This window comes from Pezoporus occidentalis, unplaced genomic scaffold, assembly GCF_034315485.1.
Source record: "Pezoporus occidentalis ecotype Australia unplaced genomic scaffold, CSIRO_AGI_Poc_V1 ctg281, whole genome shotgun sequence".
Taxonomy (NCBI): domain Eukaryota; kingdom Metazoa; phylum Chordata; class Aves; order Psittaciformes; family Psittacidae; genus Pezoporus; species Pezoporus occidentalis.
Window position 1 is genome coordinate 351,101 of NW_026914730.1, and position 72,089 is coordinate 423,189.

The window sequence follows — 72,089 nt, forward strand, 5'->3', positions numbered from 1 at the left end:
CCTCAGTACTTAGAACAGAAGAGGAAACGTGTAGCAGCTAGTGTCAGTTTGGGGAAATACAGTTATCGTGAGTTTGCAGATAAGAGCAGAAGCTGGGCAAAATGATTTCCTGGCATCAGGTTTGTTAGAAGCAAGCAGTAGCATCCAGTTATTCCTAAACTCCCAACAGATGTTGTCTGACAGCACGTATTTGCATGTTCCTGATTCACAGAAAAACTTCACTTGTGATCACCTCACTTTGACAATGAAGCCCATGAAGTGTGAGATGTGTCTTCTCAGCGATAATGTCAAGGCTAAATTCAATCTTTCTACACTGATAGCAAATGTCTGGCATGCCATGAGGAGGAATGTTGCCAGGGGACAAACCAACACTCACCTTGATCTGCATCTGGGAAATTGTATTTAAGACACTAGTGTGGGAAGATCACCCCTCTGTATCAGGGACATTTCACTAGGTGAAGCAGGTGGGCTTCAGCTTCTTGGGAGAGTGGCTTTGCTTTTGTTTTAGCCAGCATTTCAGTTGAACTTCCGAAAAATGCTTTTGTCTTTGCCATTTAGTTTGTTTCAGACCCACTTTCTTGTCAGATGAAATGAGAGTGGAGCCTTTCCTTATCACTGCTCCTACACTTTTCACTGAATACCTTGTAACAATGTACTTGCTATTTGTAGCTCTCTCACTAAATTGTGGGATGTGTTGTGAAACCAATGATTCTGTTTTATTGCTTAGGTTTAGGTAGTCCTGCAAGGAGCAGGGAGTCAGACTTGGTGATCCTCATCAGTCTCTTCCAATCCTAGATATTCCATGATTCTATGATTTTGTTTTCTTGTTGGGGTCACTCTATGTCGCAGACCAGTGAGAAACACTCAGTCCCAGATTCTCCACTGTAGATGTTCAAAATGAGAGCACTCCAGATTGAATCCATTTCCAGATTCAATTCTGGGGAAAAAAAAACAAACAAACAAAAAAAAAACCCAAAAAACCCAAAAAACCTCATTTTCAATCTTGTCTGTTTCATTTAGCAAGAGAAGAAAAATCTGTCTAAAGTAGTCAGTTCATTTAAACTACTTTGAAACAAAACTGAGCTTCAGAGTCTAAACTCTGAGGCTTCTGCCTCAGTTATGGCTGCTTGAAACTTAAAGGTCCCATCTCCCTGTTTTCTGTCAGCTAGATGGACAGAGGAATCTGGAAATTTGGAATGAGGGCTTGGGCAGGATTCTCAGGGTTTGGCAGTCTGGGCTCCTGTGCTTCTGGCTTTTTCTGGGTGAAAGTCTGACTGTCCTGAGAGTCCCATTAGAAGTGAAGCTGAGAGTTTTTTCTGGCTCTCTGCTGCATCACTGGGGCTAGGGTTCCTGTGGCTTCAAGGCAGAGAACTGGAATATCAGGAAACCCTGACTCTGGGACAGTCTTTATGGCAGGAGTTCCCCACAGCTGGGAACTGCACGTCCATTCGCTGTGGCAACTCCTCTGGTAATGAGGAAGGAAAACTGCTGGACTGGCTTCATTAAAGCATCTTGTGGTTAGTCAGAAGTTTGTAAAACCATTATATTTTTTGCTTATATTTCTGTTTGTGATGTAACAGATTTTTTTCAGTTTTGTCAGGACATTTCAAGTTGGTTCTATCTGCCATATACTATAGCCCACATCACTTCATGGGGTTGAGAATAACATGTTGCTTGTCTTTGCATACCACAAATACGAGGTGTGAAAGCTGGTATAACATGAATGAACAGGACTTGTTAGGATATTTTTTATGGGAAAATAGGTGCCCAGACAGTCACAGACAGGTTTTTAGGGTATGTCTCTACCACAGAGTTCCCCATGGCTCTTAGAAATCCTCTAAACCAGCTGAAGCCACCTGGACCATTTGGGACTGTAAACTAATACGTCTGCTCTCTAAACATGACTTCAAAAAAACCTGAGTCCCACCTGGGTACAAAAGCAGTATTAACTCCACTTGATTGGCCCATTGGAGAATATGAACTACAGATTATTTTAGCACATCAAGTCAGCTACTAACACAAACCTTCAATTACGTGTGTTCAGTTTTGCAACATAGGCTAGGCTAAGAAGGCAGCTAAAGCAAGCCATTTTGTGAGGGAATGAAGACTCAAGAGGCCCTCTTGCCTATAGTCTGCATACTTTCACTACCTGCTGTAATTCACCTCATCAGTGGGTCTCTATGTGTGTTACAAAGAGACAAAGGAAACTGCTGTGGGAAAATCTTTCTTTTCTACCAGGCACTGTAGTAATCCACTCCCTACTGCAGTTTACCAGCCACGTGTATGCTATCCCTTGCTCCAGTGTTTGAAGTATCCTTAGCTTGCTATAGGAACAATTTGTATAGGATATCATCAAGGGAACTCTGAAATGCTTATAATAGTTCCCAAAGGAAAAAAGGTCTTTTTGAATAAGATATTGTTCATGCCAGAACTGAATAATGGACCTAAATATTTGTGCCTGGTATTCTTTGTTGCCTGCTAAGTGTGGGGATGGAAACTGTAGCCTGACAGTGTTAAAACTAAATGGTCATGAAGCTCTGCTTTGAGCTGCTGGATGAGGGGATGTCCAGTAGAATTCCACAGGTTTTCTCTGTGTTGATGCACTGCATGTGCGTTTTACTTTGTTACATAAATCAGTGTAAGTTATTTCATATTTGATATGGAAGCTTTGGTAAATTCTTTGTGGTAGCTTTCATATAATACATGTTAAGGTGCCATGTATAGCACAACTGCAACTATAGCATATGTACTATATGAACTGGGCTATTTGAGGCTACTTTCCAAAGGGTAAATAAACATTTTTAGGTGGAAAATAGAGACAGCAACCATTGTCATGTATTGTCCTAGAATAGCATGTGTCTAATTCATATGTGTAATGTAGCTTTCAGAAATATATATTTAATTCAGTAGCATAATTTATCTTTCAGAAACTGGGGAGTTAATCTCAAATATATACGTTCCTCGAAAAATTGTTTGCAGAACTATTGAGTGCTCTGGCATATGGAGGAAAGTACCAGTATACCTAACAGTCATTCCCAGATGCATGCTAACAGTGTGCTAAAAATCAGTCATTTTGGCCTTTTAAGTGACTTCATAATGGTGCTGAAAGCTGCCCCACATTTCTGGCATCACACATGCTTCTGCAGGCTTAATTGCACTTCTGTGGTGTCTTTTTTGTGCCAGTGCAATGTGTACGTAATACCATCTCTTTGAAGTGTCTGTTTAGCCTCCACTAGGCTGAGTTACAAAGTTTACCCTTAGTAACTTTTTCTATCTTGCGTCCCCAAACGGGCATTGGAAGCATTGGGTTGGCGGCCTAAATTCTGACCGAATGAAATAAGTCTGGAGTGAATTAAAGCTATAGTCTGAGTCCCAGTCATGCACAGAAAAAGTTGGAAGAAGCAGGTGATTTTGTAAACAGTTAATTCTTACAGAGGCTGTTCTTTGGGAACCCCTCATTGAAGTGATTGCGTTTGGCCTGCTTCTCTTCCCTCACACCCCCGTGATGCACAACAAATCTCAACCATGTGGATCTTAGTTTATTTACAATAGTCAACCTTTAACTAAAAATTGGTGCTCAACATCACTGTAATTAAAATGGAACATAGAACCCAGCTTGGCTAGGAGTTTACGATGTGGCCATGAAAATACTTTATCCACATGGAGCACTGTCAAACGATCAGGTTTTGGGTCTCCCTGGTTCTGCAGGCTGACAGCTATTTTGGCAGCAGTGTCGTCAAAAACAGATTGGACCATGTACGTTCTTCTAAACCTAGAGCTGAAGAGTCCATTTAGTGAGAAATAAATCTAAGTAGGTGGTAGGTTCACACACAGGTGGCAATGTGTGAATAATTTATTTCGTTTGACTGAAGATGCATGAACAAAGAAGATCCTTGGATAAAGATGTAAACTGATGTGGATGCCAGATGAACTTTGACTGAACTTAAGGCCGAACCATATTTAAAAAAAAAAAATAAATAACCCAGGATAAGGAGACACAATAGCAGATGCTGGAACCATCTGTTCTGGGACAGCTTTAATCAAAAACTTCTTTTGGTCTATTGTATGTTTCCCCATTAGGTAGTGGTATTCTCTGTATGAATGTGGTCTGCCTGAGGTGAGATATGAACAATAATGGCCCTGACCTCCAGGTGAGTTGTCCTCAATCCCAGAATTTTAATATACAGCCTGGCTTCTACAGAAGTTGAAATTCTGTGTGTAATCAAGTGATTGAGTTAAGCGCTGCATCCTAACCTTAAGGCATGTATTACAATCACTATCAAATGAACTTTAAGGATGAGCTGTACTGCTCCACGTAATTTGTTACAGATGTGAGGGAATCCCTAATTTCCCAAGGAATGGTCACTGCAGACTAGATGTTGTTTGAATGAGGTAAACAGACTGCACTTAACCCTTACTGCAGAGGTTTGGTTCTGAATCTGGCAAAACCATGATTTAAAGTGGTCATGATTCCAGCATTTTGACTTTCCTACTCCCCATATATTTTTTTAGAGTAGGACCTAAATTATTATTTTAAATAGGAATCACAGTGTTCCAGGGATGGTACAAAGTCACAGATTAGTTTCTATGTCTGGGACAAGATCAGTAGGTATAGGTCACCACTCAGGTATGATAGAGTGTTGACTTCCATAAAAGACAGTAGTCAGGAACAATTTTTCATACCCATCCACTGGGATAATGATATTTAGTTATTTTTAATGTGGAAACACATTGTTTGGAGGACAATGTGTATATTATGGACTAGCTGTTGAATTTTGCTAGCAAATCATCAAGTACGGTGGGAGTCAAGTGAGTTTCTACTGCCATTCAACATTTTTTGGAAACTCAAGGGTCAGTTGGTTGTTCAGGAGGAATACTTTTTTCCAGCAGTCATTTTTTGCTAATACAAAGTCTGGGATGCTAGCACTGTACTGTCAGTGGAACTGTTTATGATAAACTTCTCTGAATATATGTAATGGAGAAAGGCCCTGAGGACATTCAAATCTTATTCCTCTGTCAGCTTGAAGAAGCAGAGGGACTATGCCTGCTGTTCTCTCTGGGCCTGTGTTTTTTTATGTGACCTCACACCAAACGTTCAGTTCTTCTGGGAGGCTTGTGTGTCGCTCCACCAAGCATGGCTTTCAAAAGGGTTTGAACTTTTAACATGAAGAGCACTTGTGTGTCTCAGGAGAAGGTAATCTGTACAAACAAAACTTTGGGAAACACTTCTAAATGACAGCTGTATGTTCCCTGAGAGTGCTGTTGTACCAAGAAGTCAGTGAACTAGTCTGGAAGTTTGTGGAATTAAGTTGTTTTGACAGAGCTGAGTGGACAGGTAATAATCCTAAAGTTTCCTGTATTTTGGGGTAGGAGACAGAACTTTTAAAGTTTTAATAATAATTTTTAACCTGCTGTTAAAAATGTAATTTCAAACAGATAACATAGTAATTGTGAGTTATTTATATTTCTGGTTTCCTACAGGAAGGGAGTCAAGTAGAACACTTCCAAAAAAAAAGAACTTCATGGGGAAGCAGTCTGTGCATCTCTTCTTTCTTACTGATCCTTAATTTAGAGATTTCTCACAGGATTCCACACTGTGTCTTGAGATCCACTTTCTTACAGCCATGAGGATGAGATTGAATTCTGAAAAGATGTAACATTTAAAGGGGTTAATTATTTTTATATCTTTTCTCAAAGTTGGCAGCAATTCACCCATTGATGGATAGATCTAAGTAAAGATCCTTTTAGTTGCAGAAAATAAAAAATTATTAATAAAAGGAAAATGAGGCTATCACTAAAACATAGGGAAAAAAAAATCATAGAATCACAGAATGGTTTAGGTTGGAAGAGACCTTAAAGATCATCTAGTTCCATCCCCAGGGACACCTTCCACTAGACTAGGTTACTCAAAGCCCTGTCCAGCCTGACCTTGAGCGCTGTTAGGGATGGGCAGCTACAGCTTCTCTGGGAAACTTGTGCTAGTTAGTGATAAAATAGAGAAGGAAAAGTGAACAATGAAATCAAAATTCTTTCAGATATGCTTTATCCTCTCAACTGGGGCTTGATCTAGAGCCCACTGAACAGGTTCCCCTAGATTTATGAGTTCTCTCTTGATTGTCCCCTTATGATACACATTCTTCTAGCCTGGGCCTGAACTTCAGCTTTACACCGCCTTGATACATTATTTCTTATGAGTTCAAAGCTAGCTATGTATACAATGTCTGTTTAGGTACATGCTGCTGTTTGTTTTTATACTTACGTTATTAATATTACATTAAAGAGGTCCATTTCAGTGGCCTTACTTGGACAGTGTGCACAATACTTCCATACTTGTTTGAGGCATATTATGAAGATACAGAGCACTTCATAAGTTCTAAGTACTGTTTATAATAGGATTTTTTTCTTGCATTCCCAAAGTACCTAAGATCTTCTCAATAAATTATTTAACCTGGAGCTTTCTGTGGTGTTTAAATGAGAACAGTGTTTCATTGTGTCATCTGGCATGTAAGGCAGAGTCATGGTGTATGGCGATCTACAAACTAGAAAAGAACTGTAGTACTGCAGTTTAGATTATTGAACTGTTACTTGTGATCAAAATGAATTTTTCATTGGTATCAAATGATCTGAATAACTCTTTTAACATAAATCAATAAAAAAGGAGAGATTTTGTGCTTTTACATATAGGTTTAATGTTTTATGATCTGCATGTACATAAACATTGTGGAATATTTATTATTGACCTAATGGAAAAAAAACTGATGTTTTGTTGGATCAGTATATGTCACAAGTGTGGGAATACTCAAATAGTCTTGTTCAAGTGAATGATAAAAATGCCTTCTTTTTCACAGGTATAGCTTTGCATTTTCAAAATGTGAAATATTCTGGAGTTGCTATTTCTTGAATTTGCTTTGCTTGTGGAATTACAGCTTTGCAAAGAGCTGTATTGGTTGATGCTATGATTTTGTTTACATGTCTTTAGAAAGGAGACAATTGGAAATGATGATATCACTGTTTTACAGGTAGCCAGCACCCTTGGCTGTGTGAATTTTGGCTGAGAGGGCAAGGAGTGCTGCAACCCAAGTATGATTCTACCGCCAACTCCATCGATGTTTCATACTGAGAATGAGTAATTAGTTTTCACTAAAAAACTTTAGTAGACCCTAAAAATTATGAGCATTGCTACAGAACTCTATTTGTGGGACCTGTATTGAGTTTCTGATAAAATGTGTATCAAAATTAATTTTATTTTCAAATGGTGGCAAGCATAAAGCAGTGTCTGAATCACTGAGCTTTTGGAAATTTACTGATTACACTGATAATACTCTAATGAGATACATAATAAAACAGAAAGTTGATTACAATTATTTTAAGAACCTTCATTATTTAAAAAAATTTAATATATCTCTACTCTTTTAAGAGCCTTGGAAGTTAATTTTCCATGTGTATTTTATGTGTATTTATATGTTGCCCTGCACAGTGGTAACCTACATTTGATTTTGTTATCTAATTCCTATTACAATAATCTGTGGAGTAATATTAGAGTGAATTTTAAAGAAACTATGGAAGTATAGATATTGTAGAAGGAACATTTATTACAGTAGTGTTGTATATGGAGAAAATGTATGCTTGTTTCTTTTATTAAATGAAATATCTGTAGGTAGTAATCAAGACTTGTTGAACTCTGGTGTGAACTCTGAGCTATAGATCATATTAAGAATGGTGACATCCTGGTCTTGTCCTGTCTATAATTCTTAGTAAATGAGTAAAGACTGTGTGTTACTAAAAAAAAAACCAAACCCAGAAATGTTAAATTAATAGGTTGATTCATTTACTTATTGATTGTATTAATGTAGGTTTTAAATTTGGGAAAAGGAAAACACAGCTCATTACTTCTCTAAGAGATCAAAAATTTCTAAGTTTCAGAAAAACTGAAAAATTCTAAGCTTTTGAAGAGTCCATGCTCTAACAATTAAGTAAGAAATAGCTGAGCTTCATTAAAACCAGTAGCACATTTGCCAGAACCTGTAGTGGAGGCATATTTTTGTCCTTGATGTCTGAGGCATGGAAATTCTGTGATGGCCTTTAATGGCCACATTCAAGACTTGCTCATAAAACAGAAGAGGAGGCTCGAAAGCTGTTTGAAACCATCATGTCTCTGTTGATTTTAGTAATGATAATTTCTACCGACTAAGAATCTGCCCCAAGGTCTTTCAGTAAAGACCCTTCTGTGTTGCTTAATTTGAAAGGCAGAAAAACATGCCCAGGAAATAAAACCAGAGCACTTTGTGCTCTATCTTGTGCATTATAGTTTTAGAATATTAAAGTGTAGTGGCACTTCTGTAGCAAAAGAAAGGAAGGTGGCCTGCTAACTAAAGCAGGATGCAATTTCTACCCTCCATCTTTTATGGTCTTATGATGTCCTCTTTGCTAACCAGCCTCTCTTGTATTGAATTACTGTTTTCTCCTCAGTATTTTAAATTCTAAATATGGAAATATTGTCAGTACTTGTAAGGCAGAGTGAACCAGAAAAATATAGTATCATTTTCAGATTATACTTGTAGCACTGGGACTTAAAATAAAAACCCAAAAAAAACCCCACCCCCCCAACAAACAAAAGAACTCCCCAAAAAACACCTAGTGCTCTTTCACCTGCAAATTTATGAGCTTTGGTACACATGCACAACACTGAGAGGTCATTTCTATGGTGCCACTTCAGAGAGAGCCACCTAAAAAAGTGCTGATTTGGAGATGCTGTGGAAATACCAAAGATTCTGACTGTTCTTGGACTTAACTGTAGGGGGAGTTCACCAAATCCAAAGAACTCTGAAGCGGTACTTCTCCCGTTTGCTGCCCTGGATGCTTTGCATGTGTCCTGCAGAAAAGGAATATCTCCTTATTGTTGATGTTTCCCTGCCACCCCTCCCCAGAACCAAGTGTTACTCAGTGGAATTCACCTTGCAGAGCAGGAAGACTTTTTAAGGCTCCCAGTCTGCTGCATGAACATGTGCTGCATATGTTGTTTTGGTTAGCAGTTCAAGTATCCTAGCAAGTCCTACTTAATAATCTATCTGATAAGGCTTGATTGTGCTTCACTGTGTTTAAATTTTTTGGGGAACTGTTTAGATAATGAAAGTGCTTCAGGGCCCGCATTTGTGTAAAACTTCAAAATTAGAAAACACAGCTTTTAGTGTCTCAAGGTTTCAAGATGAGTGAAATACTGAAAGTATTGTAGTGTTTAACTCAATATCCTAACATTAGCATACATGATGCATGTGTAAATAATGTCTGTTTGTACGTTCTGTATTATGTTTTGCTGGTGTGAGTGTTACCCGAAATGGGCAGAAAGCAGTTTCGTATCTCTGTGCAGCAGCAGAACCTGCAGAAGGAAAAGGTCATGTGTAGACCACCTAGGTTTCGTCATGGCAATAGAGAATTGTACCCTGGATTTTTTTGAAGATTCTTCTTACTTTTTCAGTGTTAAACAGTACTATCAAATTGTAGGTGGTGCTATTTCTCTTTGGCATTATGTTTCCATTAAATAATGCTTATTGAAAATAACGTCTTCCCAGACCAACAGTCTTACATCCATCTGGAAACAAAAATATGCATTAGATCCTAAGAACTGATCCTGGATAACTAGTAAAGTTTTCTTGTTGTTTTTATTATTCAGTAACATTGCAGAATTCTCCTATTTAATTGCTCATGCTTATGCAGTACAAATGATAGAATGCAAACTTCCACGATGTTCTCAGCCTTATTCTTAATATCTCAAAGCTGTTACTTAAAGGAAAAAAATAAAATATTCAAGCTACAGACCATAGCAACAAGAAAGGAATTCCAAAGGAGGTTACAGGAACCTTGTTAAAGTTAACATGTTTCAGACCTTCAAAATCCCATACTTCGGGCACATTCTTTTGCCTCACATCAGAGATATGCATGTGTGGTTGCAGTGATAGCATTGTTGTAGCTGTGGTTGTTTAGGATTTTTTGTTTAAACATAGTTCCTTTCCCTTCTGCCCTGGCATTATTTTCACTGTTCACAGTGTTTTTACTTAAATTCTCATGTAGAGAATTTTGATAATTTTTAACTGAACAATTCTATTTCTTGTACTTATGGCACTTCATGTGAAACAGTTCTGCCTTCATTTCCTGTTTATTTTTAGTTGCTAATTTTCAGACTTTTTCCATCCCCTTGGGTTTTTTTAAAATCCTGTTTGGTACAAACCAGGGTGGTCCAACTGGCAGCCCAAGGAACAGTTCCATCTGGCCTGCTGCATTTGCCAAGGAGGAGCTAGGAAATGCCTGTAAGGGCATGCACTGCATTCACAAGCAAATGTTACCTATTGCTCAAATACATAACTATGCTTAAAGCCCCACTGTTGTGCCATGTCCACCCAGAAAAAGAGATTGGCAATAGACATCCCTTTTCCCAAGAACAGCCAGGTGTCTGGAGGGGCTAGCTGTCCTTTCAAAACAGTCTTTAAAGAGGATGCTACAAGTGGAAGCTAGCACCTGTCCCTAAAAAAGCTAGACCACTGTTTTTCCTGGTTAGATTAGTAAACTAGTAGACATGAGTGACAGAAAATCCATGTGTAAGCCCCAGAAGTTTTGGAGCTATTTAGACTTTTAATAGAGTTTTAAAGAAAGCCAATGTTATTAATTCATGGTATAATTTCTGGCTTTGCATCTGACTTCCGTAAGTACCTTCTGTCAAGTCACTGTATCTTTTTCCCTTACACAAGATACCCATGATGATAATAACCAAGCACCAAGCATTGAAAGCACCATAAGAACCAAGTATATGTTGTCAAATTGACAACATTTTGAAGGATTTTGTTTGGCTACTTTACACATTTCTTTTTGTTGGGGAATATTCTACATTCAGATGCACATGGGTGCCTCACTTGAGATCAAGGCACCTGCCAACATGCAATTCCTCCTAAGAAATTATCTCAAAAGCTGAATTTATCCCACGTACTCCATTATGTTGTACAATAATATCCTTTATGTAATAAAATGAACCCAACTAAGCATGAGGTGTAAGCAGTGCCTCATAAAACAATAATATCAGATCTTTTGTTATGTATTCCATTTCCATTAAAAATATTTATAATGACTAGCAAGAATGGGGCACACCACAGCTTGGCAAAAGGCTGAAAGAAGCAGTCAGTAGCAGTATACCCAAATGTGCATTTATTTTACGTTTCGTGGTGACAGCAGAGCTCTGCTAGTTTTAGTATTGTTATTCAATATACTGTAACACATAGACTTATCAAAGAGCATATACTAGAAAAAAACCACCATAATGCAGCTCTTAGTTTTATGATAATGCCTTTCAGTGTCCTGCTTACCTTTTAAGTCATAGAGAAACACCTGATTAGTGGTGTTTCATATAACATATAACCCCTTTCTTGTTTAGAGTATACAGCAGCACAACTGCTCTATTCACTCTGTGCTCATTTATTTAAAAAATATTTTTTCTGTTTATTGTCACACACCCTCTGCTCTGGTCTGTAGTGTTCCCCATTATGTGGTGTATCTCCAATTTTGGTTAAAAACACCCCTTGTATCTGATAGAGATCATCTCCCCAGGGGTTTGGTTTTTTTTGGACTTGATTAATCTCCTTTGTTTTCTGCCTCGTCTTTGTCTGTTTTTTCTTATTGTCTGCTCTTTATGCTGTCTATAGCTATGGTGTTTTCCCCAAGTCTTTCTTTCTTTTTCCTTCTTTCCCCCTTTCATGCTCAGCTCTGCATTTCACACTGATTTACCCCGTCTTCCTGTTTTTTTTCCCCACTCTCCAATTTTCTGTCCATATCCTTCAGTCCATCTTTTCCCTTTTCCTTCTGCTCTGTTAATTTTACTACACTATCCTACATCCCTCTTTGTTTTCCTTTCTCTTCCCTAATGGTGTCTTACATCTGGGAGATGACTGATGATGACAGAAAGAGGAAAGGAAGACAACTGCTGAAGGAATTAAGGCACAGGGTAACTTTCAGAGAAGACTTTTGATCAGGATTTAATTGAATGGAAGCATCAAACAGGAACAGCAGCAGAAAAGCCTGGTTATTTATGGTTAATTATTCACTGGTGAAACGGAATTTTACTCAAATAACAGTCAGCAATGTTATAAAAGGACTATGTGACAGCATACTTAAAATAGATGAAGCTCAAAGAGAGGCTAGATATAGTAGATATAGTTATTAAATATACTGATTAAACATCTGTAGAGTGCATGCCACTGGAAATGTTAATGGAGAAAGAAATGGCACAGGAGGGTAAGGAGAGCCTATGGAAGGAAATAAATACAGAAATAAGATGAGGAAACTATGCAGTCATACATGAAGTATGAAAAGATCGTGAATCAGAGGCAATAAAGACCAGCACCATGTATTTGGAGCAGGTTGAAAAACAGAAAAAGTAGCATGGAACTGAGAACTGAGAACAAGCAGTGATTATTCTGTTACACAAGATGGAAAAAACAGGATCAATGGAGATGGTAGCAGAACCAGCTTACTGAGGGTACCTGATACACACTATTCATTAGAGTAATTTCAAGCAGGATGCAAAACTTTCTGGATAAGACAATGAAGTGCTAGGAAGCCAATGGGTGTGAAAATGGGTAAGGTTCACCCTGGTGAAATTCTTCCTTGTTTCTATAGCAGAAAGTGCTCAACTAGAGGAATTTAGGGCATAGCTACCCACTGGACAGTGGTTTTTCAAAGTTTTTACATTTTATTGGTGAGAATATCAAAGTTTTTGCCTAGATTTTGGTACTTGTATTCATGTTTTCTAACATACATTTATTCTTAAAGTTGTTACCCTGATTTAGTGAAATCACAGCCACAGGTAGAACCTAGTCAGTCACTGACATAAGTGGAGTAACGGTCCTATAAAAATGTCACAAGCTTTTCAACCGCAATGTACAAAACGAAGGATTATTTTAGTAGCTTTGTCAGAGTTTCTAAAATGTTAGTCATCCCTCGTTGGCTGTCAAGGATTATTATTAGGTGCTGTGTATTGTAACAGTATATTGCTTGCTGAAAACCTGATAGTAACAATGAATCCTCAGTAGTTTCTTAGCACAGTGAATCACTGGTGTCATGGATATCATAACGTTTGTGGGCAGAACATTCTTCTGCTTGAAAGTCACATTTCCCGGAAGTATTATGCTAAGAAATGGTATCAGAAACCTGACAGCCATGAATTTTTTAAACTAGGGTGAAGGAAGAATATCCTTAACATCTTACAGAAATTAAATTGGAGATGGCCAGCATGGCTTCACCAAGGGCTGATCTTCACAAGGGCAAGTTGTGCATGAATGATCTTGTGGCCTTCAATGGTGGAGTAACTGAATCAGTGTACAAAGGAAGAGTTATCAGTATCATCTATCTGGACTTTTGTAAGGCCTTTGATATGGTGTGTCTCCCCCCCAGCATTCTTGCCTCTAAATTGGAGAGGTATGGATTTGGTGGATAGACTGTTAGATGGATAAGGACTTGGCTGGCTGCATCCAGAGAGTTACATGCAGTGGCTCAATGTCTAAATGGAAACCAGCAACTCCAGTGTCATGAGACCCCACCTGGAGTACTGCATCTAGTTCTGGGATCCTCAGTACAAGAAGGATATCTACCTGTTAGAGTGAGTCCAAAGGAGGGCTGAAAAAATTATCGAAGGTCTAGAACATCTCTGCCATGAAGAAAGGCTGAGCTTGCACAAGAGAAGGCTCCAGGGAGACCTTATTGCAACCTTTGAATACGTTAAGGGGGCTTACAAGAAAGAAAGAGACATTTTACCAGGGCCTGTAATGAAGGACAAGGGGGATGGTTTTAAACTGAAAGAAGGGATATTTAGATTGGACATAAGAAAGAAATTATTTACCATGAGGGTAGTGAGACACTGCAACAGGTTGCTCAGGGAAGTCGTAGCTGCCCTATCCCTGGAAGTGTTCAAGGCCAGGTTGGATGGGGCTTTAAGCACTGAATCTCCACTCTTGGCAGTTGCAGTAGGTGTAAATTGTCTCAGTAACTGATTGAACCATGCATGTCCCTTATTACTATAATGTATATACCTAAACGATTTTAATGAAAAGTTAATCTCTTCAAGTCAATAGCCACTTGGCAAAACAAAAATCCATTCCTTAGCTTCCAGGCCATAAAGTGACTGGGGCAAGTAGGACAGAGAGTGGTTACAACAGCCTGTGGATTTCCATACTATTCTATCCCCTTCCTTGATACGCATTTACTGTTCTTTCTGGGTATATAGGGAGTGAAAATTACTCCAGCATAGTGTTATAATCTTTTTTATGCATATAAATGAAGACAGAGAAAATGAGCAAAATGTAGGCTCATCCTTTGATTTTTTATTTTTTAATATCTATTCTATCACATAGTCATAGTTGTAGGGAAGAAGTGAAGGGGATTCTGACCCCCAAGTGAAGCAGATGTTTTACTGAGCCAAGTCTGAGATTTTATTCTTTGTAAGGAAGCAGAGGGAATGCCTATTTATGGTATTTTGCAGCTCCACTGAAGAAATATTCTCTTCAGATGCTGATGAGTGGCTCCATATATACAACGTTTGTGGTCCCTCAGCTGAGCCAAGAGCGATGTAAGCAACTTTCACACAGACTGGACCTTAAGGATCTGATCCTCAGACATGAAGACAGTGCTTCATAAGTTTAATATTCTGTGAATTCAGGACTCTGCAATAAGCAGAATTTACTCCTGACCAAGTAACTTGGGTTACTAAATCTGTTCTTGATTGTGCTTTTCAAGTGTAACTCCTGTGAGGAAATGACATGTTATTGCACTTCTCCAATATTCTTTGAACACTGTAATCCATACTGTATCTCCAAAGTTATTCAAGGCATAAGTAAAACATGTTGCAGTTTAATGTTCTGGTGCAACAGATTATATTGAAAGGCAAAGAGTTAAGGGTTCATCTGCTTCCCAACTAAATGTTCAGAAAAAGGGGACACTATTTTCTGGCTACTTTTGTATTGACATAGGAGCTGGGGATGTTTTAGACCTCTTTGTGTTCCTGTAGCTCTACATCCTAGTTCCTAGCATGCACCTGTTATTTGTAGGATTATGAATACATTCTGGACAATAAGTTGATTTTAATTAAATCAGGAATCTTTTATCTTCATAGCCCTACTGAACAGTAGTTTTTTTTTGTCCCAGAGGGAGCAGTATCTGTCATTCAGAGCAAGCTTGTCTATCCGTATATGGTACTGTGTTGCTCTAGTTAAATATACCTCAGTTGAGCTGACAACATAGCATAGCTTCATGATTGCATAATCAATGTTTTCCCCTTTTGTTTTGTTTGTGACCTCCAGCCAAACCCTGCTTTGAGTAACTGATTTCCATGTGTTTTTTTCTGTGCAATTATTGCTATATTAAATGAGTTCCCTGCGAGCAAGGAATAATTTATTTTGTGAAATGAGCTGCTTTTTATGCACCCACAGAAATATCTGTGTACTTGAAACACTGTGAGAGCAAATCCTGTTTTCTCGAAAATACCTAATCCTCAGAATGTAGGAGACTTTAGGCCTGATTGCTCATATAGTTTGGAGCTGCTTATAGAGCTTCAAGTGTGAAAAATGGAGCTCTTCTTGATTTCAGATGCAGTTGTAAGAATTCGGGTCTTCTGGCAGACTTCAGAGGCAGAACATAGTTCCAATAAAACAGCCTTCCTTTGCATTAGTGAGACCTCACTTTCTCTTCCCTTACCTTTCTCTTGATGCAGTCCCTCAAAGGCTATAGTGCTGATCCTTCCATCTGGGTCTCCTCTTATTCAGCTCAACATAGACTTTTAAATTCACATTCAGAAGAGAAGACCAACCTTTCAATTTTCTTGGTCTTTCTAGGGTACTATGCCTTCTGGAGCAAATGAGGCAGAAGTCTAATGTCAACATCCTTATTCAAAGCTTAAGCCTTAATCATTCCCCAAACACTGTACTTCCTGACTGTTGAATGAAGTAGGGATTCAGGACAGAATATATTCATGTAAAAAAAAAAAAAGAGAAATAGAATTATTATGCATGCAGGAAGCGGTTAAGGATTGCACAGGTGAGCATAATCCTGATATGCTCTAAAGTTTGAATAAGACTTGGCAGCATATATTGGATTTTATCCAGATTTTACTGTACTATCCTACAAGGTAGGATACAGTAAAAAAATAAGACCTTTCTGAAAAACAGATTTATTATTAGGTGGAGCTACACAGACTGCTATATTGATATTAAATAGAGATTTCACAGACACTTGCATGTTTCCAAATGAGGTATTTGACAACAGCCATAAACTGTCATTTCTTTTGTGGGTTGGCCACAGCATGGAGAAGATGCATGCGGTTTAGCAGTGACTTTCCCAATGGTATACTTAAAGAAGAGGAATCTTAAAAATTGAGAACTGTATGTCCTATTCCAGGCTCTTGTGGGAAGTAGTTGTACTTAGTAGCACTAAATTGTAATTAGTAGCTCTAATTAAATTTTTGTACATTTTCCCCACTAGTTTTTCCCCTTCTGCTCTTACCCATTAGTATATCTAACACAGCCAGCAATGTTTTCTGGTGGTCCTTTTTCTCCTGTCATGTCTTCCCATCCACTTTTCACTCACTTTTAGGAGCAGTGTCTTCCAGTCTTAAGTAATTCTTTCTCTGAGCTGTGTGCACAACAAGAACACTGAGAACACAGGAAGACTGTTTGCCTCTTTTCTGTTCCAGTGCCCAGTGCCATAATTGCTTCCGGCAGCCACAAGGAACTATTGCAAGGAAAAGCTCTGTTCAGTTCTGGAAGACGAAATGTGAGAACAGACTGTAAAGAAAGTTGCGTGATACCCTCTAAAAAGCTTTCATCAAGCACGTGCAAACTCTTCCTTTTTTGTCGGAAGTTTATAGCTTGTCCAAACAGGGTAAGATTGCATAATGACAGTTGAAAGCATCCTACCAAATTGTAAGTCCTTTCTTCAAAGAAGGAATGTTGAAGACCCTCTCAGTAAAACAGCTTTAAGAATTTTTTAACACAAGCAGAAGTGTATAATTAAGCTTCTTTATGGGTTCTTTTGCAGAAATGAAGTTACATCTATAAATCATACAATCATAGAATGGTTTGGATTGGAAGGGACCTGAAACATCATCTAGTTCCAACTCCCTGCCATGGGCAGGGACACCTTCCACTAGATGAGGTTGCTCCAAGCCCCATCCACCCTGGCCTTAAACACTGCCAGGGATGGGGCAGCCACAGCTCCTCTGGGCACTGTCTCACCACCCTCATAGTGAAGAATTTTTTCCTGATATCTAATCTAAATCTACCCTATTTCATTTTAAAGTCGTTATCCCTTGTCCTGTCATTACATGCCCTTGTAAAAAGTTCCTCTTCCAAATTTTTTGTTGGCCTCCCTTAGGCACTGGAAGCTGCTCTAAGGTCTCCCTGAAGCCTTATCTTCTCCAGGCTGAACAAGCAGAGCTCTCTCAGCCTGTCTTTATAGGAGAGGTGCTCCAGCTCTCTGACCATCTTTGTGGCACTCCTGTGACTTTCTCAAGCAGGTCCACATCCCTCTTGAGTTGAGGACACCAGAACTGTATGAGCTACTCCATGTGGGGTCTCACAAGAGTGGAGTATAGGGGCAGGATCACCTCCAACCTGCTGGTCATGCTCCTTTTGATGCAGCCCAGGTTATGGTTGGCTTTCTGGGCTGCAAGCACATACTGCTGGGTCATGTTGAGCTTCTCATCAACCAACACCCCCAAGTTCTTCTCCTAAGGCTCTCAATCCACTCTTTGCCCAGCCTGTATTTATGCTTGGGATTGCCCCGACCCAGGTGCAGGACCTTGCACTTGTCCTTGTTGAACTTCATGAGGTTGGCATTGGCCCACCTCTCAAGCCTGTCAGCATCCCTCTGGATGGCATCCCTTCCCTCCAGCATTTTGACTGCTCCACACAGTTTATGTCATCAGCAAACTTGCTGAGGGTGCACTCAATCCCACTGTCCATGTCACCAACAAAGATTATCTAATCAAAGTGTGTAATCACATGCAGGTTTAGAAGGCTCCTAGGGACAGCACTTTTTTGCCTGACATTACAGAAAGTTCCAGATCCATCCATTAAACAGGAATTTCTAGGAAAAGAAACCCCAGACAAGCAAAAACAAAAACCCCAAAGCTTTTCTGAGGAAAATAAAAATCACTGAAAGTTTTTAACACGTATATCTGATTCTACATGATACAAGGGTTGTCAGGCCAGCTCTCCATCTTGTGTAAAAGTAGCATAGTTCTGCTAAATACCAGCTGACACTGGGTTTCATTTCAAGAAAGAAATTGAAAAGGAATGATTTACCCTGCTCTTCAATAAATGCAACTGTAAATTAGTTCTTGTATAACAATGGGACCTTGGCGATTCATAGTATGGTCAGCTTCAGTATCTGCAAAGAATGTATTAGATCTTGAGTATAAAGCCCTTCTTTCCCCAGGAGAGCCATGTAGCACTTAAATGGTTTGTTAATTGCTTCCATGGTTGGCAGCTGTTCTGAAAGCTATCTATGATAGCTAGGTTTATTGAGGAGTGGTACCAAAAAATTTCAAAGAGAACAGAAAAGCAAGGACAAATTAATGGTCTAACATCTGCTGGCCATTCTGAAACCAAACTGTCATTCAAGAAGAGACAACAAACAGGAGCCCTGCCTACCTCATCTTCTATTTCTATTTCTTCTGGGAACAGTACAGCATTACAGTAGCCCTAAAATGTATGAAGGGTGGGAAATGAAGATTACTGAACTCTTTGCCACAGTATGACCCTGGTTTTTCTTCACACCCCTGTAAATTGCATCCAAATGTTTATTATTACCTCCTTTTGCTTGGAACTCTTTCCTTTTCCCTATAGTGTTGTATTATTTGCTCTTTGGATTCCAGGTTCAGTCAGCTCAGTGTGCAATGGTTCAGGAAGTCATGTGAAAGCTATGTGCTCATTACTACCATGTAAATTAGCTCACAGTTCACTCTCCAGATAATATGGATAACCAGGTTCCTCCCTCTCTCAGGTGCTAATAGAAAGGTATCATTTAGATTGGCTGTCATTAATAAGAGTATTTATTCTTTGTTTGATTTTGAGATCTTTTTAGCGAATTAAACACTCTTGATTTGAAGAGAAATTTTAACTGGATGGAACTGAAGCCAGATTCTGATGACTACCAGCAGCAGCAATCTGTGAATTACTGACGTATACATTTAATATCTCCCTTTGGAGTAGGAAAGTTCTTCAAATGTTGAAACTGGCTTAAATAATTTAAATTCATATGAGTGGTGAAAATCCTTTGGCTAATAATGTTAGCCTGATTTCTTCACTCCCTATTTAATCTAGAATATTTGGAATAGTTGTTAATAGTATGTTGATTTATTTGAATCTCTTATTCAACAGTGTGGTTTGCATCCTTATACTCAGACCTTAGAACTCATTAGATTAATATTCTCAAATTGCTTAAAATAAGCATGTTTTTATCAAGCAAATGATTATGTTTCTTGACATACTCATTTTGCTTGGTGCAGTAAGAGCAAGCAAAATGCCTGGTTATTTTCCCCTTCATTTCTATGAAAGCTGTAGGGAGTGATAAGTGATTGTTTTTGGGGAGGGGCTGGAAATGAAATTCATGAACACTTTTACTAGGAATGAAGAGGAAAGAAAAAAATCAATGAAAAATATGAAAAATGGAGGGGCACCATGACTGGTTTGCAGAAGGATAAGTTTCAAATCTGTGCTCTGACTTTAAAATAAAGGCACTGACAGCAATGCCTTTTGGCTGTTCTGGATTCTCTCTTCCTTGTTTTTATGTGGAAAAACTTTGAAACTTCCAGGATTAATTCAAATGTGGGGAAGAAATATTTTTGAGGCTTTAGAGTTTCACAGGAAAGGAACTATTTACCACCCAGTTACAATGTCAAGAAATAGCATGAAGCAAACAAATTGTCAGCAGCAATCATTCTAAGTAATTTCTTGTCCAGGTTTAAAATTCTGAGTTCTTACCCACAAAATACTCAGGTTATTAATAGAAGGCTTCTTCTGATTGCTTTACAGAAATTGACCCTCATGATAATGAGTCTTTAGGAATACGAAACGGATTTTAACATGAAAACTGTTACATAGTAGAGGCAGTATAGTAAGCTTTCAACTTTTTTTACCTTAGACTCGTCTATTTTCTTTCTCTGTAATTTGAAGACCTAATATTTCTATACCTCAATATACATTGAATATTGCTGTCTACCTCCTTGCAGAGAGCAATAAGCAGCACTGTATCTCACAGCCATTTGATTCTGACAATTTACCTTCATTTCAAGTTCTGCAACAGCTTCTTTGAGGACTTCACTTCAACCTCTGCACTAGCCATAGCAACCCTAACCCTCCTTCCTTAGGCAAAGAGAGATCAGGTCTTTCTGTTCTGTGTTATGGTCAAGGCACATAGCTGCAAGTTTGCTTGACTGTAAATATTGACTTTAAATATTGTAAGGAGGACTTCTACAGAAGTCTTCTTCACCTGCTGTTTTCTTATGCAGACAAACCCAACTTTTCCTTTCTTTACAAAGCAGTTGTTCAGCTTTCTTATGAACACAATCATGTTTAATATTTAGCCTCATAGAATAATATGAATTATACTGTTAAAGGGATACTACAAAATCAAAGACATGGCCTTGTATTTTTCTATTCAAAGGAAGACATGTGAGAAGCCTCCCCCAGTTTGCAGGATGATACCCCAGTAATACACTGGTATTAGGTACAGTAGGGGAAAAATGTGTTTATAGTGTGTTTATAAACCTTAATTGTATATGTAATCCAGATATCAGGATTGCATACTGGATATTTCCAAGGGGCAAAGGAATCCACTTTCCAAGTGTATAGGAGCAGCAACATGGCAAATGCTGCCTAATCAAGAAGTCTTGTTAAATTCAAGCAGGGCCAGAGATGTGTAAATGTAACCTGCATGTTCAGTACAATGTAGTGGTACTAAAATACCTGTATAAATAAGAAAGTTTAACCACTGGAAGAAATCTTGCTGGGGAAACATGGAAGTTTTCCAGAGAAAATAACCTATTATGTTCCTTCATGCCCGTACAGCACTATGGCTTCTTGTAGCTGGCTTAAAGTGAGCTGAGACAACTCTGCACTACAGTCTTTTGCACAGACTTTTCTGTGATGTAAATTAGCGGTGGCATACCAGTCTTAAATGTTCCTTTATTGATGTGTAAAAAATAATGCATTAGCAGATGACTTCCAGAAAAGGTACAGTAAATAAGTGCTTCTAAAACAGAGCATAGTTAATTGCATATTTTGATCAGCAGTTGAGAACACTGTAAAAAACAGAGTTAATTAAATGCAGAAATTGTTAGATGAAACAATTCTCATGAGTCCCTCAAAAGGCATAGCTATCAGAAAGCTTCTCACTTGCAAGATTCTATACCTTTTCAGTAATCAGAGAGGCAAAATCAAATTCAACTGCTGGGAAGGATGGCTTTTGACATTCAAAAGTTCTGAAGCTCCTGCCTTGTAAATCAGTATTTTCTGTTTATTTTGTGTTGCTAAAAATATTGTACATTAGGGTCACTCGTCAGTAACTTCTTTTGAGAACGATTTTTCATGTCTTATAATGTAGCACATGATTTATGTCATAGTCTTTAGTTAGCTGCTTAAGTCTGCTTAGTTCCAGAATGGCTTTTAATAAATATGACAGAGACTCTCACCTTCTGACAGGCAGCATGTGTCATTGAAATAAAGATAGTCGTGCAATAGCTTTAAAAGAAGAGTGCCACAGCTGAACAAGCAGCTTTTATGTTCTGTTTTTTTTTGTTGGACCCCCTCCAGGGGTAAGGGGCAAGTTTAGTTTATTGCCTTAGTTTAGCTTTTGGTTTAGTGCTAAACTGAAATATTCTGGCAGCAGACTTCAATAGGATCTTAGTAGGATAATCTTCCAGAAAGCACAATAGAACAAATGTAATCAAACATGGTCATACACAAGCTGTAGTCGATATAAATTGCTTTGTACACTGTCTTTGTTATAATGTCTGGATATGCAGGTACATTTACATACAGGACTGCATGTATAAAACCTGATGTATGTGTGCAGGTATTTATCTGTATGAAAAGAAAGCAGTAATTTACTGTCAGATTAATATGTATCAGAAATAACTTCATTGAAATCAAAGTGGTTTTGCAGTGTAAAACAGTGTGAGAAGAAAAACAAACCTCTGTATATCAAGGGCATAGATCAAATTCAATTTTATTGTAAAATAAATCACATACAAATGCAGGTACGTATATAACACAACCTGTATTAAAAGAACACTGTTGGTGTTGTCAAGTTAGCAATCAAATAAGAGGACTTAATATATTTGCATGACCTGTGCAGCTTGATTTGAGCTTTAATATATACACCATGTTTAATTACATGACCTCACACATTTTGTTGGACAGTGCTCAGAGCACACACGTACTAAGGCCTGGCTTCTGCTGTTGTAGGCAAGCTGATAGTATTGTTGAAGTATTACTGAAGCTGCTCAGTTTAGCATATGACAAAGTCAAGTTCTCAGTTGTGTTCTTCTTTAGTTATAATATCCTTGAACAGAACTCTTGCTTTGTACATGTAAGTTCACGTACTGTTTTAAACTGGATTGGAGCTAGGTGCAGTCACTGGAACAGATCAGGGAATCTGTTTTGCATGTGTTATGTGTTACCCCCATTGAAACATAGAGGATGAGTCGCTTTTGTGGAATGTGGAGGGGAAATAGGCAAACATATATGGATAAAAGGAATGAACTGGGACAAGATCAAGAGGGGGTTGGACAGTGGAGGTAAGAGCTGTGAGAATAGACAGGGAGAAGAAAGGAGAAAAAGCCTGGGAGGTTTTGATGGAGTAAACTTGGTCCCTCATATGTTTACATTTAATTATGAGATTACACTATTTTTCCATAAAATTCCTACCTCACGCAGGGTGCACTTAATGAGCAGCTATTAAATATATTGCCTTGCCCTTATCATGCATGGCCCCAAGCCCTACTTATTGCAGACATTTCAAATTCTTGTCCAAAGACAGGATTATTCACTTTTTCAGAGATTTTTGTAAGGCATCTGTCACTCTTAACATTCTAAGCAGGGTTGCATCAGCAACACTAATCCCAGTATTTACTAAATTTTCAGTGCTTAAAGGTGTAGTCTTAATATTTTGGGTTTGTTTGTGTAATTATACATATGCAGTAATATATATGTGATATACTGTGAGCAAACAGGTGTTACTGAAGGGCATAAAACAGCCTAAAATTTTATAAGGGCACAAACTTATGTGAGGGCCTGAAGAACTCTAGAATGACTGGCAATAAAAGAAAGCAAAGATACTCCTTACTATTTTTAACCATTGTGTTACATCATGTAATTCTGCAGTAGGTTAGTCATCACATCAAAAGGTTGATGAAAATAATAGTGAAAAGGACTTGGCAGACTTTGAACATCTATGAGGTAATTCAGTAAGAGTGACAAACGACTTCTGGCATTATAAGGTGAAATGGAAAAACTGCAGCCAGAATACCTGACTCTTTTCTGATTCGTTTTTTTGTTTGTTTGGGTTTTTTGTTTGTTTTTGTTTTGTTTTTTTTCTTTTTTTCTTTGCCTGGGTTTGTTTTGGGCTTTTTTTCTTGTTTTAGTTCCTGATCACAATATGCTAATATCAGTCCAAGTTGTTTGGATCTGTACAGGAATTTGGTAGTGAAGAAGGATGTCAGTTACAGTAAAGTAAGTTTTGTGATTGGAAGTATTTTAGATAGTGTAGTCTAGAGGGTCCATGGGAGGAATAAACGAGGCAAAATTCTGGCTGGAATAGCTAGGAATGTGATATTTGAGAGAAGGAAGCTTGTGATTTCTTAATCGCATCAGTATATTGGGACAAACTTCTCTCTAGTAGAATGTAATATCTGACAAAAGACTTCAGTGTTCTTTGAGAAAACTCACTTTAAATTTTCAGCAGAGCTCCGCAATAATATTTTGCAGTGCTGACTTAAAATTACTGACTGGCTAAGACTGATGGTCCAGAGCTGAGCTGAAGGGTCATAACCAACAGCCAGTAGTGAATCCTAGGAAATGCTTTATGTCCAGCATCGTATAGTTAAAATGAAAGGGATAAAAAAAAGAGATTATGAGTCTATTTTTTTTCTTTTAGAAGCAAAATAGTTTCAACAGATATGAATAGTACATTTCTAGAAAATTGCTACCATATGTCCTAATCAATTCCATTACTTGATATGTCTTTCTTGTTTCACATATGTAACATCCATTTATGTCTACCTGTTAGGATCTTCAATGGGGCTAGAATTTATAGAAATAAATAAAGGAAAACATATGAATAGTGTAGTGAGGAAGTAGATAAAACTTCTTCATGAATATATGAGTAATTACTGGATTGATCAAAGCAATATGTATCCAGTTGTTTGTTTTTTTTAAGATACAGCTGGTATGTGTATAGTAACTAACAATTATTTTTAAAGGAATGGACTTGTCCAGAGACAAGGCTAAATCTTATTTAACATTGCGATGAAAGGGTAATTCTGGCATTTTTGTTAGTTGCATATTATATAAGAAGATATAAATGTTCGTGTTTGCAGAAAATATAGCTGAGGAACAAAAAGTTATCTAAAAGCTCCTTTTTTTCAATGAGATCCTAAAGTAAAGATTAGTATAGAATAGTATGCATTTTAATAAACAAGGCATATAGTGCTTCATAAAGTCATACGTTAGTATCTAGTTTGTACGATTTGCCCTGACCCTTTAACAAGTATTTAATCAACTATGTAGTATTCAAAGTGCTCTTTTGCTGGGATCAGTGTGTGCTCCCATGTTATTTATTCTCCCCTTTATTGAAGAAGATGGTGATCAGTATGTTCAGTTAAGTTACTTGTGATTTTAAGGCTGCAGTTTCACAATTGGTGTAAACCAGTTTAAGTCTATTCTGCTACTGTCCCACCACTTTTCTGCTCCAGGCAATGGGTTTTAATGCCTTTCTTCTGCTGGCACCAACATTCATGCAGCTGTGTAATTGGCTGAATCAGAGAGCTGATCTGCCTGAAAACTAATTAATTAATTTTGGTAGTTCTCAGCTGAATGGAGTCAATCCATCTGATCCCAGCAATCCAGTGCTGGCACAAAGGAGAGGACAAGGGCTTTAGGAAATAGGGAGAACTTTCTCTTTTGGTGGCAACATGGACGTGGATTGTGAAATAACTAGTTGTGAAACTATGCCTGAATTGTGATGAACAGCACACTCTAGAGAGGATGGAGAAATAAAAAATGAACTAACAAGTTGTAAATGAGTACTGCATAATCAGTGGAAGTGCTTGTAGGAAACAGAAAATTCATTTTTGAATCATGTATCATAGGGTGAAGAGGGAATAGTTCTTCTCTGTGGGCCTAATCCAGTTCTCTTGAGAGTCCACAGAAAAATTATCATGTTTTCCGGTGTAAGATGGGTCAATTCTGGTTTGATGCTAGCATGATTCAAATTGAATGGCTAAAAGTAAAATTGTAATGAGAATTTTGCCAAGGAAAAAAATCGTCACAGAATTTTCATAAACCAGTGAAATAATCTTGAATATAGTTGTTTGAAACTGAAGCTATTAACATTTCATAAATATGGGTATAATATGGTTTGCTGTTTGAGAAAATATTTTTAAAGTTTATTTTATTTGGCTACTAGTGGTCAGAATACAGTATTACTACTGTGTCCTGGTCAGTGCATGCTGTAGTTCTCGTAAATTCCACTTTCTGATGCAACTGCTTAATTTTGCTTTTCACTGATACTGAAGTTTAAAATTAGTTCCTTGGTCGTTAAGTGGAAGTACTTGCTGAGATGAATGCTGTATGGATGTTATCACAAACAGTTAATTTTCATATTGGATGTACCTCCATGGATGTAGGGAGATGATTGTAGTATTTCTTTATCCCAGGAAACTGCAGCTTGCTTCTAAGCACCAAATTTGCAGAAACCTTAGAGAGTGCAGTAAAAAGACTAGGCTATGAAATGTTTTAAAAGACACAATTCTATATTTTCATTACAGCTGGGCGAGTGATTTATTTTCCTTGCGAGGATTTTTGAAATTTCTCATTTAGCTAGTTAGGTGAAGGTCAGTAGCTATGTTTTGTTGTCAAAGTCATCTGCCTTCTTTTCTCCTCTTTTCCTTAACCCCACCTCCCAAAGATTCACTACTCATCTAAGTCAGATAGCCATCCAGAACTAGGTTTATAAAGTTCTCTGGCCTTCTAAGTTTGCTTTTCTCACATTCATGTGATTCTTTCCTGCCAGCTTAGCCTTCTGTCCTCCACCCATCCCTGTTTTGATTCTTTTCCCTCATGCCGCGTGCCTAAATATTGCCCAACCCTTGTGGAAAGTCCTAAATTCTTGTCAAGACAGGGTCATGACTAGCCCACCCAGGAAGATCAGAATCAAGGCTCCCAAACTGGGAACAAGGCTTGCCCACCAGTATAAAAGCCATTATTCCCTCATGCTCATCCAGGCCTTTGGGTTAGCACAGTTTCAGCAGAGGCACAGAAGGTATGTGTTAGGAGAGATGGCATAGACTGGGAAATAGCAACAGATTTATCACGGACATGAGGGGGATGATGCAAGGAAAAAGTGGGGTGGTAAGACTGACTATGAGACTGGATACAGGAGCAACTAAACTGACATTAGAGGTATAAGGAGGGAGGGTCAGAGGGTGAATGGTGTAGGGGAAAGCCTACTTGGTAAGTTATCCAGTATGTTTTCTCTTAGTTATGTCTGGGCATTTGGAGGAGCCAAGGAAACAAGTTTGGCAGAGGACCTGCAGGCCACCTACTCCAGCTTTCTCAGCCCCGTGGGGGAGGCTTGAATTGAAAAGAATTGCTGAGCAGACTGAGGCTATGCAGTACTTAGTTGTGGAACAGGCCCACCCTGTTCTGTGGTGCCTTTGGCCACCTCCATCCAAGTCTTTGATGAATATTGCCCTTGGTCCACTGGTTTCTTTAACTTCACAGCCTATCAGTCCATTGACCAATCCATGGTCTATAGGATACTCAGAGAATTTAAAAAGCTAGTATATAATAAGAGGAAAAAATCAAGTTCTTTGAGGATTTAGAAAGCTGAAACTGAATTTTCAGGAAAGGCAGCATTTTGAGGATAATATGGACACGTAGCAAGACCTGAATAAATACTAGCAAACTCCATTAATCGCAGCTGTGCCTTCATCAGATGTTAGTGGACACATGGTATGAATATAATTACCATCTCTGATGCCAACCTGTATTTTACATACCTGTGTCAAGTTTCTGGGGTCTGTGTGCAATCTGTTTCTAGCCCATCCTTGAGATATGCTTGAGCCAAGGACAGTTCTCTACTAGCTGACATCTTTATTAGTGCTTTCCAAGCAACAGACGTTTCCAACTTTTCTGCTCCACTCTGCATAGTGGTATCATTTCTTAGGCACATTTTGCTAGCTAGCTTTTGTGGCTTACCCTGAACATAGTATCTTATCCTGATCATATTACTTATCCTGAACATATCCACCAGAACTGTCCTTCGCAGTAAGGTGCTAAACACCCACTTTTCTGGAAATGAATGGGAGGAGGCAATAGTCATGCTGGGGAAGCTGTCCTTACTTCAGCTTACAGCATGTGTCTACCTACACCCATGCTGTTTTGCAGATATTTCTGTTGTGACCTGAGAGAGAAGGCTTATAAAACATGGGAAAACCTCAGATCCATAACCTCAATCTTTTTCATGTGCAGTTTTCAATTATGTGGTATGAAAAGTCACATTTCTGAAGTCTAGCCATCACAGTAGGCTTTACACAGCATTGCAAATTTCAAAGGCAGTCTTCCAGTCAGGCTATGCTATTTACTCCTTTGTAGTGTACTATGTCCTATGGCACCTCGCCAAGTAGGATAAGTTCCTGTAACACTTTTTCAAGTCCTTGACCTTTCTGATGATTGCCATACAGTGTGTAATTAACTGGACCAGCTGGCCCTAAATATTTGTCTTTCCTACATGGTTTTCATGTAGGAAAGTAGTAAAGTAATCAGGAAAGTGTCTTATTTGTCTATGAAGTGATTAACCTCAGTTTGCTGTCGTTGATGGACAGACTCTGGGATGGACCTTCATTTTGGTCATCTTATTAATGGTGTTTGTGGAGGTTGTTCTTAGGACTTTGTGGATTAGGAATTTACTTCAAAAAATCTCTTACAAGAATGGCTCCATATACACCAGAGATTTGGTTGTTTCCTCTCAGGACTCATTGCCTAATCCCCCAGTTCATATGGAGTTGCTATGGGCAGTGAACAGCATAAGCCAGAGCAAGACAAGGATGTATGTAACAGCTGTGCATTGTATAAGTGTAAAGAAGGGCTAGGGAGAAGAAAGAGTGTCCATGTCTCTGCTCAGAAGTAGTGGTGGGCTATGACTCTGAGTTGACTAGTGGAGTAGCCTTGGAATCAGACTCTGGTAGTGATTCATCTTGGAAGTGGAAGAGTGGGAAATAAACTGTGGGTGAAGAAAACAGGGCAGTTAAGAAACAGCCTACCATCTTAACTCAGAAGGCTGTCTAAGTGCATAAATCAGTATTCTGTTCAAATCATTGATCCAAATCATCTTGAATCCTTCAGTCCTAACTGTACAATTAGAATGCAGGATAGTTTTCAGACTCTTCACTAGGGACTGTAGTGATAGCACAAGGGGTAACAGGTTCAAACTTAAACAGGGGAAGTTCAGGTTAGACATAAGGAAGAAGTTCTTTACTGTGAGGGTAGTGAGGCACTGGAATGGGTTGCCCAAGGAAGCTGTGAATGCTCCATCCCTGGTGGTGTTCAAGGCCAGGTTGGATGGAGTTTTGGTTGACATGGTTTAGTGTGAGGTGTCCCTGCCCGTGGCAGCTGGTTTGGAACTAGATGATCTCAAGGTTCTTTCCAACCCTAACTATTCTATGATTCTATTTAATCACTTTGTTATAGTATTTTTGTTACAGTGACCTGAGATGCAGGAGAGCCCATTGAGAGAGGTATATAGAGTTGCGCTTGCCTGCTTTCCTTAACACCCAGATCATCAGGAGAGAATCCTAACGTAGCTGCATTCAAAAGTATCATGCAAAGGAAAGATCTTATAACGTGGGCACTTACTTAGAGAAAATGTTTTGTAGCACTTTCAACAAAATGAGCTATAAAACATAGAAGTTAATCATAACACACATGGTCATAATGGTGAGCAGAATCTTAAGAATGAACAGAAAGTTAATGTGACAGTGATAGAACAGAATGCGTGAAAAGTAAAAATATCAAGAAGAAAATAAAATGCTTCCTAGGACCCTATAGAATAAATTTCCATAGGAATTAGGAGAAATGCTGTTGCTTCAAGCTACTTATGGCAGAGTGTAAGTGAAAAGGAGAGAGAAAACAATTCTCAATGGACGAGGGCTAGATGAGGTGACCTTGTAACTCTGCCAACCATTAATATCCAGCTCATCCCTGTTAAATTTTGAACAGAAACACTTGAAGAGTAAAAGCAAATGTGCTTGACCAATGTTTCTGGCACACTCAATGAAAGTACCAAAAGAATGTTGTTCTCCTTTGTTGGAGTTATCTGTAGTATATTTTGGGGTTTTATTATATTTGTAGTAAAACTGAACATCCCATATTGTTTATTTGGAACTAGGATGTGAAACATATTTTTAGCCATGTTTTAGGATGATACTTCTCACAGACTAGAAAAATCAATGTAGAGGGCTATTGTTCAGAATTAGTTTCAAGACATGAATGTAATGTCTTCCATTCTTTGCCATGGGCCTGGAGCTTCTCTGTTTATGTCATAGGACACACTGATACTAGTTTAATTGTTATCTGGAAAACTAATTCTTGTTTCTTCTGACTGAATTTGAATTGATGGAAATTACTGCTTGTAATGTCTTGTTATTACTGATTTCTGGTGTAGATCATGAGATGACATTTCTCCAGGAGCTTGATGTATAGTCATGTCGAACAGTAAGAAATATTTCTCTAGCGTGACTAGGAGTTTGATTATTTTGAGTAAGACACTTGCTAAAGCAATAACATTACAGTATCCAGAAGTTTTTAATCTTTTACTCTAAATCTTTATATTATGATTTTTAATTAATTTGGAGTAACAGAAAATGGCTTACACTTTCTGTTTCTTTCATTTCACTAAGAATGCTATTTTAACATGAACTTTAAAATTTTTAATCCTTGCCTCCAGAAAAAGTATTGTATGATACGCCAAATTATTTAAGATAGGTGTCAATTTTCAATTGACAAAAATTAAGATAAATATTTATTTGGTTGTATTGTAAACAAATGGGTGTATTTCTGTACAAACTGTGGCAGGACATAAACTGGTAATACCATGTCTTTCAAATCAGTAAATGCTGCAATTCTGTTTCAGTCCTGTCCCTGAAAACTTACCATTATTTTCTAGAACATTGGCATTTAAACGAAAGGAACGTGATTTCTTTGAAATGCAGCATGTACTTTTGTGGCTAGCAAGTTGGAAGTAAAATCAGTTGTTTATGTGAATGATGACATTCAGCAGTGTAATCATCTGTAATCATATGGTTTTAGTCTTTAGTCCAAATATGAGCATTTATACCCAGGTGAATCTAGTATGCAACATGGTGCTAACTTCAACAAATTTAATCTTAAAGCATTAAGAAAAAAAAAAGATAAGAAAAATTTTGATCAGCTTAACTTGGATCATGTTTGTCAAGCCTCCTACTAAAGCCAATCCAATTGTTCAAAGAAAGCAGAATATTAAAGCTATAGAATTAATCATGGAATCATAGAATGTTTAGAGTTGGAAGGAGCCTTAAAGATCATCTAGTTCCAAACCCCTCACTGCAGGCTGGGACACCTTCTACTAGACCAGTTGCACAAAGCAACTTCAGCTTCTAGGGACGGGACAGCAACAGCTTTGAGCAACCTGCTCCCGTGTCTCACCACCCTCACAGTAAATGTCCTTACATCCAACATAAATCTCCCGTCTTTCATTTAAAGCCATTCCCCCTTGTTCTGTCACTACCTGTCCTTGTAAAAAGTCTCTCTCCAGATTTCTTGTTGGCCCCTTTAGGTACTGGAAGCTGCTCTAAGATGTCCCCAGAGCCTTCTCTTCTCCAGGCTGAACAAGTCCAGCTCTGTCAGCCTGTCTTCACAAGAGAGGTGCTCCAGCCCTCTGATCATCTTTGTGGCTCTTCTGTGGACTTGCTGAAGCAGGTCTACACCCCTCTTGTGTTGGGAGCCCTAGAAATGGACACAGTACTCCAAGTGGGTCTGCTTGATCACAAAGACTGAAGGGATGCCATCACAGGAACATAAATAGTCATTTATGTTCTGTGACCTACATGGGAATCACTGTTACTTCTGAAAGTCACCTCTAGGTGTGTATAGATGTAGTTATGTAGGAGACTGAAATTGCTTTCCCCCTTCCCCAGAGTGTACAGTAATTGTGCCAGTAAGCATAGCATTAAGCTATGAATCAATAGAGTCACCACTGCCAAAAAGCAAATAGATTTTATGTCCAAAATAAGTAAGTACATACACAATATATGCCTGTGTATTTCTTCAAACATACTTCTGCAGCTCTGCTGAGTATTTCCTATGATCTGCTAAAGCCATGACCCAGCTATATATGGCCATAGGAATAGCTCTTTGTGTAAATTTTAATTTTGGATGCTATTGTATTAGCCTCTTTGTATCTGATTGCATTTTAGAGCTGTCTGTGAGGGAGCTAGGAATAGTTTTCTGAAAGTGATGAACATCTTTAACTCACATTAGAAAAGCTGGCCCAGAAGAATGTACAGCCTCTGAGCTCAAATAGAAGTGTACATGCAACTTCAGGCATTCAAATAAAATATATATACAGACCAACCAAAGTAGATAAAGGGTAGACTTCAGCAACACATGCTATATATATGAAAAAATGGAATAAATACAGTGATGGGTTAGTGTTTTTCATTTTGCAGAAGAAGTGCCTTGACTATTTCCTAAAGAAGAACAAATCTAAATATTAAGAGGGATTTCCTGAACCAAATGGTTGCAGGTGACAAGTGAGACTCATTTGCTGATTTAATGGCTGAGATCATTAAATACATTTACTTGTAAAAAGAGGAATTAGTATGTCTCAACTATTACCAATACACTTGCAATGCAGTTGTGAACGGAGGGGCCAATCACCGGTAATTTTGGTTGTATTGGTGTTTTCCAGTGAGAGGAAAACATTCAACAAACTTGTAACTATTGTACTAGAAGGCAGTTGGGAGGGTAACTTTTGATACCTATCTTGGACAAATAGAAAGTAGTGTAAGATGTTTAGAAACATCACAACCCTTGTGAAACCCACCACATGTGCTCAAACACATTTTCATTAAATGTAAAGTTGCATTTTAAGATAAGCTGAAGAAATCTTGTGATTTTCATTTGCAATTAAACACTAAACGGTATTTCCTGTATTCTGATGTCTTAAATTTTCTAGTTTGATTCCTTATGATTGTTCTTTTCCTGTAGATACTTGACTGAAAAAAGTTTTGATGCTTTATTCTTATTGTATTTACATTAATGGTTTTAATGTTTTGTAACATTCTCTAATAGCTTATTTTTTTTTTTTAAAGTCATATTAGAAGTATGTTAGTCACTTAGAAGAAGTATCACTGAAAGAACTTATGATAGAAATAAAATTAAAAGATATGTCAGCTGTACTATTTTAAAGCCACGTTCAAATATTTTTTATAGGCTGTTGAAAATACAGTACTAAAATACATAAACAATTAATAAAATGTGGAACATACCATGAACGCACATCAGTGAAACTCTGGAAGATGTTAGAATGAATTATTTTTGTGCAGTTTGGTGTGGCTTTTGCTTTGGAAATCAACCATCAATTTTCTAGTTTTGACTGAAATAAGGACCACCCTGAAGCCAAGCTTAATTGAAATAACTCTCTTAGGATGCTCTATTTATCACTTTGTTATAAATTTGGCAGCTAAAAAGACATAGCAAAATATGCAAATTAGAGATTAATTAACTTTTACATTAAAACAAACACTTAAGTTTTGGGTATTGAATTCATCAATGACAACTGATTCTTTGGGGAGACAGAAAATCGCTTAAATAACTTAAAAATAGTTGTGAAAACTTGTCTGTCTTAACCAGGATACGTGGTACTAGGAAATGCTGGGCTTTACCTCACCAAATTTTAGTAATTTGCTCATAATGAAACACTTCTGGAGAGACATAAATATAATTAGAAACCTAAATCCAGTAATATTTACCAACATGCAAAACTCTTTTCATCTGTTTCCTTGTGTTGATAAAAGAGGTGCTCTATGAACAGAGTATCTTGTAGGAAACCTCTATGAATAATTGTCCAGTAAAAAAAAATACTAATGACCTCAGTGTGTTTAGTATCTGCTATTAAGAAGAGTTTTGAAATGCTGAGCTGATCGCTGTCAGACAATCTTTAGATCAGCAACTGATACGGAGTGTGATGTTAATCTCTGTTGGAATGCCTTTATAATGAATAATTGGAGTTTGGAACTGAAGGATAATGTTATTAAAAGTATGATATCACTCTGACTAAATATCAAGACCATGGTAATGCATTCCAACTTCTGTATCAGTTTATCTAATGGATGACCATGGTAGAAAAAGGGTTCTTGCTGTTGCTGATACACACTTGATAGAAGCAAGTTGTGAAAGCATTGAGTGTTAGTAGGAAAGTATTTTTAAGAATGAAACTCCACATTTTGTTTCCTTGTGTCAGCAGAATTTGGCATATCTGCATACATTTTACTGATCATACATTCATTTTGTGTTTGGCTTTTGTCATGCATTTTGACGAGCGAGTTGAGAGTCTGTGGGTGAGAATTAAGGGGCAGGCTGGCAGAGGGGGATACTGTTGTAGGTGTCTGTTACAGACCACCAGATCAGGGTGAGGAAGTTGACGAGGCCTTCTACAGGCAGCTGAGAGCGGCCTCACAGTCACAGGCCGTGGTCGTCATGGGGGATTTTAACTTCCCTGATGTTTGCTGGAAGGACCACTCGGCAACCCAGCCACAGTCCAGGAGGTTCCTCCAGTGTACGGATGATAACTTCCTCCTGCAAATGGTGGATGAGCCGACCAGGAGAGGAGCGCTGCTGGATCTCATCCTCACTAACAAGGAGGGTCTGGTCGAAGCAGTAAGGGTTGAGGGCTGCCTTGGTTGCAGCGACCACGAGATGGTGGAATTCAGGATCTTGTGTGGTAGGACTAGTAGAATGCCAAGTAGAATTGCAACCCTGAACTTTAGCAGGGCAAACTTTGGCCTTTTCAAGCAATTGCTAGGGGAAATCCCATGGGCAAGGCTGCTTGAAGGTAAAGGGACCCAAGATAGTTGGTTGGCATTCAAGGACTGCTTTTTCCGAGCTCAAGATCACAGTATCACAGTATCACAGTATGCTGGAGATTGGAAGGGACCTCAAAAGATCATCTAGTCCAATCCCCCTGCCAGAGCAGGAACACCTAGATAACGTTACACAGGAATGTGTCCAGGCGGGCTTTGAATGTCTCCAGGGAAGGAGACTCCACAACCTCCCTGGGCAGCCTGTTCCAGTGTTCCGTCACCCTCACTGAGAAGAAGTTCCTTCTCAAGTTTAAGTGGAACCTCTTGTGTTCCAGTTTGCACCCATTACCCCTTGTCCTATCATTGTTTGCCACTGAGTAGAGCCTGGCTCCATCCTCGTGACACTCCCCCTTTATATATTTATAGACACTTATAAGGTCACCCCTCAGTCTCCTCTTCTCTAAACTATAGAGACCCAGCTCCCTCAGTCTTTCCTCATAAGGGAGATGCTCCACTCCCTTAATCATCTTAGTTGCCCTGCGCTGCACTCTCTCCAGCAGCTCCCTGTCCTTCTTGAACTGAGGGGCCCAGAACTGGACACAATATTCCAGATGGGGTCTCACCAGGGCAGAGTAGAGGGGAAGGAGGACCTCTCTCGACCTACTAACCACCGCCCTTCTAATACATCCCAGGATGCCATTGGCCTTCTTAGCCACAAGAGCACAGTGTTGGCTCATGGTCATCCTGTCGTCCACTAGGACCCCCAGGTCCCTCTCCCCTACACTGCTCTCTAGCAGGTCGTTCCCCAACCTATACTGGAACCTGGGGTTGTTCCTGCCCAGATGCAGGACTCTACACTTTCCCTTGTTATATTTCATCCCGTTATTCCCTGCCCAACTCTCCAGCCTGTCCAGGTCTCGCTGGATGGCAGCACAGCCTTCTGGCGTGTCAGCCACTCCTCCCAGCTTAGTGTCATCAGCAAACTTGCTGATAGTACACTCAATTCCCTCATCTAAATCATTGATGAATATATTAAATAATACCAGTCCCAGTACTGACCCTTGAGGCACTCCACTAGTTACAGGCCTCCAACTAGACTCAGCCCCATAAACTACAACTCTCTGGCTTCTCTCCTTCAGCCAGTTCGCAGTCCACCTCACTACCTGATCATCCAGTCCACACTTCCTCAATTTAGCCGTGAGGATGCTGTGGGAGACTGTGTCAAAGGCTTTGCTGAAGTCAAGGTAGACCACATCCACCGCTCTGCCATCATCCATCCACCGTGTTATTTCCTCATAAAAGGCTAAGAGATTGGTCAAACATGATTTCCCCCTGGTGAAGCCATGTTGACTGCCCCTCATAACCCTCTTATCCTTGACATGCTTTAAGATGGCACCAAGGACAAGGTGTTCCATCACTTTCCCAGGGATGGAGGTGAGGCTGACCGGTCTATAGTTGCCCGGGTCCTCCTTCTTGCCCTTTTTGAAGACCGGAGTGACATTTGCCTTCCTCCAGTCCTCAGGCACCTCTCCCGTTTCCCAAGACTTGGTAAAGATGATGGCGAGTGGTCTAGCAATGACTTCCGCCAGTTCCCTCAGCACCCGCGGGTGCATCCCATCTGGACCCATGGATTTATGGACGTCCAGATTGCTCAACTGATCTCTAACCCATTCCTCATCGACTAAGGCAAGTCGCTCGGTCGACCTGACTTCATCTAAGGTCTCAGGGGTATAGGGCTCTTCAGGACTGCCTGCAGCAGAGTAGACAGAGACAAAGAAGGCAACCCGACACGTAGGAAGTCAAGGAAGAGGGCCAGGAGACCTGCGTGGCTAAATAGGGAATTGCTGGGTATGCTCAAGTGGAAGAGGAGAGTTTACAGGTCATGGAAGGAGGGGCTGGCCACTTGGGAGGAATATAAGGCTGCTGCTAGAGGATGTAGGAAGGCAGCTAGGAGGACTAAGGCCTCCTTAGAATTAAAACTGGCGAGAAGGGTCAAGGACAGCAAAAAGAGCTTTTTCAAATACATGGCAGATAAAACTAACACTAGAGGCAATGTAGGCCCACTAATGAACGGGATGGGTGCCCTGGTGACAGAAGATACAGAGATGGCAGAGTTACTGAATGCCTTCTTTGTCTCTGTCTACTCTGCTGCAGGCAGTCCTGAAGAGCCCTGTACCCCTGAGACCTTAGATGAAGTCAGGTCAACGGAGCGGTTTGCCTTAGTCGATGAGGAATGGGTTAGAGACCAGTTGAGCAATCTGGACATCCATAAATCCATGGGTCCAGATGGGATGCACCCGCGGGTGCTGAGGGAACTGGCGGAAGTCGTTGCTAGACCACTCTCCATCATCTTTACAAGTCTTGGGAAATGGGAGAGGTGCCTGAGGACTGGAGGAAAGCAAATGTCACTCCAGTCTTCAAAAAGGGCAAGAAGGAGGACCCGGGTAACTATAGACCAGTCAGCCTCACCTCCATCCCTGGGAAAGTGATGGAACACCTTATCCTTGGTGCCATCTTAAGGCATATCAAGGATAAGAGGGTTATGAGGGGCAGTCAACATGGCTTCACCAGGGGGAAATCATGTTTGACCAATCTCTTAGCCTTTTAAGAGGAAATAACACGGTGGATGGATGATGGCAGAGCGGTGGATGTGGTCTACCTTGACTTCAGCAAAGCATTTGACACAGTCTCCCACAGCATCCTCACAGCTAAATTGAGGAAGTGTGGACTGGATGATCATGTAGTGAGGTGGACTGCGAACTGGCTGAAGGAGAGAAGCCAGAGAGTTGTAGTCTATGGGGCTGAGTCTAGTTGGAGGCCTGTAACTAGTGGAGTGCCTCAAGGGTCAGTACTGGGACTGGTATTATTTAATATATTCATCAACGATTTAGATGAGGGAATTGAGTGTACTATCAGCAAGTTTGCTGATGACACTAAGCTGGGAGGAGTGGCTGACACCCCAGAAGGCTGTGCTGCCATCCAGTGAGACCTGGACAGGCTGGAGAGTTGGGCAGGGAATAACTTGATGAAGTATAACAAGGGAAAGTGTAGAGTCCTGCATCTGGGCAGGAACAACCCCAGGTTCCAGTATAGGTTGGGAAACGACCTGTTAGAGAGCAGTGTAGGGGAGAGGGACCTGGGGGTCCTAGTGGACGACAGGATGACCATGAGCCAACACTGTGCCCTTGTGGCCAAGAAGGCCAATGGCATCCTGGGGTGTATTAGAAGGGGGGTGGTTAGTAGGTCGAGAGAGGTCCTCCTTCCCCTCTACTCTGCCCTGGTGAGACCCCATCTGGAATATTGTGTCCAGTTCTGGGCCCCTCAGTTCAAGAAGGACAGGGAGCTGCTGGAGAGAGTCCAGCGCAGGGCAACTAAGATGATTAAGGGAGTGGAGCATCTCCCTTATGAGGAAAGACTGAGGGAGCTGGGTCTCTTTGGAGAAGAGGAGACTGAGGGGTGACCTTATTAGTGTCTATAAATATATAAAGGGGGAGTGTCACGAGGATGGAGCCAGGCTCTACTCAGTGGCAAACAATGATAGGACAAGGGGTAATGGGTACAAACTGGAACACAAGAGGTTCCATTTAAACTTGAGAAGAAACTTCTTCTCAGTGAGGGTGACGGAACACTGGAACAGGCTGCCCAGGGAGGTTGTGGAGTCTCCTTCCCTGGAGACATTCAAAACCCGCCTGGACACATTCCTGTGTAACATTATCTAGGTGTTCCTGCTCCGGCAGGGGGATTGGACTAGATGATTTTTTGAGGTCCCTTCCAATCTCTAGCATACTGTGATACTGTGATGTGAAGGGTATGAAACAAGGTTTTCCCCCTCTTTATGACTCAGAGCAGTAATATAACAGGTAACTTGAAAGAGTACATGCACATGAGGAAAAGAGCACAGCTCAGGTGCTCTGATCTCATTGTTCTGATTCTCAGAAAGGTCCAGAAGATACAGAAATTCTTGATCTTCATTTCTTGGTAGTGAGAGAAAATGCTATATCCATGCAGCTTTCAGCTTGCAATGTGGAGTCTTCTTTTCCTCACTCATCTTTCAAAATTGTATTGCTGTTCATTACAGTATTGTTTTTTGTTATCTGACAGTTAGAATAATCTTCCTTTGATTCTCCACCAACCCCTTTTCAAAGACATGTGTGAAATATTTAAATGGGTTGTCCATGTATAAGTACTTAAGGTAACTATTTCAGAGTACTGTCAATGTTTATTGGCTTTGGCTGGGCACGGTGTTTTTCTACCATGTGCTGTGTTATGTATTGTCATGTTTTGCACAAAGCTATTTTTAATAGCAATATGTACCTGCACATTTGTTTGCTTGCAAAGTGCAAGTTTTCCTTACTGTTTTGATCTATTGACTCCATTGTTACCAAGTAAAAAATACTCGCATTCTGTATGATTACTCCTATAAACTATTAAAGGGATTTAGTAGCTCAAGAAGAAGAGCTAAAGCTGGAAGAAACAAAGAAAATTAGTTGTATTGACGTAGTTGCCACACCCATAAATGATGCAAGTGCATTATAAATATCATTTGGTGAAATGCCTTCTGAAGTGCCAGTCACTGGTTTGGTTTGGTTTAGGCGTTTGATTTATAAAACTCCCTTGAATTCTGTGATTAATACATTCAGTACATAGAATCAGAGCATGTTTAGGGTTGGAAAGGACTTTAAGATCATTTTGTTCAAAACCCCCCCTGCCATGGGCAGGGACAACACACACTAAACCATGTCTCCCAAGACTCCATCCAACCTGGCCTTGAGCATTGCCGGGGACAAAGCGTTCACAACTTCCTTGGGCAACCCATTCCAGTGCCTCACCACCCTCACCATAAAGAACTTCTTCCTTGTATCTAACCTGAACTTCCCCTGTTTTGATACAAACACTCTATTTACTCTAGTGGTTTCGCATTTAAGTACAGGACTATGTAATTCTGAACCACCTCACAGAAAGAAATAGCAATTGCACTTGATCAGATATCTCTCTGGAGGCAGATGTGATAGAAGGAGGTTGTACTGCTAGGGACAGGTTATTGTGAGTATAATGCATCTCCTGAGATGTGTGGTAAATAGTATGGTGAAATGGCGGACATTTTACAGCCTACTCTTTTAACACTTGCAGTTGTAATTTTTGTGGTACTTCATGTCCTTAATAAAATGGCAGGATTAATCTCTTCTATGCTTTTCATTTCTTTCCGTCTTTTAGAAGCAAAGCACTACACGTAATAGTAAATCCAAATTACTCACCTGAACATCAGCCATATCAGATAAAATTCTATGCAATGAATAATAACTATAACTCTTGTCTATTTTTAATATGTAATAGCATGAGAACTGCTATTTATTCTTATGCTTGGGGGAAAAAAGTTAGAATTGTACTACAGTGATTTTAAAATTGTTCTGAGGTCTATGCTAACTGAAATTACAGCAGCATTTTCAAGGAAGTCATTTGCTTCTAGAATTTGCAGTCAGTACATCCCTGGAGTACCCTGCATATATCACTTTTTATTCAAGTGACAAAACATTATTTGATAGTTTATATCAGCAATAAATTAAATTCCTATGTAATTGCACTGCTACTTGACAGACATTGTTCAGATAAACCAAGCAAAGGAGTGAGGGTGGGCTCTACTCCTTAGCCAAGTTAAAATAGGAAGTCAGTCTATGTAAACTTTTATCATTATTTTCCATTCCTACAGTTCTGCTAGAACTTTAATTTATTAAGTGCCAACTTAGAAATAAAACTTAAAGCAATCTAATGAATCCATTTTTTACCAGCTTCTTAAGGATGATTGTGGTTCATTGCCAACAGCAAGACAGTGAGATTAGTCAGATCAAACAAATCCTAAAATGTCATCTTGCTACAGTTCAGCTGAGTGAAAACCACCACTGAGGTAGACAAAGATTCTCACGGGGTAAATGCAAGGCAAAAAAAATAGTGAGGAAGCCAAAAGTCAGAAACACAGCACTGCACCAGCTACTAAGAAGGAGAAAAAAATGACTGCTACTGCTGAACAGGACAAGTGTTTCTATATATTGCACCATGTAGAATCCAGTACTCTTAAACTCCAGGTTTCTTACTCAGCTGAGTTCACTGATTTTGGACTTGCATGATCACACCAGAAGATTGCGTCTTTATTTTACAAAAGTAGAACATAAGAGTGAGTGGTTTATATTAATATATTATGAGAGTTAGTTGAAAAATGTTCTATACCTCCATCCTTATCCACCTGCACTTGTTACTCTGTGCAACAGGAACTTTTACATTATTCTGTTCATTTCATACCACTTTAAAACTCCACCTTGATATAGACCATTTTCATATTCTACTGGGTTTTGATAAAGCAAATAGCATCATAGACTAAGAAATATTGATTTAGAAAACTAATAAAATGTTAGATACATGTCAGATGGGTCTGTGTTAACAGTTGTATTTATTGGGAGGACAATTTCATGAGCAATCCCATTATTTATTATTTCTGCATCTTGAAAATGCTGAATAGCCTGCAAGCTGCCTTCTTGCAAATCCTAATTATGCAGTAATTTAGTCTGTTTATAACATGTTTTTAATTTTCACTACATATTCTACTGTCAGAAAATCCTCTGACATTTGTTTTTATGGAAATATTTAAATCATAACAGCAAGCTACTGCACTGGAAGTCTGGCTTTGGAGACAAGGATGGGCTGGTGAAATTGAAATTGTTCTTTTGTAAGTGGGACATTCAGAAGAATTCCCACTTGATTTTCATAACAGATGAGTTAGATCAATGTGGAAAACATCTGAAATTCCACTGGATTTTAGGAGCATTTGTAAAATGGAAGCAACATTAGAAATGCTGATGAACTTTGTTCAAATACTGATCTAAATTGATGTTTTGATTTACTATTCAGAATTGAAATACATCTTTATGGCTCAGAAGTTGTTAAACTATTCCTGATAATCTAACATAGCTACTTTTCAAATATGCGCTATCAGATCAACCTTTGGTTTCATTTTTTATATTGATATTTAGCAGGCTTATTTTTTCTCACACTAAGCTTCAATAGAAGCACCTAGAGATTTGCTGTATATTTCAAATTGATCAGTGTTTTATAATTGTGTATGGTTTCTTTCAAACTTCTTGATAGTTAATAAAGCATGTGTAGCAGCATCATGTGATACTGAAAGTCTCACTAGTTCCCTGGATTACCAGACTTTGGCTCCCAGTATCAGAAATTCATGTAAATAGCTTCCACCTCATCTCTTTCTTAGTGGTTCTTCAATATCTTCTAAGGAGCAAGTACAGGGTATCCATTGCATTTCCTGAGTGTCTGTTGGTCCCTATGCCATCATATGACATATATCCAAATATACAGTATAACCATATATATACGATATATCCAAATATATCCAAAATAACAATATGACTTATGATCTTTCCTGGCCCATTACCAAAAAGGGATGCCAGGAATTAACTTTGTCCAACACTCTATAAAACATGAAGGCAAAAGGTTGGGCATTCTGCTCTATGGATAATAACATGAACTTACAAGTAAAATGTGTTGTGTATTGTATTTCACTTCATGCATAGGAAAACACAGTTTTAATCCAAGATCCTGCTTGAATGGATTTGCAGTATAAGAAAGGTGAAATGGCAGGAAGTGACAAATTAGCTTTACATGATCTTGAGTCTGCAGGGGTTTTTGTGCATTTTTCTGCTTCCTTAGCTCTAATCACACAATTCACATGCTCTTCCTGTGCATAGTGATACTAACTCTATTACTCATCAGAAATTTCCAGTGAGATTCCTGTCTTAAATATGCTATGGAAGCTAGACAACAAACCCCTTTTTTGAACTTACAACATACTTTTTATCCTACTTTTATTGTTCAGCAATGCAAAATGCTGAATTGCTGTGACATAAGGTATTACCATTTGTTTTGTTATAACACAGCCAGGAAAATAGGGGGTAGATAGCTGTTATACGACATTGTGAGACTAGCCATACTTTATGGATCTGGCAATAATGATTTTCAATTAGAACATTTAGTCGTTTCCTCATTAGCCTGTGTAAGGAGCTCATAATCTCAACTGGTGGTTAAAGGAGTAATGTAACGCCGTCTCAGAGACATAGCAGGCAATATTTGCTTTTTCTTTTTTTACCTCTGAGATTTCCAGCATTGGAGATCTTAATGTGATAGGGACAGTGTAAATTCACTGACAGGGAAGCAGACATCTCCATCTAAAATACTATGTTCATAATGTTTATTCCTTTGCATTCTTAATCCACTCAGACTTTTTTCTCTGACCTTTTACTCCTTTCAGTTTATCTCCTAGTACTGAAGCTACTGACACCAAAACTGCTCTCTGCCAGGTTTTACTTCTGACACTGTTTAGATAAAAGACCTATGGAAAAATCCAAACAAAAGTGCCCGAATGGCATATGTATAGGTCATTAGTCCTATTTTAATCTGATTTTCTAATAGCCATATATTTCCATAACTATACCTTGTTCACTTCAAATCTCTTAAAGCTTCAAAAATCTTCTTTAGATCCATGATGTGACAGACCACTGTTCAAACACAAAGTCTCACTGTTACTTCACAGAGTATTTTGGATTAAGGGTTGCGTTGCTTGAAATCATTTATATGATTTGGGCTTAAGTCGGTGAACTTTCCATGTCTGAAACATGTCCTTTTGTTGCAAAAACATTCACACACCATTTTTTTTCCCCATCTTAAAAGGTAATGCTGATATGGAAAAAGATAGGGACAGAGCTGAACTGAAGTTATAAAGAGAACCAAGTGTTCACAACACTACACTATGCTAAAGTAAGTTTAGAAACAGTGTTTTGTTTCAAGAGTTGTTTTAAGACTTTTCTCTAGTTTCTAACCTTTTCAAGTAATAAAAAGGAATTGCATCCACTGAGAAGAGACTTTGGCAGTCAGTTTAATGTAATGGGTTATAGAAAATTTCTTGTCATAATATTTAGGACATTATCAGATTAATTTTCAGTAAAAGTTTTTGCTTTATGGAATATCTAAGAATCTCAGAAATCAGGAAACTAATTCAGACGGTTCTGTGTGATCTCAGAAGAGTGCAAGTTTTCAGCATTATAATTCTAATATTTAGGATTTTTTTCAGTGTAAGGATTTAATCTATTTTTAAAGACTAGTAAAAAATTTTTGTTACCCGTAGTAACTACCTGGCAGAGAACAGTTTTGATGGCAGTAGCTTCAGCACTGGGGGATAAACTGAAAGGAGTAAAAAGGTCAGAGAAAAAAATCTGAGTGCATTAAGAATGCAAAGGAATAAAAAGTATGAATTTTTTTTTACCCATAGTAAAAAAATACTAACAGGGCTGTTATCTAAAAATAAGTAATCCATTGGTTTGTTTAGAGTTTCGACTAACAAAAATCTTAGTATTAAACCAAAGCAGTTTGTAAGGTGGTGTAACACAAAGCAATGCTAGGCCAGGGATGTCAGCTTTAGCTTTCTAAATGTTACCTATCTTCATAGAATAATTTTCTGTTCAAATAGTAAGTACTATTTAAACGCAGTCATTCTGGGAAGGGAGGATAAAACTATTACTTTCCCTTACACTGAAATAATTTGAACCCTGTTTGTAGTGCCAGACCTTAATGCAACTTGAATTCAGTTACTAGTAATGCATCAATGGGGAAGATGTAGCCAAAGCAGTAGAGGAAGAGCACTTCCTGCTAGTCCTGCCCTACCTCAAGAGGTAACCAGAACCTGCCCTCATGATGTCTAACATAAAGTTGTTTGCTGTTAATGCCACTGTCTTCCCAGCGCAATGAAGAAATAGTCCATATTTTTCACATACGAAAATCTATGTTGACAGTGGAGATCCCTCCTTATGAGCAGCAGTGCTAATTTCAGATCTCTCATCTGAATCAATAGCAAAATAAGTCCCCTAATTCTATGATTCTAATACAGTGCTTTTGGAATTAGAAGGCCATACTCAGTTTTTCCCTGAAAATTGATGGAATTGCAACCCTTTAGGTAACAACTGATTTGGATTTCATCAAAAACTGGTGGTGTTCATCACATGCCTTTTAAGTAAACTGCATCTACAAAGCAGGGGGTTAATTGTGTCCAAGCTTCAGGTTTGATTCTCTTGTATGCATTCCCTTTTTAATTTCAGTCAGGTTTGGGTCTGTATCCTAGCTTCTTGTCTGAACTTCAAAAGTGTTTCTAAAGCTAACCACTGTCTAACAATTGCCACATTTCCTCCCACAGGCAGTTATGTTTCACTTGCGGTTTAAGTAATCCATAACATGTTATTGGTTACTGTGAGTTTGTCAAAGCATTAATATTTCTTTGAGTTACTAATATCATTGAGAGACAAAGAAAATCTCATTCATTTCCAAAACTGAGTACTGCTGGCAAGGAAACTCACTAAATGCTAGTAGTTTCTCTATGGCAAGGCACTATTAAGAGAGAAGGATAGAGAAAAAGAAATATTGCTCTGGAACGAGATCCCACACTGTGTCACTGTTCTGGTATATCGTGAGAGAGAAACAGCTAAAATACAGATAGAGACTGGGATTTTTTTGAGAATTTCTGACCACAATAAATTTAGGTTTGGAACTTAAAAAAATACCTAATACTGAAGGAGAACTGCCTAATACCGAAGGAGAACTTGTTTGTATCTAACATATTGGAGAAATTGTTTGAGAGAAGTTCATTCTAATGAAAATATTACTTTTGTAACGCTGCCAAGATCAGTGTTTTCTCATTCATGAATCAGAGTTCTTTGCTCATTTGTGGCTGGTTTCTTCTCATCCTCTTTCTTTTCCTACTGTCTTTTTATAGCAAAAACCCATCAACAGTTGGCTAGCTAAGCACTTGCTCAAGTATCAGTTACGAGGGGTCTTTAGAACAAGTTAACTGGGCCTCATGTCTATTTACACAAAAGCACTGATGTGCTCTTCTTATTTGTGCAGTTCACAAAACTCTTTGATTTTGTGTGGACACACTGGGATTCTTTTGCAGCTATTTAGCTCTACTGGAGAAGAACTTGTGTGTCTTCTAGTAAGAAGCCCGAGAAAGGTGTCAAAAGGCTGTTCTTACTGCAGATGTGGGGGGTCCAGCACAAGCAAAAGCACAGTATGGGTTTAATTCCTGCCACCAAATTAAGTGTGGGTTCAAAGAACAAATGAGTGCATACTTTAAGATCTGGAGGAACTGGGCAAAAACATGGAGAACTAACTGGGTAACACAGGTGTAGGTGTCTTTCTCTCAGAAACAGCTATGTCATGACTAAATGTCAGTATAGGTCTGTCACTACAGGTAGCCAGGGCTTCCTCTTCTGTGAGGGATTTTCTGCCTCCAGGGCTTTCTTTTCTGAGATGGATTCTGTTCATATGAAACCTGGAGACTCCTGACAGTTACATAGCTGTGGATGTTCTGTGCAGAAGAATATTGGCCATTTCATTATAACACATCCAACTAAAATAAAATGATAGTTGGGAAAGGAGGGAGGGAGGGAAGGAAGGGAAAAGAAGGCATTACTGCTTACCACAAAATGTTCCTCACTTTCTCGTCATCCCCTAAGGAAATTAACAGAGTAAATTAACAGGAAATTTACAGGAAAGTTACTGAAGCACTGACACAGATGAAAATCATACAATATGTTGTACCTGGGTCCATTAAAATTTGAGTGTGTGGGCGGCAAGGAGTGTAGTTCCATGTGCTTTCCACCCCACAGGCAGCTCCACAACTTCCTGTTGTGAAGGTTTCTCCTCTTTCATGTGTGGCTTTGTGCGGGAGGCTTGCCTTTCCCTCGGTTGACGTATTTTCAGCCTGTGTCCAGTATGCTCATTCAGCCTTGTGCAGTATGCTCATCCAAAAAGGCTGCATATAAATTTGACTTATGAACTCTGTAGGGTGGTGTTATGAAGCATTAATCTCAACTAAGAATAATTTTTCATTAGGTAAACAGGAGATGACATAGTGTATGATTTTTTTTTCCAGACTTCTCAGTATGTCCTGTTCAGGAATCAGGACCAAAGACAATGTTATTTTAGTTCTTTTTGGAATATGTTTACTCACTCACAATGTGTTCTGTTCTTCTTAAAGTGACGCATGTTTACTCAGAAAGGAGTATACCAATCACAATAAGAATATATTTTCTGCTTTAATATGAAGTGTTTTCTGGCAGCCTGAAAGAAAATTCTGAGCCTAAAGTCTGAGCTCACCAGCAAAGTAATAGGCCCAGGCTTTAATGATTTACAATCAAATTGTATGCTTACTCTTTTGCTTGAGTTTTTGAACTAAGGGTCAACATGAGGGTTAGCTATATCTTGCTGAAACATAGACAAATGTGACTGAACCATTAAATTTATTCTTAGATTTACTAAGGGAGAAGACAGCAGAATGTATGAAAGTGTAGATCAGAGCTAAGATTTTGATCTTCATTGTGGATCAGATCTGGATAACAAGGTAAATGTTCTGTGGCTGAATGACTGTCAAGGATTAGCTAGAACAATTAAATAGATCGATGTAAAGTTCATGTAAATAATTTTTTTAATGATTGAAGTCTAAGTGTTTTGACCACTAAAACAAAGAGGTACAGAAGCCTGTTTGATGTCATGAGACATGGATAAAGAGGATGGAGGGCTTACAACATTTTATATTGGAAATATTTATCTTCATCTCTCAGTCATTGTCAACAAGCATTCAGATTCTGTTGACACAGCACTATTAAACTTTTTTCAGCTTTAGTAACATGAGTTTGTTTTACATTTCAAGGGATTTAGCTAAAAATTAGTAATGAAAACATACTACATTTACAGTTACCATTTTGGTTTGACTGGTACAGGTCAAACAGCTTTGTATTGTATTGCCTTGAATGTGTAGAGTATACTATGGAAGGGATATTTCATGGTTAAAGAAACTAATGTTTTCCAAATTGAAGGCAATCACGTTAAATTTTTATGATATAAGTAGCATCAATAGAGCTTGAACAGGCACAGATGTCAGTTGCTTCATATACCAGATTGTTTATCCGGGATATTCTAGTTAAAAACAGTTGGGCTAACTTTGAGGAACCTATTTCATAGGTCTAAAGAATAAATATACAGTCTTTCTGAAGAAACTATAAATATGATTTGAATATGTAAACAATATAGATTATATGCTCTTCTACCATTTAATTTACTAACAGTATTTTCACTTGTTCTCTGTCTGGAATCATATACAATTTAAATACAAAATACAAACTGTGGTTCAATAGTATTACTGTGCTCTACTATATCTATTTCTTCAGCCTATTAAGCCTTTATATAGCTCAAATAGGCTTTATCCTAAACACTTTGGGAAAAATTAGGCAGTTTAAAGATTTTGATCCTCCATGCAAATCTGTTAGAACATTTTGTTTAGACAGCAAATAGAGTGCATTTGGTGGATACAAGTACCATGAGTCCCAACTGGCTAATTTATGTGGGAGTGTGGATCTTTCATCTCCACACCTCATTCCAGGCCACTATTTTTTCCCTTTATCCTATCCTCAATGAGCAGTTGCATGTCCATTAATTACCCTGATGCTTGGAGAGCAGACAAGTAGGCTTTTCTGTTTCTGCCATAAATGCCACTCCATGAACCAGCCACTAGGTCATGCTCAAGTGCAATGGAATCTTGTTTTCCCCTCCCAAATTTCTAGCATCACCTCCACCATGACTTCTGCTTCTTTCAGGCCAATGGTTTCACAAATACACTTTATGTGGTTGGTATAAAGAAAATTTTTATACATTTAAACATATTAAACATCACAGGAGCAGGATCTAGAGGTAATTGTGGAATTTATCTTTTTCCCCCTAAAGCTTCTCTCACGTTCTTAAAATTGCTTATTTTATCACTGTGGAATTAAACAATATTGTAAAAAAAATCCTAGAATTCAGCTTTTCTGAAACCACCTAAGAGATTGTATCACCAATATTTTCTCTCTCGTGAGGACAACAGCTATTGAAATAGAAGATTCTTTGTCTTTCTTTGTGCATTTTCATCAACAGGTATTATTCGTTATCTTCAAATTTTGTGTAAGTAGATTTTTTTCAGGAGTATATTTCAGAGAAAAATGAAATTATATTTAATGAAGATTGTTATCTCTGAAAACACTAAAATATTAATTTTCATACTTGCAGTGGAAATATAATTTTTAATTCAAAATATGATCAAGAAAATAAGTTATTAAAATGCCATGTTATTAAATAACAAAAGCCCCTGAGAGATCTCTATGCAGAAGAAATTGTGGATATTTTGGAGCAGTTCCTGAGTCATTAGTATGTAAAGAGTCTTTGGTATGGAGAAGATTAATGGACATACCAAACTGAAACAAATCCATTTTCTTCATATGGGGTTTTGCAGCTTTTCCTACAGCCTTTCTGGAAATTAGGGAAGACATTTGCATTTAAATAAGATTATTTCTGATGGAAGATTATTAAATCAAGAAGATGATTCCTTAGCATTTTAAGCTTTTTTGAAGTATGCTGCACATCTAAAAAGACTGAAAACCACTGGCTTAAACAGACATTACATAACCCTAAGAAGTCTGTTATTTGTGGAATTTGATGAATATATGGTGAAATACATTTGATGCAGCACTCTTTCCATTGGCTTAATCAGTCCTATGGAATGACATCACCTTGATGATTCTTTCTCTAACACCTTCCCTTTGAAAAATTTCCTTGCCTTTGGGCCACAGATGAGTTTAACAGTACCAATCTCTTCCAGTGACTACTGCCTCACTTTGTGGCTTCTACCACTCATTTGTGAACTGTTTACACTATGCCACTTCAGATGCAATCTTGGAAACAGTAGAGAAGTTGAAAAGATGGTTAAATTTGTGTTCTCTGTTTAAGGCATTGTACAGGATTTGCTCTACACAAATTGTAGAAGAGGAAGCAAAGAAACAAGGGCCAGCTAGCAAATCAGGTATAGAGCTAAGATTAGATGTAAATCTGCTGAATCATGATTTTAGTTTCTTTTCAGTCTGTCGTACTTCTTTCCTGCATTATGGCTAATCTTTATCAGTCCTTGCTACTGACATGCAGCTACTTGGCCAGTGCATTGCTGAGCATCTGGCAACTGAACAAATGTACTTTAGAAAGCAAGGTGAGAAAACTGTTAGGTAAAGTGGTGAGTTAATCATATTTTTATATATAGGATTGTGGAAAATGAAACTCGTGGTTGCTATTTATCATCAAAAGCTTCCATAAAGGCTCAGCTGGTTGCTAGGAATCACCATGGAATGAATATTTGTCTGACTACCAGCATTTAGTTGAGGAATAGCAGAATAAAGGGTTGCTACCCACAGGGAGGATTTAATGACCTGCACTGGGCTGCAGGTGGGAACTTTAAGAAGAGTTGAGGCTTATCCATTAAGGGTGCTAGACACAGGACTACAGGGATGATGATGCTGAGGAAAAGATTAAAGAATATAAAACCCGGTAGCTTCTGAGGAGGAACATTAAACTGAGATCTGCAATAAAAACTTTTCTCTGCCTGAGAGATTTAAAGGGATATCTACCATGAAATTGATTTAGTCATTACTTCTTAGGTGGAAATAATAAGTAAAAATTTATTAAATCACTCTAAAGGGGATCCACAATGACAAACTGTGACTGGAGACTGTCTTTTGAAATAAGGTACAGAGTAACTTAAAAGCTCTTAAAACAAGCAAATATTCTATAGGCATTCTTTCTATTCTCAATTATACTGATTTCATTCTGCTTAATTAGGGTCTGCTTAAGTTTAATCATAGTCTTATCTAAGATTTCAAATTGAGGTAGGATAAATAATTTATAAGTAAGATACAATTGAATCTACAAGAATCTGAATCTACTAGAAATGGAATTTAACTTGTAAATTTAATCTAAATACAGTTATTAGAGTATTCATAATGTAATAATGCATTTTTAATGGGTATCAAGGGTTTATTGTTGCCACTTACTGGGTTACAGTGGGCCAGATCATGTTCTGCTGATCTGAGGCCTTAAAAGCAGGAGGTTTGTCGTTACAGGTATGTCGTTATACACTCAGTACTGAATGTATATGCGGTGTTTCATAAATACTGTCTGAATCTGACACCTCACATATCATATTTGCTTAGGTATTTTTCTTAGATTTCCACAAATCACCCATGAGTTATAATACATGTAGTAATTGGTAGAACATTTTGAGAGGTGAAAGTCGCATGAAATTAGTTAAAAATTACTGGTGTTGATCTATGACACAGGAACTAAATGTGCACACCCATAATTTGCTTCATGATAAAAGAAAGTGGGCTTGCACTGTCTACCTTCAAAGCTTTTTCATCTGTTCATAACTTTAGCATGCAGGGATCCTTCCAGTGAGAGACTGTTATATTGTTACCATGTTTAATCTTAAACCTGCTGATGATGTGACTTGGTTGGGTTGTATTTTCTCCGGGTAATTTTATGGGACTACTGAAGTGAATTGCTACTGGGTTACTAAGGTCTTCTGATTTTAGACCAAAAACAGATTTGGTTTGGAAAACTACATTTTATTTGCTCATTCTACAGGCCAATTACTGTAAATATTTTAAACTCAATATTTAATCACTAATTCCTTAACAATAAGGCACTTAAATAGTGCCTTGTTTAATGTGCTTTTTTATATTATAGCAGAATCAAGGTTAATTATGTTAATTTCTGCATTCAGTGCTCCAAAGCAACAAGCAATAGGTTCTCTAGAAAAAAACAAATATGTAGAGGTAACCGTTTTCACCACCCACATTATGTTATGAGTACAACAGGGTACTCTAAGTGCTTTGGCAATGAACATGAAAAGAAAAAAAAAGCTGATCCTGAAAATACCATTACTTATTTTGAAATTGACACTGCTCGATTTTCAGGCTAACACTCAGATTTAGCTGTGTATCTCAGATAATCCCACACATACGCAAATCAGCCTAAAATGTCTTTTCCTTTATCTCTATTCTATACATTTAATTTTTGGGAAAGGTGAAGAAAACATAGATTGAGAAAAAGAAATCAACCAGGAATTTTGTTTATTATGATTGGACAGCTGCAGTTGGTCCACCAAGGATCACTTTATGTTTTATTTTGATTGAGGAGATATCAGTCTGCCAACCGTAATTTGTACGATGCTGCTATTGCAGTTGAAAATAGATGACATTTTGCAGCTGACAGTAGTACTAGTTAAGGTGTCATTGCTGAGGAAATTTTTTTATCCGTGACATAATCAATGGTGTTTTTTTCAGTTTTATTTCTGCATACTGATGTGTTGCCAATTAAATCAGTTAGCTTTTGTCAAGAATCGTAGTGTCCCCCTGCGACTTGCTTGAGGTTTAATTCTAATCTTCTTATGTTAAATTAATCACATATTTAGTAAATGCTGCTGCATAGCTTGCACGTATGTTCAAAGTTAGCAATTTTGATGAATCAGGATTATAATTTAATTTTTCACAACCATAGTTAGTTGGAGAATGAATATTTGTCCAAACAGTAATTTTTTTTTTAAACTTCCTTAGGAAAATAAATGTACTCTTTTCTCAAATCTCCATCTTCATGTTCTTGAATCTACAGCCTTTGCCTATGTGGCTATGTACCTTTTCTAGCCTTTGTACTGTCTTTTCATCCTGTAGGATGAAAACTTCCATAAAGTTTTGCTTTTTTTAACAGGATTTAGGCTTTACTGTTTCATCAATAGTTATGTATGCTTAACTAAATTTTGAAGTACTTTTCAGTTTGTTTGGTTTTTAAATTCCCAACTTTAGAAAAATTTGCGCTAAGAACTGTGAGTTTTGTGTCACTGTATACTTACCAGAATAGTAAGATTTCAGATCATTATTTTAAAGAATTACAGCCTGCACTTCTACTTCTTTGTGTCAGATGCTAATTATTTTCAAAGTACTAGACATATTCTTTACCTGAAATATTTACAATGAAAAATAAAATAGGGATGAGTGTTTTGGAGAATGAAACAGAAAAATAACTCACATGATTTGTTCAGCCTGGAGAAGAGAAACTCCAGGGAGAACTTGGAGCAGCTTACAGTGCCTAAAGGGGCCTACAGGAAATCTGGAGAGGGACTTTTTACAAGGACCTGTAGCGACAGGAGAAGGGGGAATGGCTTTAAACTGTAAGAGGGAAGATTTAGATTAGATGTTTGGAAGAATTTCTTCCCTGTGAGGGTGGTGAGACACTGACACAGGTTGTCCAGAGAAGCTGTGGCTGCTCCATCCCTGGCAGTGTTCAAGGCCAGGCTGGATGGGGCTTGGAGCAACCTGCTCTAGGAAGGTTTCCCTGCCTGTGGCAGGGGGAGTGGAACTAGCTGATGTTTCAGGTGCCTTCCAACCCAAACCATTCTGTGGTTCTGTGACTTACATAAATCCCAAAATTCTTTTATTTCTAGTATTTCATCCATTGTGTACTGATCTGTCTGGATTACAACACTGAAAAGTAATACAAGATTGAAGACCTAGAGGAGTACCTCTTCTTCTTTGCAATATACAGCCTCTGTCTTTCGTGTGACTGACAAATAGTTGTATTTCAACCGAAGGTATCAAAGGCCAGAATTAAAACTACTAGCTTTAATACTTTCTGGAGAAATACCCAAGGTTCTTTCTTCATCGGTGTCCAAGGACATTTACTGAGGCATGTACTTAAGAACGGGAGTAGATCCACTGATGTCACTAAAATCAAGCCTATACTTACTTGCTGAACTGAACAGGCTTCTTAGGTAATGCTGATGTCTTTAGATTTGGAATTTGGACAATCTAGATTTTGTCTGTTTTTGAGGTGTTTACACTGTGATACTCTGAAACAGCCTATTTCATTACAATTATTTAAAGTGGAAAGCTTGTACAAGTGGTTCACCACTGTGTCCCTGTTTTAGAGGTGAGTGAAATGGATCCATTGTCTCTCACTATTTTCTTTGCAGAATTGCAATGTATTGTAAATAATTTTACAGTGAAAAATACCAATATGAGGAATTCTATTTTTATCGGCCATGTGCTTATAATTCTTCAAGTGCTAGGAATCATATCTTGCATCTCACTTATGCTTATTTTGAGTGATTATTTGCTATAATGCAAAAAATTGAGCTGACACAGCAATTTAAAATCAGTGACATGCCAGCAGTTTTACAACACACTGGGTCTAGGGTTGCCAGAAAAGCACAAAAAAGAAATACCATGCAGTGGTGAGATTTTCAGAGAGGGAAAGGCAGCTGTAGCTGGAAGATTGCCAGAATGCTTTCTTCAAAGGACTGTGTACGTTCTTGCATAGATCATTGTCCACAGTTCATGCATGTTGCAGGAAATATGAGCAACTCAGTGTTCTATTTTCAGCTTACTGTCATGTTTGTGCAACCCATCAGTTTTCAAAAATGGCTATGATTAACTAGAAACAAGTTTTATGGCTTTCTTTATGTTTGTTCTGTTCATTGCAACTAATTCCAGTAGGTTTTTGATACAAGACCTGTGACATAATAGGAAAACTATTCAAATGACAGTCTCCCTTGCTTTTTCTTAGGTAGATGGCGATTTCCTCCTATTGTGCACTTTAAGTCAATTTGTGTAATTGGTATAGTTTTTAGTAAGTAAGTTTCCCTGAAAATATTTTGTAGTCTTGACTTCTGTATGGAACTACTGGGGGAAAAAAGGACATGCCTGGATCCACATTTCAGCAATCTAAAAGAATTGTTTCACGCCGTCACTGAATTCAGTCTTTAGCACTCAAAGGGTTTGGACAAGAATTCTACATTTTGTTTGCATAGTTTTGAAGGGAGATCTGGTTGGAAACAGTACTTGTGAAAGAAGGCAAGTTATCTGCGATTGAGAGAGAATGAAAATGAAATGACATTTCAATAAGGTATTGTCTACAGGAAATAATGGGCTGTATACTGCACTGTTTCCATGTGGGAAAGAAATATTTTGGGATTGACAACAATCATGGCTCATACATTTGGCTGGAGACGAGGGGTTAAATAATCCTGTAGCAAGAGATTGATGAGTTGGTTTTGCTCTCAGGCAACACCATGGTGATCTCTTCCTTTCCTTTTCTAGTTATACCAATGTGCCTCTTAAATGTTGATTCTGTGCTGGCTGGCTGCTGTGCCAGGTCACGTAGTGGAAAAGTCATGGTGTATCAGGAAAACTTCATTCTTCATTCTGGATGGCAGCTATTGTTGACATACAGGTTATTTTCCCTTTTATGAAGTAATAATGACTGCCACTGATACATTACATAGGAATTGTGAAAAATAAGTTAGGTCCAATGACACAACTCAAAACGAATAAAAAAGAGGTTAATCATATCTAAAGTCAGAACGTTAATTTGATTGTCTTTAGTGAGCAGAAGCAATCCCCCACAATGAGTTTCTGCTGTTCTGGGAGTACCTTTTGTCATCTCTCTGAGTGACCACCCCAACAGTACTGTGCATTTCTCCTTTTCAGACCACATCTCTCAGACAGCAGAACACGCAGTGGTTGGTGGTGGTCAGAGAAAAACAGAACTTTTTTGAAGGATCCCTACCAGCAATCCAAAGCAATGTGCACACTGAAAATACCCACACTTCAAAACCCTCAAATTTTAATGCAATCATAAAGAACTGGCTGGATGGGCGCATGCAAAGAGTTGTGGTCAATGGCTCAATATCTGGCTGGAGACCAGTAACAAGTGGTGTCCCTCAGGGATCGGTGTTGGGGTCAGTCTTGTTCAACATCTTTGTCGCTGACATGGACAGTGGGATTGAGTGTGCCCTCAGCAAGTTTGCCGATGACACCAAGCTGTGTGGTTCGGTTGATACCCTGGAGGGAAGGAATGCCATCCAGAGGGACCTTGACATGCTTGTGAGGTGGGCTGATGCCAACCTCATGAAGTTTATCCATGACAAGTGCAAGGTCCTGCACCTGGGTCGGAGCAATACAGGCAGAGCTACAGGTTGGGCAGAGAAGAGATTCAGAGCAGCCCTGCGGAGAAAGACTTTGGGGTGTTGGTTGATGAGAAAATGAACATGAGCCGGCTTCAGTGTGCGCTCACAGCCCAGAAAGCCAACCGTATCCTGGGCTGCATCAAAAGGAGCGTGACCAGCAGGTCGAAGGAGGCTATCCTGCCCCTCTACTCTGCTCTTGTGAGACCTCACCTGGACTATTGTGTGCAGTTCTGGTGTCCTCAACATAAAAAGGACATGGAACTGTTGGAACAAGTCCGGAGGAGGGGCACAAGGATGATCAGGGGGCTGGAGCACCTCCCGTATGAAGACAGGCTGAGAAAGTTGGGGCTGTTGTGTGGAGACCTCATAGCAGCCTTCCAGTATCTGAAGGGGGGCTATAGGGATACTGGGGATGGACTATTCCTTAGGGACTGTAGTGACAGGACAAGGGGTTAATGGGTTCAAACTTAAACAGGGGAAGTTTAGATTGGATATAAGGAAGAAGTTCTTTACTGTGAGAGTGGTGAGGCACTGGAATGGGTTGCACAGGGAAGTTGTGAATGCTCCATCCCTGGAAATGCTCGAGGCCAGACTGGACAGAGCTTTGGGTGACATAGTTTAGTGTGAGGTGTCCCTGCCCATGGTAGGGGGGTTGGAACTAGATGATCTTAAGGTCCTTTCCAACCCTAACTATTCTATGATTCTATGATTCTAAATACGAGGAAAATCTAGGAATGAAGAGAGTGCTCCAGCTAGTTCCCAATTGCCACTATTATCACTCATTAGTGCCTACCCAGCTTTCACTGTGCACTTGACAATTTCTTATTAGTATTCGTAGAACCACATGCAACAGTCAAAACCACAGATCACTAGGATATTTATTAGGAAATGAGACTCTTGAATAAGAAATGTGATTCAATCTTCTAGTAATATATTATCTTGACCTCTGCATAGGCTTTTGCCAATTTTATGACAGAGCAAAGTTAAATTGAGTGGGTGGTGTAAGCTAGGAAGGATTACGAGGACCAGAGGGAACAGATCCTGTTACTGTTGTGTTCCAGATATTTTTGATTTGAGGGTTTTCATAGGACAATAGTTTTGGAATAGTACACACAGTACTCGTTTACAGGAGTTAGTAAACTTCACTGAAACATATGTTCAACTTTCCCTCTATTTTAATAAAGATTTTTGTTTCTTCATCCCAGTTTCTGTAAAAAGGCCCTTGATACATAAAGTGATCTACGTGTAGGGTATGTTGAAAGACCCACATAGTGTGTGTGGGAGTCCTCCATCAGAAGCCTTCCAAAGCAGGTTCTTCCACAGAAGAAGTGTGGTGGGTTGTGAGAACAGAGGATGGTGAAAGGGAGCTGGCAGACATATATTCACATGGAATATATTAAGCACATTCCAGTTGCTCCTCTGTGTTTCCCCAATAGCTTAAACCTCTGCATCTGACTTGCTTGGTTTTATGACCTCTTATTTCCCCGCCTTTCGTGCTCTTGATGTTCCTTCTCCTTCAGCATGCCTTTGCCTGCCCACACAGATTGTTTCTGTAATGTGCTTCATCATTCTAGAAGTTGAAAGCAATGCACTTTCCATCCTTACTCTCTACTGTTTCCTCCGCAGAATTTCAGCATATTCATATGTTAATGGATAGCTATGCAGTGCTTTTATATTAAATGCCTTACCACACATGTCAGCTGATTCTTGAATTATCTTAGAGTGTGATTGTAGGTATTATAAACTGTAACAGGCTTCTCTTTCACATTCTGAGTTGAACTCAGATGTTCCCAGATTCCTTTCCTGCATTTCTATTGCTAGGCTTTTCTAAGAACACTGAATAACAAGTAATCCTGCTCCACATCAAAACTGTGAGATGCATTTCAGAATACCATTTATAATTACGTTTGTCATTCCACAACATTTGGCATGCTGCGGCTGGTGGCCTACTTGTTGACAAGTAACAGATTTTGTGACAGGCCACACAATATACCATAAAATACTGAGTATCAACACTGGGCAATCAATCAAACTTGCTTAATAATACAAAGAGATTATAATTTGAGGAATCCTAAGTGTTCTTAGGACCCTACCCATAGATGAAGGTGGTTTTGATAACTCATGCTGCCATTAGACCAACAAAGTGTATTGTTTTAATGCAGGAGTTAAGAGAACTTCTGTGTTTCAATCTTGTCAAGGTAGATAAGAGAAACTTTAAATAAGGGGATGAGGGACAAAAGTGGCTGGTCTAGCAATGAAAAAGCACATCGAGCAGCCAAGCTCAGAAAAGAACTTGCATTTTGATTTATGCTTTGTAGCCACTGCTGTGTGCTTGCAAAAAAAGACAGGGCCCAGGGAGGGAAATGTTTGGACTATATTCACTGTAGCAGTGTGGGAACTAAGCACTTCTTTTGTTAAATCATTATTAAAGCAGGATAGAAATTAGTTGCAGTCTCCTAGCTAAGCTTCCATACAACTAATGTAGCCCAAAAAGATATAATTTTTCAGGCAGCTAGCTGACTTGAGAGCCAGTAGGATGTTCGTTTTGAGCTAAACTTTATTTTCAACCGTTGTGTATTTTATAATAATCATGTGCTAAGAACAGCTTCTTACACTATGAAAGTTCACATGGCTCTTCTGAACAGAATGTTTGACAAGCTTGAATATGGTGCTATACGTGCAGTTATATCTAAATTAATCTGCCTTAATTCCTTTGCTGCCATTTTTTTGAGTGCTATCTGTTCTTCTGTTCTCATACTAGCCTGTTATAAGGCAAGCTTTTATTATCTGCAAGCAGTCAATAGCCTTTTTGTAAGGTGGCATATGATTTTTACCTTTTCAAGCAATAATAGTCAAGAAAAAGTTTTAATCTGAAAGTTGACAAAAAAAAAATCCACCGCAACCAAACCATACAAAAAAAATGGAGGAAGGCACATGAGTTTTAAGTTTGTGGATAAGAAGGCTGAATGATTCATTCTGTAGTAGTACCTGTGGAAGGAAGAGAAGTATTATCTATGGAAGATGACCATTAAAAAACAGTGTTTGTCATTTAGTCTGAACTGCAAGTGTCAATGTTTTCATATTGGATCATACTCTAACTCACTTTAAAATGGAGAGAAATATACACGCTGATGGGGAGCTAGTCCAAAGTCTGCTCTTAGCAGCAGCATGGAAATAACCAACACCTAACTGGCATCGCTAGCTGCCTTGCCTTATTTTCCAAAGATTATTAAGCCAGATCAACAGCTCTGAAGAAACAAGTTGGTCTTTGCTCATGCTATCATGAACACCTACTGAATCATAGTAGGTGCAGCCAAGCCTTCCCAGGTGATCAAGAGGCAGCTGCGTTCTTTGATTTAGTGAAAGCAACTGTTTCTTTCAGCGGAAACCAGAGGAAAAAAGACCACTGCTTTATGGCAGCTGGAACAGAAAGAAGGAATATCCAAATGACTCAGGGAGAGAGAGAATGAAATAACTAATGACTGACTGGGAGAAGTGCTTCTGGGCATGATGGCCTATGTGTTTTTTACCTAGTAGCAATTTTTACCTGTAGCAGTTATGTGGGGCAATATAGACGAATTCAGCCTCATAGTCTACACTTCCTAGCTAGACCACTGCCTCCAGTGGTGTTGCTCAACATGAAGGTAGCTGTAGGAATCATTAATACTGGTTCTAGTTTTGGTGAAATGACCTAGAGTGCTAACAGAACGTAAAACAAACTGTAAGAATGCATACAGTTTTTGAGATACCAACGCCCAGATGCTCAGCTATTGCAGTTTTCCATTTCTCCTCTAACAGTCCAAAAGTCATATGACCACTTTGTAGGAACTAGAAACTTGGTTGAAGAGCCTGTGAGAGTAGCTCTTGTTTAGCCAGGAATGCGTGACGGTTTCCAGAAGGAGGATATGTACATTGGGTCCAATGCAAATTGCTAGCCACTAGTGGTGTTGTCTATGGCAGTCTGGCCAAGGATGAAGAGCCCAAATTCTTATTACAAGGCTATCTTTTATGTATCCCATCATATTGCTCACACAAGGCCCCAGTGGTCTACTAAAGCCTTTATTATGATGTAGTAGAGTCTCTTTCGTGAGTATCATTATAGTACTTTGGGAAATGGTGGATATATACAGGAACAAAAATGTTAGAGGCAGGAGGTAAAACCGAATGGAGCCCTGCTCCATGTGGACGTATCTGCTAATATAGACGAATAAAACCTAGTGATACGGAAACTGTTGTTCAAGCCAGAATGTATGAGCCTGAATTCTGACACAGCTACTAAAAAGAATAAAACTGCAGCCAAGACCCTTTAATGGTGTGTCATAAACTTTGGACAGAAAACAATTTCCTAGGTTTTTTTAATTCATAGTTCTCTAAGAGTATTCAAGTTGAAGTTTTGGAGAATTGGTACTTTATGTTGGTAGCTGTCTAGCTTAAGATTTATGGTTCAAACCAAGCCCAGAGAAATAACTGTCACTGGTAGTTTCTGCTTGGCAGTGTTCTAATTTTTGATTAATTTAGAGATGACCAAGAAGATGACATTTGTACCAGAGGAAATTTGAATAATTCAACATCTTTGTTGCAAGTTTGATGGAAAAAAATGAAGCAACATTAATACATTTTTGGTTCTGTGATTAACTACAATGAATTAGAGTTCTCAGTGAGAAGACCTTTATGAGATGTCATTTTTTTATAAAAACACTATGTATTAAATTATTTTAAAACTCAGTTCCTTAATTTAAAATATCCCTTTCTTGTATTAAAATGAAGCAAAATGGCATAACCTCATGGAATTTCTGTTACAGTTTTCAATTAAATTAAAACAGTATCTCCTAAGGGGGAAAACAAGGTCTGACTCATTTATAGGTACTTGCATGGTAGCCAAAATGCTGCAGTGTTACAAAATTTTCAAAGAATATTATTTATTTTATATTTTTTGAAGTATTTTTTGTGCTACTATGAACCTGACATAATAAATGTTTTGTGCTACTATGACCCTGACAAAAATAAATGTTTGGCAGTTGGCATGGAAAAAAGTCTGTTCTATTGCAATTGCATTCACTCAGTATTAGTAATATGTGGTAGCTTTGAATAGAAGAACTCTTATTTTAAAGAAAGATTCTAGAAGTATTTATTGGGTTTCTAGTGCTGTGATGCATGTGTGTGCTTGCTGTGACTTTGATGACATACACATTTTAGACAGCCGAAAATCTGACTTTTAAAATATTACTACAAGACCATCAGGTTTTTAAAGAGTGTCTTAAATTCTCATCTCATTTACAAATTAGCATTGGATGCCCTGCTATGCTAGTGTAATGGTGCTTACCTTTTCCTGATCTGCTGTGAAAAGTGGAACTGTATTTGTCCTTGCCATTTCACTAGGCAGTGAAAACAGACGTCACCCCTGGAAGGAACGTAATAAAAGCCTGTAACAAGGACAAATTTGGAGGTTGGTGATGCTGAAAGATAATTCTTTTAGCTACACATTTGCATTAATTTGGAAGCTTTGTAAAACAGAGAAGCCAATGTAGATTCCTTCCTATTATTTGATTCAGGCTATAGGATTACTTTGTTTCTTGAAAGGTCAAATTTTAGAACTTTTACTTCATCAGCTGATTAAGGGATTTACTTGTAAATATCCAGAAAATAGGCTCTCAAGGAATAAGTGCTATCATTTTATAAATCATTTCTTAAGCAGGGAAGTAGTTTCAGAACTCAAATCAGCACTATTACACTCTCAGTAACTCATGTTTAGTTTTTCTAGCCTGATTCTTAAGTTTTGCACTTACATTTGTAGATGGCACAAATGAAATTAATACATGCCTGTCAACAGAAAATACAACTCTGAAAGTCACAGAAGGAGACTGAATTTTTTTGGTTGCAAATCATGTAATAAAAAGCCATCTTTCTAGATTCCTTAAAGTCAATGTCTCTTGAGGTTAGTAGAGGTACATTAATAACGATTAGCAAGTATATATCAGCAAAAAGACTGTCAGAGCTGAAATAAAGTTTCATGAAGATCTCCCATGAGAGTCAGTGGGAAATTGGTTGCCATTTTGTGTCAGTATTTCCACACTTTGTTTTTTTCTGTTTCCTTCATTGTGAACTAATTGCCAAAATTGTTTTCTTTAGTATAGGCATAGGAGTTGCTACTTCCTTTGCTGGTCGACAGGCTCAGCAATCCAATATTAAAATTATACTAAAACATTGTTATTCATAACTTCTGAGATCTGTGAGCTTTTTCATAGTACAGTGCAGAAACAGGAGCTCTCAGTATGTATTGTGAATGAATGCAGGAGAGTGATTCATACCAAACCTAATATAGAGTACGTGTCTGACATGATGGGAACTCAAGTCTGAGTCATTTTCTTAATAAAAATATGAGCATCAGTTTGGGGTGCTTTCAACCAAAGAGTGCTCCCATGCTACTAGACCATGGAGTTTGTTTCTACTTCCTGTGTCCCAATGAGTATTTGCTTTTTCCAAAAGAAGTGAAATAATTTTGTCAGGAAGGAGTGTTTTGGTGTCCCAGGAGTTAGGATGTTCTTCCGGGAAATCTAAGTTATGTTTTTTCTTCAAGTTAAATAAACCAGAAATTTGAGTGTGTGTGTTCCACATCCTGTCTTAGTGCCATAACCTCCAGGATAGGTGCAAAATTGAGGTTTCTCATCTTAGATTTGACTGGAAATTTCTGTCTGGCCAGGACACAACTTCCTGGTGAAAGATTGGCATGTTTCCGTGAGCAATTGTTGTTTTGGTGCATGGATAGTTTGAATTAGAAAACCAGAGTTTATGGAAGGCAAGGAGAAAGGAGAGGAGGAAAAAAGAAATCTTGACTGGTTGTATGCAATATTTATCTCTCAGTGTGAATGTTTAGGACATTTGCCCTAGTGAGGTGTTCTGTGTTCTTCACCATGGCAGCTCACTAGCTGTCATAGGAGATTGCACCCCACTTTGTGTTTTGCTTCAGATGTGATGATTCAGAGAACATAACTTGGCCTGGCTACAGGAGGGGAGGAAAGTACTTTTAAACTTGCAAATCTTTAGTTTTGTTAACAGTCTGAACTTCTCTGGCACATCTAAATGATTCCTGTAAAACACTGGTGGCAATAGTGGGGAAGAAGTTAACAGTTCAGGCTCTCAGGGCAACCTGGATATTTACCTTGAAATAGCTACCGACAGTTGGCAGTAACATTTGACATTTCAGTTAAATTGCTACTGACTTCTCATCTTAGTGCCAAAAATTCTAGAGTGCTTTCCCAAATGGAGATGAGGAAATTTACAGACTGCTGTTCTTGAGACTTTTTTCTGCTTTAAGATTATAGGACAGGCTCTCATCACTTGTGGCCTCTTGATTAAACGTAATTGGACCTTGGCAATTCTACTTTCCCTCTTTCTTGGACTGCTGGGTGTTTTGCATGCTTACATGGGTTATCCACTGGAGGTTAGCACAGTAGGTTATTTTGTTGCCTGATGCCTGTACACTAGGGGTGGCCAAATTTTTTTGACATGTTGGCTGCACAGTGATTTACAGATTAAAGCTCTGGTCTGCAACGGTGCCAGCAAGGCTGCTGTTCTCTCTCGCTGACACATTGCAGTGCATTAAGCTACAGACTCTTTGCTTACCCTTTCAGTCTTATTATACTTCTTATCCCACATTTCCTTTTGGCACAAAACACTCCATTATTTCTGCTTTGTCCTGGTCTCCACCCCTATCTCTGTCTTAAGTAACTCACAAAAATGACAGAACGAATAGAAATAACTGGTTGTGGCCTACCTGTCTTGCAGAGGGGACACAGAAGGGACCATTTCTGCTGCAATATGGAGTATAAAACTGGGTCAGATATTGTCCTTAGGTCAGAGTGTGGCCATCCATGAGCAGCTGTGTTTACAATAGGTGGTCTTAAAGGGATGCATCTGTGTTTTTCTCTCAAAAATTGCAGAGGTAGATGGGCTTACATTTAATACGCCCACACACACAAATTTAAAAAAACACCAATAAATAAAAAGACCCAAAGATGTGGAAGCACTGGCATCTCTATGGGTCTGTCATTGAGTTTCTTGGAGGAAGGCTTGTCATTATAAGAAAACATGAAATGAGAGGGAAGGCATCTTGCCATTTTTCCCACCCTAGTTTTACTCAGTGAGTCCTAAGAACAGTTTTACCATTTCGGAGCAAAGGCTCCACCTGATCTACTATTCTGCTTTCAACACAGGCAATTCTTTCAACAGTATTTTGGTTTTGTCAGCCATTAAGATAGTGACTAGGGAAGTGTTGGAACAGGAACAGGAGGAACATACGTGATGCCTTTAATACTGTTTCAGCTACTTCAGCTACCAGTATTTTTTAGCTTGAGATTTTGTAAGCCTGATGTGACTTGTCTGTTTAGTTACCTGCAATAGATAGTTCTCTCAAGTACTTATCCAGACTTCCTCTGAGTCCATGGAAACATTTTGCATTCACATCTTTTGGCAAGGATGCTAGAATTACTACTCACAGCATAAAAAAATAACCTTTTTTATTTTTTTTATTTTTTTTATTTTTGGCTTCTTTGAACCTGGTTCATACTAACTTGTTTCCTAACAACTTACATATCTGAAATTTGTGATAAAATATAAGCTGTCTTTTTACTTCATTTTGATTATTTTAAAGATAAGGTGGACTGTGGGCTATGCTTATTATTACCGTCATTTCCTGTGGTAGTTTTACTTAAGGTATTCTAACCTTTCAGAATGAATCTAAATTTGGGTATCCATGTAATGAAGGTAGAGTTATCACAGGAGCTTGTAGGAAGTAATTGATGGAATTTTTAAAATTCGGTGGTGCATATGGGAAGAATTCCTTATTAGAACACTTCATCTCTTGCTGAAGGTAAATAAAGAGAATGCTGGTTTCATATGCCATTTTCTGTTCTTCTGAATGAAAAATGTGCAGAGTGTGTGAGTATGGGCACAGAAGAGACTGGTCAGGGCTATTAAGGCCTATTAGTGCACTCAGAGCCCTACCATATCACATGAACAGTATGGCTGATGTACAAAGCACTTTTACAGGGGTAGCCCTCCAAACACATTTTTGTATTAAGTGACTTAGGAAAGGGTGAACTGATTTAGAAAAACAAACAACCCAGTCTGTTGTTTTCAAATGTTTACAGACTAATTCCAAGCCTTTTTCAAATGTTTGCATTGATTCAGAATTGTTTCTTTATTTTATTTTGCTCTGTCCCTTCTGTTTGGGTCTGTTGTACTGCTCTGGTGGTCTTACGTTGGTGGTAAAAAACAGTATAAAATCTGCTCCCATGTCTGTCAGCCTATCTCTGCTTCTTCAGTGTTCCTCCTGAGTTCCTGGGCTCTTTACTGCAGGAACTGCAGTAGTTAGATTGCCTTACCGCAGGAACTGCAGTAAAGTTACTTAAATAACTTTATCAGCAGGACACAGAGGTTTTAGGGACCATCTTCCACCCAGTCTGAGTATTCAAGTTCAATCTAAACTTTCTACCAACTTGATATGTCTTGATTATAACCAAGAATAGGAATGTCTCCTACAGCAAGCACAAGAAAAATCCCTTCAAAAGGTATTATCAGTGGCTTATTGGAAAGAAAGTGCTGGCAGCAGACAACTGAAAGAAGCAACTTATAAATAGTTATGCTTATCGTTAGGTGAAGAATGGATTTTACTTTTTTATTTTCTCTTGTGTATCCATCTGGTTGCATTAAGATCTAGAACTGCATCAGAGTTCTCTATAGGGCCTTAAGGCATGACAGACTTAGAGACTTCAAATAAAGGCTTAAACCATTTTGTAGAGTTAAGTTTGTCCAATATTCTGTCTGTTACCATTAAAAAAAGGGTCCCTGGCTTTAGCTTATCATGTGGCCAAATCAACAAAGAATCAGCAGATAGGTAGTAACTTTTGAACACATTACAAAGAGACACTCTCATTGTAAAAGTGACTGTGATGTAATTATATTTATTTGGAAATCCTATTTTACAAATAGTAGCAAAAAGATTGGTTTTCAGTAGAATAATTTAAAGATGTACCCACTGCATCTAATGTGCAGAGGTGTCTGAAATTCATCCAGGAGAACACGTGAATGAGTCAAATATCTAAAGGCTAATAAAGACTCCATGAGGTCCTGAAATTTAAAATACCAGAAGGACTGTAAACAATAAGTGTTTAACAAGTGCTGACTTAAAGCTACTGAAGATATAATAGGTTTAAATTTACTGTTAGGAATGATAAAGTGTAGAAGGTCTGGCTTTGATGTATGGCCAGACCCACCAGTATGATAATTCCTGCCACTTTGATGTGGGTACCTGGGCTACAGATTTTGGAATTCTGTGTGGTTTTAGTCAACCTAGTTTCTTCCAGGGCCAAAGCTGGAGGGGAAATGTGCAATCCATAAAAGTCAACCACAGAAAAAGTCAACCACAGGGAAACTAGTCAAATAACATTAGGAGTCTCAATTGAACCCATGAATGTCAATACATGTAGCATGAAATTACACTGACATGATTTGTTGGGCCTAAGTGCAGTGCTCTGACATGGTATATAGCACCTTTTCTCGAGTGCAACAGAAAATGATGGCCTCTGGCATATTGCTTAGTTTACCTTACGTTAGAGCTGGGGTACCCAGAGCAGGCATCTTAGCATCTAAATGGAGGCTGCTGCTATCTTGATAGGAAGAAAACAGTGATTATGGCCCCAGTTCCTATGGAGGTCATTCTTGAAACACACAGTGCACTTACGAAAGTTGGTATAGCCTTTCTTATACAGGTGTGTTTTCATGGATCATATTCAAAGGAATTCTAAGCCCTGAGTAACTGTATCATTCAAAGTGCAGTATGGTAAATTAAAGGTCATTCAATAACGCTTATATGAAGCTGCACCAGAACTGGCAATTATATCTAAAGAAAGAGAATCCATAGTCATAATTGAAAGTTCTCTGAAATCACCATCTCAGTGTGCAGCAAGCATCCAAAAAAAGCTGATAAATTGCTGGCATTATCAGAAAGAGTACTGAGAACAGGACAGAGGCCAGTTACATAAAACCCTGATGTTTCCACATGCTAAATACTGTGTGTACTTCTGATTTCTGCTTTTCAAGAAGAGATAGTGGAGGTAAAGAAGGTTCATAGGAAGGCAATTTACATGATAATGGGGATGGAACATCTGCTTATGAAGAGCAACTGAAACAGCTAGGACTGTTTAGTTTGAAACAGAGAAAGCTGGAAAGAGTTATAATCAAGGTTTACAGGCATGAAGGTGATGGATAAGATGAAACCATATGTTAATTAGCTGTTAAAATGGCACTGTTAGAATTAGAAGATACTTGTTGAAGCTAACAGGAGATAATCTTTTCTAAGGCAGATAGTTAATTTTGGTATGTGTTACCACAAAAGACTGTGGGAACAGTATCAGTGGGTTCACAAGGGTCTAAAAGAGCCCATTATCATCTTGTCCATAAACAGACACTAAACAAAATAGCCAGGGAGGTACTTTTTAATATACCTAATCTGCCGATTTTGATTGTTGGAAAACAGAAGAATGACACTTGATAAAGACCTGGCTTGTGTATTCTCCCTAGTTGGAGTCTTCTCTGCCACTGTTCAGGATCCCAGGCCAAGACAGACCATGGGTCAGATCCAGGATGACATTTCCCACATTATTTTCTTTTTAAATGTAAATGTCACTAATCAATGATGGAAAACCTGCAATAATACTACTTGGAAGCACTAACTAACTAATTAATTAACTATCTGTGGTCAAATTCCATATTTCCCCAAATTAATTTAACAGAGTAGTTAGGTTGCCAATCAGAATCCTCCTTACATACCAAATAACTGGAGTTGGAAAGAGTTTTCAACAGAATTCATCAGATTGATGATGGCAATTACTGATATTATGTGCATATTTACGGTAGAACATTGGTAATTTGCAGCAGATAAATCACTCCCATTGCACCCAGTTGACACTTTTAGCTGCCTTTCTCATTAGTATAGTTGTATTATTCTCAAGTACAAAGGCGAAAATGCTCTGAATAACAGAATAGTTTTGGTTGTTCTTGTAACTCCGAAGTTGGAAGGGAAAAAATGTTTGCTTATTTGAACTCCTGACCTTTTGCTCTGGAATTCTTGCATCAGTGTGTTTCATGATAATTCTGGCTTCAGACATGTCAGAAATATCACTGAGATAGTCTCTTTTGCAGATATTTGGTACTTCCAACTGAGATCAGAAAGTGTGGAAAAGTGTGATTTTTTGCTTGTTTGTTTCAGCTAACCAAACTCTTTGAAAGTTTGGAAACAAAACCTGGTTTCCACTCAGCTTTGTGGCATTAGCATAATTGGCATTATACATATTTAAAGTTCCAGTCCAGATAAACCTAGGGTTTTAGCATTTTTAATTTTATACAAACAAACTTGTTAGTCTTTAGTAATGTAGCCCTCCAGTAACCTTACGTGATATACTAAATAGCAGAAAAACACATCCGCTGGCTTTTATATTTGCAAATGGTTTGTGGAATTTCTGTAAGAGAGTAATTTGAAGGATGTTTTTACAGTTCAGCTACTAATTGCTAGCACAACATCTTTGTCTGTTGGAAGGAACTCCTTTGGTTTCATGGGTTTTGTATTGGAGTTAAAATAAATAATTTAAATTTTCATTGATAAAGCCTGCAAGTGCTCCATAGAAAGCTAAATTTCACAGAGTTTGGGGATAATGGAATATGGACATTATGATAGGATCAAATCATTATTGCCCAATATCTTCTGAATATCTTTCTAGAAGATTTGTACTGTGGTGTGAATCTCTTTTCAAAAAGTACATACTGTGGAAATAATGAGAATTAATATTGACATTGACCATACTGCGTCTTGCCTTATGGCACCACTTGCCTTATAGTACTGCTGGTATTCTCTTGATAATGATGTGCAAAAGCTTCATCACTAGAGTTCCTATAGTTCGAATACTGAGCTTCATTGTCTTGTCTTCTAACTTACTGAGGTGCTTATTCATGAAAAGCAAAAAGGACAAGATGAGCAGTAGGAAATGCAAGAGCCACTTCTGATAGTCTTGCTGCTGGCTCTGAACATTTTTTATGTTCTCTCCAGGATGTCTCCAATATATGCAAGAAAAAGTTCCTAATTTAGAGCTCTTATGTATGTATATTTTCAGTTTGAGGTTTCTGCTAGAGAAGTAGTTCCCAACAAGAAGCAAGTTAGCTTTGCTACTGTGCTAACTTTTAAAAAAAAAAGGAAAAAAAGAGTTAGGGCTTTTGTGGGAAGAAATAATTTGAAAACATTAAAAGAAAGAGTAGTTATTTTGTAGCATTAAAATAACAAAAAGACGTATGATTATTTAATTTTTGCTAAAAGAAGCTGTTTCCCTTTTTCCCCCAGTTACAAGAAATTACGATTGGCATAAAGTTGCCCATTCAAATGTGGTGTGATTCTTAATCACAACCTTTTTATGCCTTGACACAGAAAGCTGAGATTTGGTTTACATGGCACTTCGACAAGACCATGTAAATTTTCAGAGATATTTTTCAGATAATTTTCAGAGAAAGTTGGTGAGTTTTATCTCTCATCCACAGGCTTTTTCCCACTTTTCCAGTACTTCAGCAGAGTGCTGATCTTCCTGGAGGATAGCCAGTACATGCCTGAAAGAGATTAAGGTAGTCTGCAGGGGTGGGACATATTTCAGCTAAATTTATTACCGTTCAAAGGCACCTTAATGGTTTCCGCTGAAGGCTTTAGTGTTAAAACCCATAAAAATTGCTATTACCATGACAAGTTAAAAATGTTGTAGGTTTTTTTCATGCCTTATTCCAAGAGATATCACAAGGAACCAGCAGCTGAAAACTGCTAACTCACCTTTAGTATTTTCCATGTTGGAACCAGGTCATAATTTGTGTTGTGCAACGCAGAGATAAACTATGGGTATGCATATCTTCTGCTGCTGTCAGTCAGAATAGCTTAACTTGAGTGAACTTTTTTTTTGTTTTTCCACGTAAGGACATGGTTCGGTGTAAGATATCAAGGAGCTCAAGAAACACAGCCCAATTACAAGACTTTGATCAAAGCAAAATTTAAAAACAAAAAATCACAAAGCAAGCCAAAAACCCTTAAAATAATAGACAGCAAAGGAATCTGCTTTCTTAACAAACATGACACAGATAGTTGTTATATTCATCTCATCACTAAATATTTGTACTTTGCCTCTAGAAGTGTGGTCCAGTTTATACAATTTCCTGACCATTGTAACCAGATGTAAAAGTTATTTAAACTTTTATTAAACGATACGGTAAAAAACAGTAGAAAGGCCACAGTAGTGGTCAGTTCTTTCTGATGTAAGCACCTTAGCTCCCCTCACCTCCAAAAGGAACAGTCCAAGGTAACTATGTAAAATGCACTTGGGAAGTTGCAGGTAAGGTGTAAGAGATCCTACAGATTTAAGGAAACGGGCCTCTGTTTTGGCCATTGTTTTGAAAAGACAGGAGCAGGTGCAGAAACCTGTGAAAATCAATCAAGCAGCTTTCAATTATCTTCTAAAGAGGGATGTAGAAACTGAGGAAATCAGGTTACAGGCTGTAATAAAGTAATAAATACAAAATAAATACGTTCTATTTTAAAACAGGTTTTTATGTTAGATTCCACCTAACATGCCATCATATCCAGAAAAACAAGTAGCGCTAATAATATAAATTTAAACACATGAAGGGGACTCTAAAATATAAATATATATATATATATTGCCTTGTACACTGAATGATAGTGAAAAAAACATGCTGCAGCACATGAAGAAGCTCTATACAGGTCTTGTGATGGGTAGAGTTTGCTAAAATCTGAGTTCCTGTAAGTTACTGGAATTTAAAGGTTCTCATACTTGAGAAGTTGCCTTTCAGTTATAGCAAACGGATCTTACACTTGAAGGAGGAATTCCTTTGCGTACAGGTATGCCTTTTTCTTTTTTTCTTGAATGAATCAGATTGCAAAGTTGTGGTGTAAAATTTTAAAATTGAATGTCTTCTTCTCCTGATGTAACAAAGCTATTCGTCTCTCTAGGTTAACTGAAAATGTTTAGTAGTGGATCAGTCTCCCACACTACCTTTCTTGCATAAGTACATGCAGGCATGCCTTTCTCAACTTTGAAAGTGCTCAATTTAGACAGGTTTTCAGGAGAGATGTTGCATGGCTGCATGTAGCTCCAGGAGTATTGTAACTCTCGAAGGTAGTTGAGAGTACAGTATCACAGTCATGCCCTTCCCTTTCGAACCCCTTTCACAAGAATACTAAGCAAGCTGCTGTGCAAGTATGGCACTTTCTCGAATACTATAAGAACTCTACATTAAATTTGAGCCAAACAGTCTGTAAAGATAGATGTATGTGATGATATTGGTACCCAAATTCATACATGTTAATGTTTTTCAGTATTTACATAAATGTCACAAAGGTAGTACAAATATTGCTCAGGGGAGAGATCCTCTTAATTGAACTGTAGAACTGAAATTCAGTTAATAGTTCTGTGCAATATCTTGCTTGGCATCAACTGTTCATTGAAGAAGTAGACAGTTTTCAACAGATGACCCATTTTTTAATTACTCTCCTATGTCCACTTGATATAAACCCTTTCCAGATGCATTTCTTACATGTTGCCGTTTGGTTGAACAGTAAGCTGCAACCCTGTTTACTTTAAGGGACCCTCACACAGTTTCCAGCTTTCTACTGAATTTTATGTTACTTTAACATAGGAAAGACAACACTCTTTTATTAATGTTAACCATTGTTCTGACTGAAATACTGCTTCAGCACGTACTGCTCAAGAAAGTGAAATAAAGTTCACTCAGTATTATAACATGCAAGCTAATAGAATCCTGAAATGGGATTCTTCTATCTGAATGAAGTTTTCCCTTTATGACTCATGTTCTTTAAATTCATATGCTCTTGTCAGGACTAAAATAATTTGTGGTTACATACACATTTTTATACATGAATGCTTTATAAATGTACCCAGAGATTTAAAGCAGAGTCTTTCAGAAAATTCTTAAAGAGCTCATGGGACATTTTCCAGAGATAGCATCACACTTCTGTGTGCCTTGCTCATACAAATGACATTTGCATCAAAAAGGTGACTGAATAAAAAGAACAAACTTGAGGCTATAAAATTCACAAACTTCCAAAACAGTAATTTCATTGCCAAGTCTATGACAAAATTCCTATCATTTTAGTGGTGCCAAGATTTCATCCTGTTAAGTGTCACAGAGGAGGTGGGCAAATCATTTATTTTAGGACACTGACAAAGTAAGTCCCTCCTAAATTCAGGGTGCTAAAAGTTAAGGCTTTCTCAGTTTGGCTCTGGGTCCAGCTTTTGCACAATTTCAAAAGGGTGTCTCTGAAATTCTAATTTAAAGTCATGTCTGCTTGTAATTTAAGCATATAGTAATAACCAGTACCTTAAATGACACTTTAAGGGGCTTGGAAAAGAAGACAGGCTAATAATTGCTGGCTTGTCTTTCATGGTAGTTAAAAACAATGAAACTGTTTCATCACTGATCAATAACAGTGAAGCATATTATGTTGAATCAGTTAAAATAGGATTTGTTTGGTGGGTTGTGGGGTGATTTTGGCCAATAAAATGTTGAGACATGCATTACAATTTAATATCAATGTGTGTATATATATATGGTCATAGAATATTTTAGGTCTGAATGTTATCTGTTCCAGTCTCCTGCTCTAAGCAGGGCCTTCTATGTTGTATAAATTTGCTCCATGCCTCCCCTAGTAAACCTTTGAAT

General features: G+C 38.3%; 1 long non-coding RNA gene across 2 annotated transcripts; it reads left to right on the plus strand.

Annotated features, from left to right (window-relative positions):
- Positions 1-3,289: 3,289 nt before the first annotated feature.
- LOC134167266 (uncharacterized) lies at positions 3,290-46,193 on the plus strand. Of its 2 annotated transcripts, none has more exons than XR_009966145.1 (4): positions 3,290-3,405; positions 4,081-4,151; positions 5,586-5,732; positions 7,024-7,656. It is a non-coding gene; the product is annotated as an uncharacterized LOC134167266 (long non-coding RNA). The 2 variants fall into 2 exon arrangements; XR_009966146.1 differs by adding an exon at positions 46,093-46,193 and having other exon boundaries at positions 3,296-4,151; positions 7,024-7,126.
- The last annotated feature ends 25,896 nt before the right edge of the window (positions 46,194-72,089 follow it).